A 72,089-nucleotide genomic window follows, 5' to 3' on the forward strand; every position below is an offset into this window, starting at 1 on the left:
TGCCGTGTCCATGGGGACAGGTGCCCCTCTGGCTCTGGTGATGGGTCCTGCTGCTCTGGTTCCTATGCACTGACCCCCATCCTCTTGCCATCCCCCATCACCCCATGAGTACGTCCTACACCAACCTCTCCTTCTCCTTCCCCAGCTTGCCCTGGTGTGTCCCAGTCCCAGCCACACCCCTCGCTGGGATCCTCTTCCTCCTCTCCATTGCCCCGCCGGTTCATGACACATTGACAGGTTCATCCTTCCTTGTGCTCCAGTTCAGGCTTCCAGTCAGCCATGGCCTTTCCCTAGGCCACTCCATTCTATAACCTGTCACTCTTGCTTTCTGTCCTCTTCACCCACAAAAACAGGCAGGCAGCTTCTGTGTCTTAATAGGAGGCACTTAATAGGGTGTTCAGTTTTAATTGAGTGATTTTGTGGTCCTGCCTTTTTAAGTCCCCCCCCCCCAAGATAGATAGATCTAGATATCTGTATATTTACTTCTGCAGACTTTGGTTTTTCTCTAAGCCTGTAGCGATCTCCCTCTTGTGTGTGATGCATAAGGAACCACACTCCCAACCTGTATATCAGATAGGGATATGCAATCCTCAAAGGTAAAAATTTCCAATGAAGCAGAAAAAAAGGAAGAAATCTCAAAAGGTTTTTAAGAACACAGTGCAGAATTTAACATGGCACTAAGTGGATAGATGTGCAGGGAATAAGGACCACTTGTACAATGGGACTTATTCCCACTCTCCTTCCTCTCCATGACCCCCTAAGGCAGTTCTGGATTTTACTCCAACACTCCAGAGCAGATATAGAGGGGTGCAGGAAGAGGGGAGGGGTGTAGAGTTTAGTTTCAGAAGCAGCCCTTCTTCTACACATACAAAAACTTAGTGGAATGCTGCCGAACATGTTGTAGGGAGTCCTAGTCCTTCTCAGAGCAGACCCATTGAAATTAATGGGCAGGACTAATTTATGTCCACTTATTCCAGTGGGGTTACTCTCAGTAGGACTTAACTGGATGCAACCGATTGAAAAAAAAATCCTGCATCTAGTCGAGCATCCCATCTTCATAGTGGCTAATCAGATACACCTGTGGGAAGTTCTGAAGCAGAACCTGGGCGAAACAGCAATCACAATCCCCACTTGTGATTCCCAGCAACTGGCATTTAGGAGCAGACTGCATGATTTTTCAAAGCTCTCTCCTTAACTTTCCAAATTCTAGGTGTACAGCTGTCCACGTGCAAGGATTCATGCAAGCACAAGCATTTTAAAAACGTGGAACATTCTTACCTGATTTCCTTTTCTTTTCAGGAACGATAACGAGCAACATCACTGGGATATCGGTTTGCTGCTAATGTCCTCTGGTAGGAAGTGTATTTATTTTGTAGATTTTCCCATTGGGTGTCGAAAGCATGCATGCAGGCTACATCTGGCTTGTGGTGTTCTTCCACGTCTGCTCACAGGTGCCCTGGGATGTCCAGAGAATGAAAGTCCGCTGCAAAGAGATGGTCCAGGATTGATGGAATAAAAAGCTGACTGCTTCCCACCACAGACCACCCAATCAGATGTAGTAGGAGGTGTGGCCATTTGCGTTGCTAGCACAATTTCTCAGCAGGTTTGTTCATTTATTTAGTACAAAAAGAACCAAAGTGTTATTTAAATTAGGTAACATTCCCTGGCACTCTCTTTCTCCCCCCCCAAAAAAAATATTTATTATTTTGTAAACAAACAAAGACACAATAGCAGAAACATACAAAATACAAAAAATACGAAATACAAAAAATACAACCCCCCCAACCCCCCCCAAAAGATGAGAAACAAAAACTTCAACTTCAATTCTAATATCGGTGACTTTCTCATGTCCCTTCCAACTGCGTTACATTGCAAATCCTCTTTAGTAATTTCTACGTCTTACTCTTATACCTTGTTTACCATATAACTATTCTTTTTCTAATCTTATCTTATTTCATAACACAAAATCTCACACTTACTACTTATTTATAACTACACCTCAATATCCATATTTATCTAAACATTTTTTATTTCTACAACCTCCCTGTACCTCCTAAACCTCTATTAATTCTTTCCAATAATATGTTTATTTCTTAAATACACTTTAAATTTTTTTCAATCTTCTTCCACTGCATCTTCCCTCTGATCTCGGAGTCTACCGGTTAGCTCTGCCAGTTCCATAAATTCTATCATATTCTTCTGCCATTCGTCTATCGTTGTTAATTCTTCATTCTTCCAGTTCTTCACTAATAATATTCTTGCTGCTGTTGCGGCATACAGAAAAAATGTAACATCTTTCTTGGGTATTTCCTTTCTAACTATCCCAAGTAAGAAGGCTTCTGGTTTCTTAACAAAAGTGTTTTTCAATGCTTTTTTTCAATTCATTATGACTCTTTTTCCAGAAGTCTCTTACTTGGGGGCAAGTCCACCACATATGGCAAAAGGTTCCTTCTTGTTTTTTACATTTCCAACATTTATTATCATGTTTATCATTTCCCTGGCACTCTCTCTTGACTTCTCTTGCATTTCTTACAGGAAAGCGGTACATGGATGTTTCCTGGCCAACCTAAACACTAAACTAACCGTCTACGCCTCAAATGTTTCCATATGAAGATCCCCCCCAATAGAATAGCTCAGTGTCATAGCATCTGCTTTGCATGCAAAGAGTCTCAGGTTCAATCCCCAGCATCTGCAGGTTGGTCTGGGAGAGACTCCTTGTCGGAAACCCTGGGGAGCTGCTGTCAGTAGACAATACTGAGTCACATGGACCAATGATCTGGATCAACATAAGACAGCTTCCTAGGTCTTCAGGGAAGAACTATAGTGTAGCTGTTTTGCATTGTGGGAAGTCCCAGGTTCAATCCCCATCATTCCACTGCTGGTCAGTGAGTTTGATGGGCCACTTGTCTGACTTGGTATAAAGTAGCTTCTGATTATGAGCTGCTGAAGATCAGTAGGGTTTACAACAAAATGCCTATTCCATCGCCCATTAGAATTCCTGGCATGTAGGACTTCAGATGTAGAATTGTATCCGGAAAGGAAAGCAAGGCTTAATTTTGAAGTGCAAAGGCTCATAGAATCGTAGAGTTGGAAGGACCCAAAGAGTCACTCTGCCCAATCTCCTGCAATGCCCACAATGCCCAGAGCTACACCCCTAAGGAGAGTAAAAAAAATAAAAAATGGCTGCAATGGGAAGACCATGATGGGCCACCAAAGGTCAAGCTTTCCTATCTGTTCTGCCCTACCCACCTCTAGCCTGGGGTCTTTATAAGGAAGAGCTACTGCATGGGAGGTGGTTTCTCCCAGGCCATTTTTTGGAGTGGTGGTTCTAGCATTTATGCAGGTGAGTGGCTGACTGTATGTATGTTAGGGAAGGTGGAGAAATTTGATTCAGATTGCATTGAAAGGCGGACCTCCCTAAGTTGAACTTACTGAAACAATATATGAACCACAACACTGCTGTCTTTTGAAATTCACACTTCTCTGGATTTTGTAGTGTGGTTCTCCTTTCAAGTTATTATTAAGTCATGGGCATAGAAATGCATGTGATGGGGTCAGAAGTGTCCATATAAACTCACATATTGGTGAAAGTAACATTAAAAAATGCACCATCTAAGGGGAAATTGCTTTGCAATAATGTTAACATTGAGCAAAAATGCTGGTGGGTTTTTAAGAGGACTAGCGCTGTGGTCTAAACCACTGAGCCTAGGGCTTGCCGATCAGAAGGTTGGCGCTTCAAATCCCCGCAATGAGGTGAGCTCCCGTTGCTTGGTCCCAGCTCCTGCTAACCCAGCAGTTCGAAAGCACGTCAAAGCGCAAGTAGATAAATAGGTACCACTGCGACAGGAAGGTAAGCGGTGTTTCTTTGGACTGCTGTGGTTCACCAGAAGCAACTTAGTCATGCTAGGGCAATAAAGCAAGATGAGCGCCGCAACCCCAGAGTCGTCCGCGACTGGACCTAACAGTCAGGGGTCCCTTTATCTTTAAACCTAATGAAAGTGATTCAGAAATGCGGAGATCCAAACTTCAGGCAGGAGAAAAGGAGAAACTGAAATTGATAGATTTGCCTGTCCCTAATTTGGGTATTAGGTTCTGTTGTTGGGATTATTTTGCCTTCCTGTATTTTATTTATTGAAACTTCTTTATTTGTTAACCTTTGTGAGAAACATTAGGAGGATCATTTGGCCAAAAGGCAGTGCAGAAATTAAAATACAAGTATAGGCAGCTGTGGGTTGAACATATAAAGAGATCAGCTGGATCTGGCCAGTGGCCCATCTAGTCCAGCTTCCACTTTCTCCTCCTACCACTTCCAGCATCTGGTATTCAGGGACATGCTCCCTTCAGCAATGGAGGTAGAACATAGCCTTCAGGGTTGGTAGTTACTGATAGCTTTATCCTCCACCAGTGTTCTGATTCCCCTTTACAGCTACCCAAATTGGTGGCCATCACTGGCTCTTGTGGGAGCAAATTCCATAGTTTAAGAATGCACTTTGTGAAGAAGTACTTTCTTTTGTCTCTACTGAGTCTTCCAATATTTAGAGCCTTTAGGTGTCCACGAGTTCTCATGTTATGAGAGAGGGAGAATAACTTTTCTATATCCACAAATATTGCCTGAAACGGCAAAGCTCATTGGTGACCGTGGGTCAGTCACTGCCTGACCCTCACTACGCTTGCAGTCCTGTCAAACACCATTCTGGCAGGTTTAATTTTCTTTTTGTACGCTGCTTCCCCCACCAACTGAGTTCAAAGTAGTTCGCAACAATGGCACATCATTAACAGATAAAAATACTTCCTGATTCAAAAGTAATATAGCTTCAAAGTTCAATAAGTGAAACACAACAAAGGAAAATAGCAAAAACACAATGTATCAGTCACAGAACCATAGAACTGTAGAGTCAGACAGGACTACAAGTGTCCACTCCTTTGCAATGCAGGAATCACAGCTGAATAATCTCTGACAGATGGCCATCCAACCTCTGTCTACAAACCAGCGCCGTCTTAAGCGCTCCCGGCGCCATGGTGTGCCGGATCCTCCGGCGCCCGCCGGATCCCTTCGGCGCCCTCCCGCCCCGTTCCGGTGCCCTCCCACCCCGTTTCCCAGCGCGCTGGGCGGGTGGGCGCCGCGCGGGTGCAACAGGCGCTGCTGTGCAGCAGGCGGGCGGGCAGGCGCAGCTGCGCGGAGGACCGGTTGGCCAGCGGGTGGGCGCAGCTCATGGCGCTCTCCTGGCGGGCAGGCGCCATGGTGTCCTGCGCCACCCAGCCTGCACGTAGGGCCGGGCCTGCTACAAACCCCCAATGAAGGAGAAAAAACCCTTCAATTATCCAATCAATCACACTGATTTGGTATGCGGGTTAACCATGGAGCAAGAAACAGACAGTTGTCTCCAACTACGTTCGACCAGAGTAAGACCATTGAAACAAAATGCATTTAACTTAGTTATATCCATTCATGGAACCCAAGAAAGTGAAATCTCTCACTGCCTCCATTTCTTCCCCTTCTATTTGCCAGGAGGTGATGGGACCAGTGGCCGTGATCTTAGTTTTTTTGAGGCTGAGCTTCAGACCATATTTTGCGCTCTCCTCTTTCACCCTCATGAAAAAGGTTCTTTAATTCCTCCTCACTTTCCTGGCAAATAGAAGGGGAAGAAATGGAGGCAGTGGGAGATTTTACTTTCTTGGGTTCCATGATCACTGCAGTTGGTGACAGCAGTCACGAAATTAAAAGACGCCTGCTTCTTGGGAGAAAAGAAATGACAAACCTAGATAGCATCTTAAAAAGCAGAGATATCACCTTGCTGACAAAGGTCCGTATAGTTAAAGCTATGGTTTTCCCAGTAGTGATGTATGGAAGTGAGAGCTGGACCATAAAGAAGGCTGATCGCCGAAGAATGGATGCTTTTGAATTATGGTGCTGGAGGAGACTCTTGAGAGTCCCATGGACTGCAAGAAGATCAAACCTATCCATTCTTAAGGAAATCAGCCCTGCATGCTCACTGGAAGGACAGATCCTGAAGCTGAGGCTCCAATACTTTGGCCACCTCATGAGAAGAGAAGACTCCCTGGAAAAGACCCTGATGCTGGGAAAGATGGAGGGCACTAGGAGAAGGGGACGACAGAGGACGAGATGGTTGGACAGTGTTCTTGAAGCTATGAACATGAGTCTGACCAAACTGCGGGAGGCAGTGCAAGACAGGAGTGCCTGGCGTGCTCTGGTCCATGGGGTCACGAAGAGTCGGACACGACTAAACGACAACATATCCATTCATATCAATGAGTCTACTCTGAGAAGGAGTAACACTGAATACAACCCATGGTTTGGGTACATGTCCCAAACCCTGGTCCCTTGACTGATGGGAGGTGGAAGGTGACACTAAACCTTATGCTGGCCACACCATTTCAGCCTTCCAAGCAAGGCTGGGGAGCTGTCCAGCAGGAGGGGAGCTGTCCATAAGGTAACTAGACTGGGAGCTTGCAAGCAGCAACTGAGAGTTTACATCTGGGACACCTACCAGGGGTCAGCAAACTTTTTCAGCAGGGGGCCGGTCCACTGTCCCTCAGACCTTTGGGGGGGGGGGCGGACTATATTTTGAAGAAGAAAAAGGAACGAATTCCTATGCCCCACAAATAACCCAGAGGTGCATTTTAAATAAAAGGACACATTCTACTCATGTAAAAACATGCTGATTCCTGGATTGTCCGCAGGCCGGATTTAGAAGGCGATTGGGCCGCATCCGGCCCCCGGGCCTTAGTTTGGAGTCCCTGCTCTAGCCCTCCAGATAATTGGGTTTCAACTTCTGTTATTGACTATGCTGGCTTGGGCTGGTGGGAACTGGAGTTAAACCCTTGCTGTATACATTTTGGATGGGATTCCACTAGGACTGCTTGTGTGCAGGTAAGTCTCAGTTTCTAGACTCTCTGAGAGATTCCCAATGAGCACTGCGCAAACCCATAGCTGGGCATTTTAGCTTAGAGAATCACAGCATTGCCCCTCCTTCACCACTGGGGGGCAGCACACCAGCTGCATACCTCCATAGTAACTGTTGCTTTATATTGCAGTTTGCCAGAAAAGCTTGATTAAGAGGAACTTAATTGGATTGCATTAGCAGGCATTTAGGTCAGTCTCAGGCAGTCGAGGAGGCGGTCAATTAAGACAACAATAATAATCATACTCCAAGTCCATTAAAGGCCCAGGCTGTGTGTGCAACATTTGCAAAAGCCTAATTACCCATTCTGTCCTTCTGCTGAAATTGCCCAGGAAAAATCAATCACATTTCAGTGCAAGCATTTAGCACCTGTGGAAGGCTGCAGAAGAGCATTTCTCAAAGAATGGTCTGAGACCCACCAGCGAGCTTCTCTCAGCTTTGCTCAGCAGCTTGACCAGTGCCTCCTCACTTGTAGGGTCTACCCCCTAGCTATGCTTTTTGACTGAACCAATGGTAGCACCAGAAAGGACACAAGAAGAGCCTGCTGGATCAGGTCCGTGGCCCATCTAGTCCAACATGTTATCTCCACTGTGGACAACCAGATGCCCCAATTGGGAACCCACAAGCAGCACATGAGCACAAGTGTGCACTCCATCCCCAAGTTCCACAGTCACCATTTTGCCTCACTGCCACAACTTTCTACATAGCTCATGTTGGTAGACATCAAGGGTTACATCTAATGCTAATTCTACTCAAAGCAGTAACACGTTAGCCATGTTAATGGACATGGCTAACTTGAGTCCATTCATTTCATTTTTTTTTTGAACATACTTTTTATTAATTTTACAAAATACAAAAAAGCAAAAAAAAAAGGTACATACTTAAACCCCTTTTCCACCTCCTTCCTACCCACCCACATGGGTCCTCCCCTGCCACAGAAGTATCCCATGTATGTGAACAGTCAGAGATGGTCCATTTTATGCTTGGGTTTCTGTCCTCCCCCCCCTCCCCTGACCCCAAAGCCCCCCCCTGCCACCAGGGAGCTCCAGCAAACCAGGGCAGTACGCAGGAGGACATCCATCCAACCATCTATTGTCATACCAAAAAAAAAAAAAAGAGAGAGAAAAATAGAAATAGGAAAAAAGGGGGGGAAAAAAAAGAAAGGGCGAAAAAAGAAAAAAGAAAAAACAATACAAAACAAAATTTTTTTCTTGCATTCATAGTTGTAAAACCATATTTTGTGGGCTTCCCCTCCCCCCCCCTTCCCCGGTTTTCATCCCTTTTTTATCATCTGCAACAGTTTCTTACTTTATAAAAATACACCTTTGCATCTTATACAACTTATAAATCAATTGTTAACATTTTCATCTAATATTCAAATCACTGAGAAATCAAACTCCCATTTTCTCTTCCCGTGCCTAATTTTTTGTTTTTTCTCCCTCTATAAGCCTCCATATTTTCACATTTTCCAAAATCCATTCACTTTTAAAACTATAACTATTCTCAATTTAACCTTACATCCCCGATTGCCGGCTTCCCCCCCCAATCCAGCAAATTCCAAAATCAGCAGACCAGTTATAAACCTGTTAATCCATCCTTAATCACAACATCACTTTCCCTTCACCCCACCCCCTGTTTACAGTCTTTTGTCATCCAGGCCACCATACAGGACCCCTGAATTTCTTCTCTTCTCTGCATATTTTTTCCTTCTTCCCTGTGGGCGTTCTGGAGTTCCAATGATACCAATCGTGCCCCCCTCAAAAGCAGGGCACTCCATCCAACTTTTTGTAGAGTAGAGTCATCATTTTTTTCGTGGTGTGCTTCATTTTGTGTTGAATCATCACAATCCTCATCTTCTTCTTTTCCTTCCCCATCATTGTCATTCTCACATTCATCTTTTTCAGTGTCAAAAGCTTCATCTCCTAAAAAATCATATTCCGCCATCACCTCCTGGAATTTTTCCTGTAACTCTTGCCGTCGTGTCTCCTCTTGACATAACTCTATTCTTGTTTCCCACATTAAGGTCAAAACAGACCGCTGGAACTCAGGGGAACACTTTTTTGTTGACATATTTCAGTCCTGCCAAGGTCAAAACTTGTCACGTGGGGTGGAATATGATCACAGTTTATTTTTCGACTCCATTTTAACAAGCTGGCTGCATTCTTCAAGTCTTATTGACAATAAAGTTCGAACTCACATTTCACAAACACTTAAGCCAAAAAAGAAATTCCACAAAGTCCAAAAATACAAAGTGAAGTAAAATTTGACTTATAAATCCTGACAACTCACTGGGTTGTCTGGGCTGCCGGCTCCCGAGTGGAAAGGTTTTTTCTTAAGCTGTACCTCTTATTGCAGGGCAGTCATAAACCGCAGTCTCTCTCCCCTTTTCACCCTGCATCAAAGGGGAGATTCTCTTTGATGCCTTTGAGGGATCCTTTGAATTGTAAATCTTCTGTTTATGGCTTCGGGTTTCTATTTACTGTCTCTTTTGTTGCCGTGGGGGGGGGTGGCTTCCTCTTTTCTCCCCTCTCTCCCAGATCCAAATTGTTTTATAATAATCCAAATCATGAGGTTACTTACAGTCTTTTCCAATCGTTTTATTTTCGGAAGAATCCAGCGCTCTCCGCCTTCGGCTTGAAGCTTCTCCCTGCTAGAATAACGTTGCCGCTCAAAATGGCCCCCGCGACTTCTACCCTCCTCGCTCCGGAGCTCTTATTAGAGCTAGCCGAAGAGTTGGGGAGTCCGGATTGGGTCTGTGCCGAGCAAATTGCCCTCGGGACGCCCTTCCCGAGGTTCTAAGGGGCGCAGCGTCGCTCTCGCTGCCCTCCCCACTCCTAGCAGAGACGGGCCGTCTCGGAGACGAGACGAAGCCCCGCCGATCGACGCTGGCGCTGAACCCGGAAGCCTGAGTCCATTCATTTCAATGGGTCTATTCTGATTAGAACTTCATTGGATACGGCCCCGTGATTTTAATAACACTTACCACTGAGCTATGGCCTTTTTCTAAGATCAAGGGTGGTGATCCACAGGCTTGGGGGAACAAATGTGGCCCTCCAAGCTTCTCCATCTGGTCTTTGGAGCTCTACCCAGACCACACACCTCTTGGGTTCTGCTTTATATCCTGATTATTTTTGCCTGGTTGTAATGTGTCTTTGAACTCTGATAATGGCCCTTGCTTACTGAATTATATGCTTATACCTGGCCTTTCCTCCAATGAGCTCTAGGTGCTCATCCATTTACATTCCTCACAATGCCCTAAATTAACACTACCCTGGGGCACCATGGAGAATTATGACAAGGAAGCAGATCAAAAACCCACTGACAAAAGAGGGCATGGATCAGGATGTGCTCTGCTAAATTCCCCCTCAAGCAGCCCTTGGTTATTGAATGTATTCTGGCTGGGGCTTCCTTTTATAACACAGCGCAGAAGCTCCCACTGGCACAAAACACTGCCAACTCACCTTTTGGCTGGGTCAGGATTTAAAGAGCATCCTTTTATGATGCAATCACTGACCTCATGCAAGGCAAGTGGTCAGGCTGCCTGTATAGAGGGCAAAACTCTCATGTTGCTTCAGCAACAGTCAGCCTGAGACTGAGCCTCATATAGGAGCAGCCATTCTGGTCTTAGCTGCAAGCTTTGCCTTACGTGGCAGATGTCTCTTCGGTTAAAACAGCCCAACTCATTCCAATGGGGCAGGACAGACTCTGACAAGAACTTAAGAACTGGATCACCGGATTGCCCTGCCCACCCACCCTCTTTTCATGCTTTGCTCAGATATGACCTTGCTATGGACAATTGTCTGTCGCCATATTGTTGGGGGCGGGTAGTAATTTTTTCCCCTTGGCAAATTGGCACTGGCTATTTCGCTTTAGCCTACTAGTAGCAATCATCACAACTTTTGTGAGGGTTAGGCATTGAGTAAGCCTTTGTTTGGTTGGAGGGGAAGTTGTTGCCTTCACCTGCCCCTCCTCAGTACGAGTATCCTGTTAAAGGGATCCTGTCGGAAGCCTGGATGTGGGCTAGGGCCATGTCAACTCCTACGGGGACTGCTCGGGGTGCCCTTATTTGATGTAAGTCATAGGGCACCCCCTATCGGGGGTTTACTCTTAAGTGGACTCCTTGCAGACAGGCAGGAGTCAGGATATAGCCAGCTTCACCCCATTGCCCATGCCAAACCGCTCACATCTGTAACCAATAAAGTTGTGGCCTTTTTGAACCCATAAACCCAAATACTTAGTGTCTCTGTGTTTTATTGATATCCTGGGAACTTTGTAGACTTGACTACAAGAGGGCTCTCCCCTCAAGCTTCCAGCAACTGGCATTCAGATGTGTTTCTGCCTCTGACTGTGTGGGCAAAGAATAGCCATCAGGGCTAATAGCCCTTTTCCTCCATGAATTTGTCTAATACTCTTTTAAAGCCATCCAGGTTGGTGGGCCATCACTGCCGCCCATGGGATAGAGGTCCATAGTTTTAACTATATGCTGTGTGAGGAAATATTTTCTTTCATCTGTCTTGAATCTTGCAACATCCAGCTTCATTTGGCTGTCCATAAGTTCTAGTACTATGAGAGGTGCAAAGTTTACCTATGTACTGTAGGCTTGTTTCTATGCTCACCCATCCCCTGATCTCTAAACTCCATCCAGGCAACTAAGGGGGCATGATCAGAGTTCAATGATGCGTTCCCAGCTAGGCAAAAAACACTGAAGGAGGATGTGAAGCAGGGCCAGTGAGGGGTGTGGGGAACAGATGAAGCTTGGGAGAATCCCAAGGGCCAGATTGGTGAGGCCCTGGGCTGGAGGTTCAGCCTGGATAGCTTAGTTGGTTAGAGCTTGGTGCTGATAATGGCAAGGTTGCAGGTTCAATCCCCATGTGAGACAGCTGCATAGTCCTGCATTGCAGGGGATTGGGCTAGATGGTTTTCAGGGTCCCTTCCAACTCTATAATTCTATAATTCCCCACTCCTGGGACTCTGCTTGTTTCTTTGTGTGAGCGTGCATGCACATTTGTTTGGGAATCGTGGATCTCTAGAGCTGGAAGGGACCCAAAGGGTCATTCGAGTTCAACCTGCTGCATTGCCGGAATCACAGCTAATGAGAGACAAAGCAAAAAATGGTGGCAAACATTCAGAGAAAATGGTACAATTTCTTCTTCTTCTAGGGCAATGAGAAAAAAATGTCTTGTTTGATGGCATTTTAGGGGGTGGTTCTTCTTGCATGCTGAAGCTTTGCTGTAAGCTTAGGATGCAACGAGGGTCTCCTCTCTTTATGGTGCTCGTGGGCTGATGAAGTTTCTTTAGACCCCTGGGAGGTGAGCCTCCCGAAAACAACAAGCTGCTTTATTTGAGATGGCATTGACAAATGGCTTTGCGGGCCGGCAGGTTCTGATGCAGACCGGTTGAGTCAAAATGTGATTAAGGAACCATGTCTCCAAAGGCAGGGCTGGGATGCCAACGGTAATTTTGCATAGCACATTAAATTAATGAGGATGCCGGCTCCCCAGAACCTCGGCAAATTGGAAATTGCTCAAGGCTCAGACAATGCAAGCGATAACGCGGCTTCCAATCTTGCCTGGGGAGATGGTAGTAAAACAAAATGGCTTTTAGATGAGCTGTCATTAAAACAGAAACATCTGCCTCCCGGCTTCTGAACGGTGTCCTTATATACTCCCAGGGAAATAAAAATAAAAAAGGAAGGTATAGGTGGCTGTGGGGCAAAGCAAGAGCCCTGGACATCTTTGCCCTGCAAGGCTGAGTTTGGAAGTCATTCTTACAGCTACCGTAAGTCCGGCAAGGCAAAATAGACACAGTGGTGGCTTGCACCCTTTGGGACTAGTGGGGCAGAAGACAGAAGACCAATGGGAGGTGGTGCCAGAGTCAATGACAAGCAGAGTGTCACAGAGCATACAGTTCAAGTCAACTCTTTATTAGCAAAAACACGATCTCCAAAGACTTGGCTGAGTGTCAGGCCTGTTGAGCACAGCGGCTCATTCCCTGCGGGTCTTACTCCATGAAACCAGTTGCCAAGACTAAAGGTTCCTGCCTCCCCACAGCTGCCTACGTCCTCCATTCCAGTGCTCCCCCCCCATGCAATTGGAGACTGCACCTTCGTGCAGTCAATCTCTTCTCTGCCCGTTTCATGCCTCCCCTGGTTCTGGGAGACATGGGGGAGGGGAGCTTGTCACAGCAGGAGGTCATGACACTCATGACTCTTCACCAGCTCATCTCTGCCTCTTGAGCTCATACCCTCCAACATTTCTCTGATGAAAATAGGGACGCCCCATTCCATAACGATAATTTTACTATTTATACCCCACACGTTTTACTGGGGTGCCCCAGCCACTCGGGGCAGCTTCCAACATTTATATAAAACATAATAAATTTTTTTTAAAAAAACAACAACAACCAAACAACAGCAAAACCTCTACAGGATTGCCTTCAGATAGCTCAGGGGTCAGGTAACTCCATACTGACCAATGTTTCTTCATTGAAAATAGGGACATCTTAAGGAAAAGTGGGACATTTCGGGGTCAAATCAGAAACTGGGACAGCTTCTCTAAATCAGGGATGTCCCTGGAAAATAGGGACACCTGGAGGCACTGTGATCTCCCTCCTCTTACTTACTACTTACCACTTACTAGCACTTAGTTCCCATTGAAATGAATGGAGCTTAAGTTAACCATGCTTAGCTTACCCCCATTGACTTCTGTGGGACTCAGGTTTGGTTAATTTAGCCTGGAGATGGTCTGCTGCTACTTCTGCAGGGATCCATGATCATCCTACCGGTACCTGGGATGTTTTCATTCACTCTTTATGACTAATTGAATTTTGTTAGTTTGTATTTAATTATGCAAATCTTTGATGGCACAAGTAGTTTTAACTCTGGAAAGGCAGCATGCACATAAATGATGACAATCATTCCTGTGATTAGCTGTGATTCATGCACTGCAGGGGGTTGGACTAGATGACCCTTGGTATCCCTTCCAATTCTGCAATTCTACGATTTGCCTTCTTTTATATGAAGGCTCTTCACACCTTTTGAAGAGTGCTCTCCTGTACTTACTCAGTTCCTTCAACCTTTCCCACAGATTACTTTCTTTCCTCCTGTGGAATGCCTCCTCTGAACCTGTTTTATTGTATAAATTACATTTATATCCCACCTTTCTCTTCTGAGAAACTTGAGGTGGCATTCCCTTCCCCATGTTATCTTTACAATGACTCTGTGACAGTGGCGTAGCATGGATTACCAGTGCCCAGGGCTGCACAGAGCAGAGGTAGGAGGGAGGAAACACAGACAGAGTACACATGTACATTCGAATACCTAATGGATTCTGTATCACCCAAGAGATCGCAGCCACAGAGATAAGAAAAGAAGGGTTGCTCAAAGCCTCTTTAGAAAAAAAGCAGAGGCATACTTATTAGGCATTTTAGGAAAGGACATTCTACAGGATAAGAAAAGGCTATTTTTATATGCCACAGCCACAACCACAGCCAGATTATTACTTGCTAAAAACTGGAAAGGGGACATCATCCCCACCAAAGGAGATTGGTTAGGTAAACTATGTGAATTTATAGAATTGGCTAAATTAATGGCAGCCATAAGACACCAGTCAAACCAGAAATTAAGGAAGGAATGGAAATGTTTTGAGGATTATATGAAATAACACTGTTCCAAAGAAAACCTGTTGATATGTATAAATTAAGTATGTAAAACTGAACTGGATCATGACAAAATTAATAATAGGTGAATATCGAATAATATAAAAAACACAATGTAAATAAGAGCATAGAATATCAAAATATGTCAAGTTGAGGTAGAGGGAAGTCACAGCGGTGGAAATTTTATTTTATGTTTTTGTAAAGGATGGTATATTGATTGTGCATATATTTTCTAGAATAAACTTTATTTAAAGAAAGAAAAGAAGGGTTGTTCCGTTTTCTAGAGAGGTCACTTCCTGGTTTGCAGGGAGAAGCCAATTTCAACAGAGACCAGTGACAGAAGTGTTCAGTGGTGGCAGCTCCGGGTTTTGAAATTTTGTGCCCCCTAACAATTTTGTGCCAAGGGCAACCCCCCATGCTATGCCACTGCCCTGTGAGAGGCAGGTTAAGCTGAGAGATGGTGCCTGGGCCCAAGGTCATGCAGCAAGCTTCCTGGCTGAGTGGGGATTTGAACCCTGGCCTGCCAGGTCTCAATCTTTTACTCTAGCCACTACACCACACTGACTCTTGTCCCAGTTTCTCTCTATCCCTCCTTAAAGCGTGACATCCCAGAAATAGACACGGTTCTCTAGAAGAGGTTAAACCAGCGCAGAATGAAGCAGAACCATTATATCCCATTGCTTGGCAACAAGAGCTCTTTTAACACGGCTGAAAAATCACATTAGTGATTACAAACATGGGTTCTTGCAGAAACTTGGAAAGTAACCTAATTATGATCATTTGCTTCAGCTGCAGAAATCCGAGGGCTTCTGTTTTCCAAATTAAAGGCCTGTCAATTGCGGCAACCCCAGGCCACAGCAAGCTGAAGACTACTTACAAAATACCTGGGAAGACTTGATTGCAACCAGACGCCCTCCAATTTGTCTGTCAGAGCGCAGAAGTGGCTCTGTACAACAACAAAAGCGCCGGCAAAGTGGGAATGAGGGTATCATATCCATCTTCCGGTGGGTGAAAAGGGAGGCGCGTTTGCTAAGGAGAAAAAGGCTGTCAGCTGTTACTTTTGACACCAATTGTTCAGAACAGAAGAAGCAATTAAAAAGGAGGCGATGATATGGTGGAATCGCTGACATTTTAGGGGGGGTGGGGGGATATGATGGGTCTCATTACACGAGTCAATCACACTTCCTTCCCCAAAACTTCAACAGTAAAGCTCTTTCACTGAATGTCTGCCACTTGAAGCCTGTGGGCGTGGTGGAATGGAAGTCAGAACATGTGCTTGGTAAGAAAGTGTTCTGCAGATTTCTGCCCTCCCTCTTTTTGACGCCAGTCAGGAGAAACAATTATGCACCGGTAACCGCACACCATGAGGTCTTTGCACAAATGTTGCTTGGCTTTGGAAGGAGAATTTGGTACAACCAGCCATGGAACCTGGTGGCTGGGGTGATGTGGGGACATGGTGAAGTGATACTCAAGTTACACAGCTCATTCCTACACAGAGGCAATCCCTACCAGGTTGAGTATGGCTTACGCCTATAGACAGTGCAAGACAGTTGCATGATAAACGAAAGAGATGAGAGTTGTGATCCCTGCATTGCAGGAGGTTGGGCTAGAGGACCCTTTGGGTCTCTTCCAACTCTACAACCCTGTGATTCTATAAGGGGACCTTTTCCAATATGAAGGCCACATCCCCACCTGGACAACCTTCCAGGTGCCACATGCAAGTAGCAGATGAGGACGGGGCAAAGGTGGTCAGAGCAGCGAATATTAACTTCATCATAGTTTACAAACACACCTCTTCCATTTGGGCAAGCAAGAGGCATTACCAGGATTCAATGGCACATTCGAGCCAGGCAAAACACTCAAGGAGGATATGAAGCAGAACCACTGAGGGGGGTGGTCTGGAGAAGAAGAAGAAGAAGAAGAAGAAGAAGAAGAAGAAGAAGAAGAAGAAGAAGAAGAAGAAGAAGAGTTTGGATTTGATATCCCGCTTTATCACTACCCTAAGGAGTCTCAAAGCGGCTAACGTTCTCCTTTCCCTTCCTCCCCCACAACAAACACTCTGTGAGGTGAGTGGGGCTGAGAAACTTCAGAGAAGTGTGACTAGCCCAAGGTCACCCAGCAGCTGCATGTGGAGGAGCGGAGATGCGAACCCGGTTCTCCAGATTACGAGTCTAGCACTCTTAACCACTACACCACACTGGCTCTCAACTGGGGAGAGTTCCAGAGGCCATATAGAGAAGCCACAGGCCACATTTTGACCTCTGGACCTGAGGTTCTCTATAGCTGATACATGCTAACATGAAAGCTGCCTTGTACTAGGACATGGCCTCTTGAAATCCTGCACTCTATGTGCAGGCAGAGAAATTGGAGAGACCATTTCACTGAGATTCTACATTTTGCTAAATGCCCACCCTCCTGCCATCCGCAAGGTAGTATGGAGCAGCTTTATCTATGAGAAGATCTTCTATGAACTGGGACCAGCAAAAATCCTTGGCTGAGAAAAGCAAGGATGATAAACAATGATGTCAACTGATCCTATTGCTCAAAAGTAAGCCCCATTGAGTTAGATCAGTCTTACTCCCCAATAAACATGTATAGGAACAGCAGCTGTAAATAATTCTAAAAAATACTGTGTTCACTAGTTGGTTGAAAAACCATACCTTCTTCTTGCCTTTCAAATATTCGTTTTTTTAATAAAAAAAATCACAACTTGGACAGAATGATTTTGTTATATGGAGGGCATTCAAGAAACAGGATGCTGTACAATAGGAGGCATCTCCATATATGTTCTCTGGTCTTTACAAGCAAAAGAAAGAGAAAAGAAAGAAGAAAGTGTGTCCTTGTCTAGGTTTATAAAACACTGGATAATAAGGAAGGATGGATCCATTCATTTGTCTATCTGTGCCAGCTTTGAACGTGCTCATTCCTAAGTCTATTTCTGCACTACTCTACAATTATTATTGTTTTTTTTTTAAGGCGCCAAAAATTGCATTGATTTTCAACACACAGTTTCATAAAATACACACTTTTGTATGTCCTGACTCTAAAATATGCAGTCTGGTACATTTTGGGTGAACTATAGTATCACAACATTGGGTGATGTGCAAAAACTGAAGAGTAACTAAAGGTAAAGGTAAAGGGACCCCTGACCATTAGGTCCAGTCATGACTTACTCTGTGGTTGTGCGCTCATCTCGCATTATTGGCCGAGGGAGCCGGCGTATAGCTTCCAGGTCATGTGGCCAGCATGACAAAGCCGCTTCTGGCGAACCAGAGCAGCACACGGAAACGCCGTTTACCTTCCCGCTGTAGCGGTTCCTATTTATCTACTTGCATTTTGACGTGCTTTCGAACTGCTAGGTTAGCAGGAGCTGGGACAGAGCAATGGGAGCTCACCCCATCACAGGGATTCGAATCGCTGACCTTCTGATCAGCAAGCCCTAGGCTCAGTGGTTTAACCCACAGCACCACCTAGGTTCTAGTAAATATGTTACTTCGGGAAATGCAAATCGAGATGGTTGATTTAAAAATGCAGGTCATGAGAAAGCCCCCTGTGACCCAAACTGAATAAATTATTGCACTCTGCATCCAGAAGCCTCCCGTTTAAGTCTTATTTTAAGTCTCTTAAGCTCAGCGTTGTTCTGGTTGATCATCAGGCCATACTCTGCAGTCTTCCAGGATTCTTCATAACGCCTTGCTGCAAAGGAGGACTGAGCACTTTGCAGGAATGCTTTGGACAGTGCATCCCCATTGTGATTGGCAGCAATGATGGTCAGAGCCAAAGACTGTCCCAGCTGAAGAGCTTGGATGTACTGCTTGACTGCCAGTTCCTCCTCTGAGGTGGACAAGAGCAGATGTCCCTGCAAGCAGTAGTCCTCAATCTGAGTCTTCAGGCTGTTCTTCCCGTGGTTGGAGATCACCTTGTCCATGTCCGTCAAAGCCTTATTGTAGTCCTTCAGGTGGGCTAGGCAAGCAGCACGTTGGCGGAGGTATCGCGGATTGCCATTACTTGCCAAGACGGCCAGTGAGTAGTAGCCAACAGCCTTTGTGTAGAATTGCTCTTTCACCAGTGCATTTCCTTCTTTGGAAGCAACCTAGAGACAGGAAGAATATTGGTTACCCCCAGTCCTAAAGTAGCTTCTTCTCTCAGAAGTAAGTCTGACTAAAGAGCTGTAGCTCAGCAGTGGAGTATTTGCTTTGCATGCTGAAAGTCCCAAGAAGTTGGTTATGAAGGGTTTGGGTATGTTTAGCCTGGAGACTGTGATATGAGAACCATCTCCAAATATACGAAGGGCTGTCACATGGAGGGTGAAGCAAGTTTGTTCTCTGCTGCTTCAGAGGGTAGGAGCGGAACCCATGGATTCAAATGACAAGGAAGGAGACTGCGACTAACCATTAGGAAGAACTTTCTCACAGTAGGAGCTGTTCGATAGTGATGGACTCACTTGGAAGATGGTGGACTTTTCTTCATTGGAAGTTTGTAACCAGAGGTTGGGTGGCCACCTGTCAGGGATTCTTTCGCTGTGAATCCTGCATTGCGGGGGGTTGGTATAGAATGACTTGGACATCCATTCCCATTCTACAATTCTATGATTCTATAATTTTAAAGTCTTGAATTTCTGGATAACGCTGGGAATTCCCCCTGTCTGTTTTGCATGGATGTTGCCTCAGGATCAGTCCCTGGCATTTTCAAGTGGGACTGGGAACGCCCCCTATCTGAAACCTTGGAGAGGCACTGACAGTCGGGGTTGACAATACTGAGCCAGATGAACCAATGGTTTGTCTTGACCTAAGATAGCATCCTTAGGATCCAGTAACTCATGATGCTTTCATTTGAAGAAAAATAAATAAACGAGGACCGTATGCTTTCAAAGTTGCTTGCATGACACCACTGTTGCTCTCGGATAATATGCTCTATCTCATCGGGAACACAAAACTCAGCCTGAAGTGTCAGTTTGAAACCAATCTGGATTTTCCACGCCAAACACTTGTGAGTTATGCAAGAAGGGGTTTAAGTAGCCGTAGCGACATTTCTGCCAGGGGTGGTGGGTGGGAAGGTCACCATGTACCAGTGCCGATTAAAGCAGTCATTTGGTTGTTTTCCCCCTCCTTCTCACCAGTTTTGGATGTCCTTTTAGGAATCCTGGGGCTGATGAATTAAGCTGTCCGTGAAGTGGGTGAAGCTAAAATAATAAGTGCCTACTGGATCTGGCCAAAGGCGCATCTGATCTAACATCCTGCTCTCACAGTGCAAACTAGAAGCTCCAAGTAATATTCTGAGGAAATGGAGGAAGGATCACATTGTAGCTGATCAATCACAACATGCAAAAGATACAGTACAGAAAATCCAGTTGCACCATACTAAGACCACAACTGCACTATGCATTTAAAAGCAGTATCATACCACTTTAACACTCAACACATGTTGAGAGTTGCTAGAAGACCCCTATTTTTTGCCCACAGCTACAATTCCCAGAGTGGTTTGACAGACAAGCCTTCTTGTCAGGGAGCTCTGGGAATTGTAGTTCTTGGGGGGGCAGTAGAGAGTCTCCTAACAACTCTCATCATCCTTAAGACTCATTGTAGAGCCATAGAAACACAAGAAGTTGTCTTCTATCATGTGAGAACATTGGTCCATCTAACTCTGTAATGTCTAGACCAGTGTTTCCCAAATTTGGGTCTCCGGTTATTTGGGGACTACAATTACCATCATCCCTGACCACTGGTCCTGCTAGCTAGGGATGATGTGAGTTGTAGTCCAAATACATCTGGGGACCCAAGCTTGGGAAACACTGGTCTAGACTGACTCCGGGGTTTCAGATGGACTTTTTCAGCTCTATTTGTAGATGCTGGGGACTGAACACAGACCTTCTCCATGCAAGACAGATGCTCTACCACTGAGTGTTGGACATCTCTAGGATTCCAGACAGGGGACTGGAAGCTGGACAGGAAGAGGAAGGTACAACAGAGATGGAGGTGAAAGAGAAATAAATATGGAACAAGAGGGATTCGAAAATTCTAACTTGGAATGTAAACAGACTGAATAATAAGACTAAAAGGAATACAATTGAACATGTTGCAAAGAAGCTAAATTTGGATGTGATATGCCTCCAAGAAACACACATTGCAAAGAAAAATAGAAGAATTTTATAAATCAAAGTCTGGGAAAGGACTTTGCAACCTCTGATTTAACTAAAAAAAGAGGTGTTGTAATGTCTATAAAGCCAGAGTTGGACCCCCAAAAAACTATTTAAAGATGAACAAGGAAGAATATTGATAACCCAGATAACATCACATGGAGAAAAAGTATCTCAAATATTTTATTATGGGGGCCGAAGCCCCCACAGCCCCTAGGAGTTGGCACTTTCCTTCCATTTCAATTCATGAAGGGCAATCAGGAGACCTTCATTAGGGCACTGTGGCTCTAATGGATTTCTCATTACTGCTCCTTTAGTGCTCATAAACGAAAACAGCGCTTTCACCACACTGCTGCACAGCAAATGTTTAAGTAATAAACAATGCCATCAGCAAGTTGTGCAGAGGGCTGCTTTATCAGGGCAAATAGGGCACTGTCCCACCATCCTGAATCTTCCCTCAGCTGGTCCTTTTTAGTTACAACCAGTCTAGAGGGTGGCATTGCCCATCCTCTTCCTTCTCTGTCTCAGTAGAACTCAGCAGGGAGAAGGATGGGGATGCAACTAGAACGGTTTGGCTCTGCCTCTGGCTTAAGACCATTAACTCCAATGGGTCTACTCTGAATTAATGCATCCATCCTGAAGTAAATAACGGGCCCTTTGAAATTAATGGACACGACTTAGATTAGATCTATTAATTTCAGTGGGTCTCCTCTGAGTAAAAAAAGAAAGGGGGTGCTTAGTTCAGTTGACAATCCTTGTTTACTACAACTTTATTCTACTCTTTACCAAAAGGAGCTCATCCATGCCTTGTGTTCTTGAAGGAGTGTGGCATTGTGGTTAAAGTGACTATATCACTGGCTATATTAATAGAATCATAGAACTGTAGAGTTGGAAAGGACCCTGATGCAGGAATCACAGCTAAGGAGTCCCTTACAGGTGGCCATCCAACATCTGTTAAAAACAAACCTCCAATGAAGGAGTCCACCACCTTCAGAGGGATTCTATTCCTCTGTCGAACAGCTATTACCGTCAGAAAGTTCTTCCTAATGTTTAGATGGAATCTCCTTTCATGTCCTTTGAATCCACAGGTTCAGGTCCTCCCTTCCGGAGCAAGGAGAACACAGGATTGCTCCATCTTCCATGTGGCAGCCGTTCAGATATTTGAAGACAGGTATTATCTCACCTCTCAGTCTTCTCTTTTCCAGACTAAACATACCCACCTGCCTCATTCTTTTCATTCCGCACTGGAACAGCAACTCTGAATTTTGAAAAGAGCTATCGCTGAAGACTTTGACCAAGGCCAGGGAAATGCTTCACGTTTAAACCATCTGCCAGTAAGTTCCTTTATCGCATCTCACATCTTACAGCTGGCAATGCGAGCTGGAAAGAAAATTGCTTCTGTTAAAATTACTGCTAATGCACACGACAGCCTAATTTAGCTCCCAAAATATCAGGGCAACTGGAGGGGTGCCAAAATAACTTGTATAGTTATACTGATTTTTTTGTTTTTGGTTGCTTATTGATGACTGTAGGGGATCAAGGCAGGGGGCTCTGGGGTTGAAGGTCTCACACATTTTTCCATGGGGCAACGGCTGGGACTGGGAAACAGACCCACTGTTCAAATTTCCCATAATGTCCCAGACCAGGGGTGGGGAACTGCAGGCCTGAAAACTGAAGGCGCCACTCCAGTCCTCTCTCTCTCTCTGCTCCCCAGGGCACACCTCCTCACTCGCTGCGCTTCACCCCTTCCTTCCCCAATAGTTTTTGCCTGGCTGGAATGTGTCTTTGAGCCTGGCTCATGCCTCCTGCCATGACCTGAGAGTCATTGAGAGAGACAGTGCTTAGAACAGTCCTGTGTGACCTGGGAGAATCAGGGTTGGCACCACCACTAGACAAAACAGGGCAGCTGTTGGTGGACAGAGGTGTGCAGGGCTTGCCAGTAAAATAGACTTCTGCACAAGTGTCAGGGCTGGAGTCAGATCAGGTCACCACAAAAGAGGCAGAGTGCCATGTCAGTGAAGTTAACACTTCCCAGTAGGTCTTGCCCCTATGGAACCGTTTCCAGGACTGAAGGTCCCTCCCTTCCACCCTTTCTAAGGCTCATTCTATCCCCGCTGTTTCCCAAGTAGTCTCAAACTGCATCTGCCCACCTCTGGCCTCTGTTCTGCTCTTCTCATTATTCTGTGTGTTCTTGCAGACCAGGGTGGAGGGGGAGCTTGCCACAGCAGGAGAGGGATTCTCAGCCGTCTCTTCTTGACCCCCCCCTCCTCTGCTGCAGCCTCAGAGTCTGAACTGCTCCCTGTCACAGTTTCCTCCTGCTCACTAACCCCTGTTGCCCCTTCAGCACCCAGCCTCTCCTCCCAGTCTTCTCCTTTTGACCTTTCCTCAGTGTCTTATCACCAATCCCCAGGCTTCGAGCCTTCCTCCTCCGGAGTTTCCCTTGGGTTTCCAGCTGGTACCTGCCACCACTCCACTTCGTCCAGCCAATATCTGACATCAGGCAAGAAAATATCTTGGGGTGTCCCTGAATTTACTGTCATGGACTCTCTCAAATCCATACATGTCTCTGAGCCACTCGTCTCACCAACCCTGCTTTGAATCCTCCTTGAGTGTTCTTGCCCAACTGGAATGTGTCCTTGAATTCTGAGAAGGCTTCCTGCCTGCCTTGGAGGAGGACAGAGAAGGGTGGGTGGGTGTGTTTAGAAACTCGCCTACTGTCCCAAAAGTTTTTTTTAAAAAATCATTCCTTGCTCCTCCCATGTTTTTCTCCGGCCCCACCCACCACTGGCATGTGGCCCCCAAGAAGGGAGCATTGCCCTGAGTGTAACTGATGCTGAAGCTGCTGATGTATCTCAAAATGGAAGGAATGTATGGGACAACTGCATTTTTCTGTATTGCAGGGGGTTGGACTAGAAGATCCTCAGGGTCCCTTCCATCTCTACAATTCTATGATTCTATGAATATATACAAGTCCACTTACACATGTCAATTTGGAAGTGTCCCTCATTTGTGTGCCCCCTCCCCCCAGTGCATTTGTTTATTTGGAACAAGCAAAAAGTGGCTTATTTGGAATAGGCTAGGGTTGCTGCCTAACACCTTGGGACGGCGAAGGCTTGCATATCTAGTTTGCTACAAATGGAAACCTCTTAGGGAAAAGGCAGCTAAATGCATGTAGCTAAGAAACATTTCGCTTCTAAGTAAGGAGTCACTTTGCCCCCCTGGAGTAATGTTCTTGGTCGTCCTTTTAACTCCCACATTAAGTCGGTGATTGGCAATTAGTTCTTAAAATCTCCCAGCTTCTTTCTCCCAGAAGAGATATGCCCCCTCCAACTGCCTGCCTGATTTAGAGTAGAGAGGCTCTTTGCCGCAGGGATTGATAAATTAATACTTGCTTACTTAACACCCTCCTGCTGGCTTGCGAGGGGTGCATACAAAACAGTCCTCTCCAGGCCCTTTATTTATTAAGCGTATCAGCACACAACACAGGGTGGTGTGTGTGTGTGTGTGGTTGTTGTTGTTTTTTAAGGGAGGAGCTGTTTTGTGTTTGTTCAGGCCAGCCTGATTCAAAGAATCCACAAACAGCTTGTTTGTTTTTGAAAAAGGATGGGTGTCACTTGCAATTGGAGAGAACAGGATCAGGGGGACAAAGCCAACATCCTGGGTAACCTGAACAGGTATCATCTGGGAGAACCAGGATGCAGGATCTCTCTTTCACCTCCAAACTGATATTGGTGCAATCCTGAGCAGAGTGAGTGAGTGAGTGAGTGAGTGAGTGAGTGAGTGAGAGAATGAATGAATGCAGATGAGGTCTCAACTCCCTTCTACCCCAGCCAGCATGGTGAACAGCATGGTGAATACAGAACGTAGGAACAGACATGATAGAAGTTGTAGTCCAAAAATATGGTGATGAGGAATCTGTGGCCGCTCTATATTTTGGTTGGGACTTTTCCATTGGCCCCAGCTGCTCTGGGCAATGGTCAAGGACAGCGTTTCCCAAACTTGGGTCTCCATCTGTTTTTGGACTACAATGCCTGTCATCCCTGACCACTGATTCTGCTAGCTAGGGATGATGGGAGTTGTAGTCCAAAACAGCTGGGAAGCCATGGTCAAGGATGATGGGAACTGCAGTCCAGCACTATATTGAGGTCCACAGGTTCTCCAGCTTGCATCGTAGAAGAGATTGTGGATCTGTGACCCTCCAGGTGTTTCTGGGCTCCAACTCCCATCAACTCTACTGAGGAACACAGAATGTAGGAACAGAGTCAGACACGATGGGAATTGGAGTCCAGCAACATCTGGAGATAAGGAACTTGTGGTCCTCCATGCATGATAGGAACTCCAAGTCCCATCAGCCCCAGCCAGCTTGGACAATGGTCAAGGATGATGGGAGCTGCAGCCCAACAACACCTGGAAGGCCACAGGCTCTCCATCTCAGATCTATCTGTTTAACTGCTCTCTTGTTCCTCCAACGTATCTCCCAATGTGATAGTGTTCAACTAGACGAGTTGGTATGTTCACTGGTGGAGAAGCGGGGATAACTTCAGCTGAAAAACAGACCTCATTTGCACCAAGCAGGCAGCTTTACCTGAGCAAGGCTTTGCCGTTGCTTGGTGTCCAGGAAGCTCATCAGGTACCCTATGTCTTTGTAGTCATTTGTGGCCAAACTGGCCAAAATATGGGCTGCGACATTCATGTGGCTCTTCTTGGCCTGGAGCATTCCAAAGCGAGCATTGATGGAATCACTGGGTGCAGAGTGACCAAACTCTCCCTGGAGGTGCACCAGAGCCTCATTGTCTCTCCCTGCCAATGAACATCAATAAACTGGTTACCGGGATAGGCTAATACAGTTCTTGCTTCTCTCAGTTTCTCATTTTTCCTCTTAGATTTCCACATCAGTTTGAACTTAAAAGGAAGAAGATGACATTCTCATGAAAATTCATCAGAATCTTAGCATGACTTTCTCCTAATATGGACAGTTTTGTACAACCAAAGCAGATTAGAGTGGTGCTATTACTTTCCTCTGGTCATCTGGTCACTATACTTCTGTTGATGTAGTAAATGGCAGCTCCCTGCCCAATGGATCTCTGAAGGGCTCCATGGGAATATTGTCATCAGCCTACCTTACAAAACTGTTGTAAAGGTGACTGACACGAGACATGCACATGAAACATACTCTGAACATAGTAAATTGAAATGTGTGCCCACATTTCAAGCTGTGCACTTTGTCCTGGATCGTAGGCAAGTCAATCGAAAAATCACAATTGTTTTGCGTTTTTGTTAAAACATTTGGGGTGTCCTTCCTGGTTTTTACTTTTTGAAATATGGCAACCCTAGATCATCACCATCATTCTGCTTAATGTCAGAATAGACTTCTAAGCTATTTACAAAGTATAACAACAAGCTGCAGAAACATTACAACCTAAACACCCACAATTAAAATGCACAATAATGACACAGCAGTTCAAACAGGAGACTCAGGTGAAGAGATCAAGGGAACACCTGGGTTAACAGCTGCATTATCAAAAGCCGGCAGAATGCCAATGCTGATGGGGCCTCTTCCATGTTTCAGCAGGGAGTGCATTCTGCAACACTGGGGCTTCTGCCATACCATGAGCTGATAATCATCACACCTTGGCAAGACTAACCAGGTTCCATTTGTTGCTAAGAAACAGTGGGTGACAGTAATGCCAAATAATGAGATGGTACTCCAAGATATTTGAAAGATCTCTTACCATCCGCGGCTAAAAGGTCCACATAAAGGATGTGACTCTCTGTGTCCTTGCTCTTTATTTTCACAAGCAATGCCCCAGCTACAGCGAGGTCCTTCAGTGTCTCTCCAATGGGCGGCTCTCTGGTAGCAATGAACTCTGACAGCCTAGCCCTGCAGTGGTCATACAGCCACTGATGGATCAACATCTGGGCCTCCTCCTTTAATGAAAGAATTTCTGAAACTGCTATGGCTGGGTTGGCTCTTAGGGCCGAGGTTAAATTGTGCACAGCCTCCTATGTGGATAAAACAAGAGTAGTTTTTTTTAAAGCCTGCTAATTGTTTGCACATCATTTGTTGTCATTATTATCAGTTGTCTCCTATCCACAGGCTTGTGGTCATCTCTGGGGACCTGGGCCAGGATAATGGGGAGGTTGCCTCTTCTTCTTCTTCCTCCTCCTCCTTGCAGTGATCCGCTCACACCACAGCCTGGCTTCCCCTCCCCTCCCCTCTCTCTCCTCGCTTCCTTCCTCCAGCGCCATGGGCTTCCCCACTGCTTCCTGCTAGAGCAGCCAGAGTGAGGAGGAAGAAGGGATGGCTCGGCAGCCTGTGGGGAGGTACAATAGCACAGTCGTGTCAGTGTTGGTTGTGTGTGTGAGGGGGAAGGAAGAAGAGAAGAGTCATTGGTTCGGGAGTCAGTTCATGCCAGGGCTCAGCACCGTGAGTTGTTGTTTGGAGGCTCCGGGAAAAGGTGCTGGAACTGTGCTCCAGCACACTCTGGTGGGGGGGGGGGGAAGCCCTGGTTATCATGATCAACAACAGCATTATTTGCATTTATATCCCACCTTTTCCTCCAAGGAGCTCAAGGGCATACAACAACTCTGTGAGGCACGTCAGGCTGAGAGGCAGCAACTCGCTCCGAGTCACCCCTGCCTTCCGTCCTAAGTCATTGTTGCGGCACCCCCTGCGACACCCTCTTGGCTCAGCGCACAGTGCGCACAAACCAGTCGCTCTCCCCTAGATTGGCTTCTGCCCCTACTCTGCCTGGCAAGATGTCTGCCCCTTACCAGGTGTTATAAGACTCTCCCGTGTGCCCTTCATAATCAAAGGAGGCGCTAAAAGAGTTTAATTAGCCGGAGCAAAAGTATTGTGAGCTAATTTCTATGCGTCCCCCTGCCCGCCTGCCTTGCTCAAAGCCAAAATGACATTTAATTATCTGCCTTTTCTATTAGTTTGGTAAACAAAGGGCTTTCTTTTCAATCCCGAGGTATTAAAGATGCATGCGAGATGCATGCGACAGGGAAAATTAAAGCCTCTTCACTGTCATGCGCCTGCTATCTTGGAAGGCAGATAAGCTAGCCATCACAGCCTTCCCCATTAAGACGGGCCACTTGGGGGCTACAGATACAGACACAGTTTGCATTTAATGGTTGAAAGGGGGGGGGAGAAGTGGTTTTTTTCCCCTCTTCAAAATGTTAATCCTGTTTAACCTTTATCAAAATATCCTTTTTTGTCCCCTTCCAGGCCTTTGCGGGATTTAGCAGTGAGAAAAAGGAAAAGCATTTATAGCTCAGTCAGATCTTCTCTCTCTTGCTGTCCCTCAGGCCTCTCATTCTCCCCCTCCTCTTTCTTCACATCATTATCCTGGCATGACCTGAGAGCCAGCGAGTGGTGCAGTGGTTAGAGCAGCCCTGCACAACTCCCCCTCTCCCCCCAAAAGAAATCAGAGTTGGCACCCCCAATTGGGATAATTGGGCAATGGAGGTTGGGGTCCTTTTGGAGGGCAGAGATCTGTCGGCTCTACCAGCCCAGCTGACTCCCAGACTCTGACTGAGAGCATTGTCTTGTCCTTTGCCACAGGCAGCAATAGGACTTGATGACCCTTGGGGTCCCTTCCAACTCTACAGTTCTATGATCCTATGGTTTGTCTTGGACTGTCCTTGTATCCACTAGGCCAGGGTGGGGGGAAACTCAGGCCCATGGACCAAATACAGCCCTTGTTGCCTCTCTGTTTTGCCCTTCATACTTTCCCTAGGCACACACCCCTCTGAGCCATGTCCCTCACTAGCCTTCTTCTGCACCCTCCTTGAATGTTTTTTGCCTGGCTGGACTATGTCCTTGAATGCTGATTTACACTCCTTGGTCCACCCACTTCCCCTTAACTTCAGATGAAGATCATCTAATCCAACCCTCTACAGGAATATGCGGAGGTCTAACTTGCAAACCTTGCAATATCAGCACCATGCTCTAACCAAGTGAGCTATGATTCTTCCTCTGGCTCAAAGTCTTGTTTAGTAAGGAAGTAAGTAAATAGAAAAATAAAACCCCGTTCTTACCTTTTTCTGGTTCAGAGCTAGATGAACAAATCCTTTCCCACTCAGTGCCTGGGCATTTGTGGGGTCTTCTTTTAGGATGGCATTGAAATCAAATATGGCCGTTTTCTTCAGTCCAAGATGCCCATAACAGCGGGCCCGGCTAAGAAGCGAATCGACAGCATAACCTCCTGGAGCAAAACAGAAAGAATGCATGAAAATGAAACATTAGCGAAAATTGCTTGCACAAATGTTACATCAGTCAAAATGCTGCACATTAGGAGAAATTTGCACTAAAATGCTTATGAATTTTCATGAGGATCGTAGGTATTTTTTATTTTTATTTTGCAATTTGCTGTTAAATGTGTAGAACTGAATTTAAGATTGGGGAAAATAGTGATTGGAGAAGTGAATTTGACAGATCCTTACATGCCTAATCTGAGATAGAAGCTTTTCTATCATCCTAATTAATTCTGATTAGTTCTTGTTAGGATCTATCTAAGATTAGTATTTAATAGGTGTCCCCCCCCCCGTTATTGTTATTAATTTTGCATTTTGGTCCCATCATTCCTCCAAGCAGTTCAGGGTGGTGTGCATGGGTTCTCTCCCTTTCTCCATTATATCTTCACAACAACCCTGTGAGGGAGATGAGGCTGAGAGAAGCAGTGGCTGGCCCAAGGTCACCCAGTGAGTTTCTTGGCTGAGTGGGGATTTGTAACCCTGGTCTCCTAGGTCCTAGTCCCAAGGCTTTAACTGCTGCCTGGACAGAATGATGATGATGATGATGATGATGATGATGATGATTGGAGGTGCCCTAGCTCTGCTGAGTCCCAACTTAATCTTGAAGTGATGTAGCCCAGGCACAGGTTCACCAGTTTGGTAGAAACTAGACCTAACACCCATTCATAGCTGCCAAGTTCCGGCCTGAGGAAATAAGGGACTGGACCAGAAGTAGCAGACCGGACGTAGCGCTGCCGCCATTTTGGAACTGGGCGGAGCATGCTCAGAAGCTACTGCCCTGTTCCAAAATGGCCACCATACCAGAAGTCGCGCTGCAGCCATTTTGGAACTGGGCAACGCAGCATCAAAAGTCGCTTCTGAGCATGCTCTGCCCAGTTCCAAAATGGCAGTCGCGCCAGAATAAACCGTGAAAAAACAAAAAATTCCATTTTTTCAGCTGGGAACAGCTGGAAAACGGGGGTTTCCCGGGGAATACGGGAGACTTGGCAGCTATGCACCCATTGATTCCTCCACTGGGCTCTTGGCTGCTTCTCAGTGACTGTCAACTGACTATCACACGACCCAGTTTGAAAAGACGTATTGCCTCAGCAATCCCCCCTGCGAGGTACAACAAGTATCTTCCGTGATATGCTATAGCTGCAAGCAATTCGGGTAGACAGGGGTGCCTTTTGTCTCCCTGAACAAGATGGAGCTTTATTCCTTTGCAGGAACTCATGCCGTATGCCCAGGGCCCAGAAAACAACCAATTCTTGAACCTGGGATCTAGAGAAATAACAGGCAGACTTTTCAAATATGCAAAGATAGTGGGAAGATCTTTCAGATATTTGGGGCCCAAGTCATTTAGGGCTTTAAGCACTAACGTGAGCACCTTAAACTGGGCCCAGAAAGAATCAACAATTGCAACTGTTTTAAAATGGGGGGGGGGAGGAGGTGTTACATTGACATTTTAAATTCTACACAATATTGCTCCTGAGTAGATTCCAATGTATAGTTAGCAGAGTAACAACTTAAACACGTTGCAGGATCCCCACCCCCAAATAGACCAGAGGTATTTCATCCAGCAGAGCTGAAGGCAAATGTGCATAATGAGCACTCATATCAGGCATCCCCAAACTTCGGCCCTCCAGATGTTTTGGACTACAATTCCCATCTTCCCCAACCACTGGTCCTGTTAGCTGGGGATCATGGGAGTTGTAGGCCAGTTTGGGGATGCCTGCTTTACATGGTGGGTGCCCTTTGCAGGATCACACATGGTGCCACAGTTGCGTGTCGAGACCCTGCAACCACCCCCTCAAAGAGGAATAAAAACACTAGGACACATAATATAAGGTTAACGTTATTGGGCAAATTTAGGCCACAACTTTATTGGTTACAGAATGTGAGCGGTATTGGCTTAGGCATTGAGTCTTTCAGCTTGCATCTTGGTTTAAACTGGCCCTGGCCACACCCCCAACCAGCCGATTGGCCGGCAGATGGATGATGTGGCCGGAATCCGCCCGGGTGGCATGAAATAACGTCCCCACCCCCGGAGGCGAGTGGGTGGTCACGTGGTCCACTGCAACTCCGCCCCACCCGGAAGTGGAGTGGATTTCCCAGGGAGCTTACTGGCAAACAGGGGCTGGCTTTGCCTTTCAGTGTTAATTTTTGGAGGTTCACCCCCAGCCTCAGTAATCAAGTTTCTTGCTTTGTTTAATGTTTCTTGTTTGCAAGTTAACTTTTTCTTCCTGTTTAGCGGGCGCTGCTGCGGTCTTTGACTGGTTGCTGTTGAAGGACCGGGAGGAAATTTTCCTGCATTTGTAGGTTTTGTCTTCCCCATAGCAATTCATCACAACTTTGATGGTTATGGCCTTGGGTGGAATCTTTTAGCTTTTCTTCCCAATATGGGTTTGTGTGTTTGAAGTGGTGACTCACCCCCCTGCGGCGGTGATTCCAGGGTCCCCCTCTTAAAGGGGTTCTATATATATGGGTGTCACTAGCTATACACTGAAAGGTTGTCAGTGAACTACCCTGCATGCGGGGATATGGGCTTGGCTGCCTGCTACACTTGCATCTCGCAGAGCACCCCCATATCCCATTTACCCTGATGAGCCCCAGTTCCCACCGCCTGGGGAGCTGGGAGGGATACACACCCAAGGCCTAAGCCAAGGTCTTCCTATATTTGGAAGTGTAATAAAGTTGTGGCCCAATTTTAATTCCATATAACGTTGTCAGAGTCTTTATTCCTTCCTTCTGATCCCTGGGGGCTGGGGCTGTCGCTGCCTGGTCATGCAATAGTCACAAATCCAAAACATTCAGGATTGGCACTGTCCATAAAAAATCCAGTTGCAGCAGACTTAACTTTAAACTTACGATAGTTTACTTATAATAAGACTAAACCTTAACACTATATATGGAACACTACACCAAAAGGAAAAGAGAGAGAGAGAGAATGAAACCCAGGCTCCTACTAGCCTCACTATTATAGTCAGCATGACCTTGACAGAAAGAGATAACAGAACCAGTTTAAACCAGCTGAACTCAGCTTCTCTGAAGGAATAACTCAAAGATCAGTAACCTTCTGCTTGCTTCTTTCACACAGAGAAGCTTCCAGAACCCTCTTGAATTAATCAGATCTCTACCCAATCAGATCAATACTTTCTGTACTAAGAAATGCAAACTGACATATATGAGATCTGAATGCAACCCCAGCCAGTAATGTGGCTGCTGTGATCTGGAAGCCATTGAAGTTCCCTTGCCGTCTTCAAGGGAAGCCCCACAAAGAGTGCATTGCAGTAGTCCATTCCCTATATATATATTCAAGGGCGTGGGGAATAATAAAAAAACCCTGTAGAAATAAAGGAGGAGGGACAGGTTTTGCACATTAGTATTGACCTGTGTGCCTGGTTTTGCACAAAGTTGGCTACAGTGTGGTGTCTCACCTGCTGCGGTGATGGCAAAGGAGAGGTAGAGGATGGCTTCTTTGATGTAACACCCCCCTTGCTTGTTCTTTAGGATCGTCATGGCCCTGGAGTGACAGTGGCTTTGCATCAATGCTCGATCTTCCTCTTTTAAAATCTTCATGACCGTCAGGAGGCAGGAGGTCTCCCCAGTTTGGGTCATTTTCTTGAGCAGCTTCAGTAAAGGAAACACGGAGAAAAAAGGAATCAACACCAGGATTTAGGGATGAATCATAGAACTGTTGAGTCAGAAGGGAACCCCAAGGGCCATCTATAGTGCAGCAATCACAACTAAAGAAACCCAGGCAGATGGGTGGATCTGTCCATTTTAGGTTTTGGACATTTCTCATTCCCTTGCCTCTTGTCTTAGGTTCGGTTCTCCACATGTTCATGTTTGCAATTTTTTTTAAAAAAAATCCGTTGAAATTTGTCAGTGTTTCAGTGCAAATTTCTCCTAACATACAACTCCTAACATACAAATTGCAAGCAATTTTCCCCAACATCACATATTTAGATGCACTACATTTATTATTAACACTTTCCCCCAATGTACACATTTTTGGATTGGAGAAAGGCGTTGCAAAATGTGGAGAAGTGAAAATTCCAAAGGATAGCTGTGTTTCAATTCAGGTATTGTTTTGGAAAGAGCAAATCGGACGCATGCAGATAGTTTCTGGGAAGTGGGGTAGATAGAGTAAGATTTCCAGCAGCTGGGGGCAGAGATTTCATTGTCCTATCTAACTCCTTTCCCTTTCCCAACATGCCTGGAAGTAGCAGATCCAATCAAGCAAATTCCTTACAGATTACAGGATCTTTTTTTCAGAGTTGTGATGCATTAAAATAGCACAGGATTAAGATGTTTTTGTTAGCTCTCCAAAGCCAAGACAGCCATGCCCTTGCATGTAAGCCGGGGCTATGTGTCTTGGAGCATCTCTACAAAAAGCAGCTAAAATCGGTTCCTATGCAGACGCTGTGAGTTTCTGCGAGTCGTAAGCAAAGATAAGAGTGCCCTCTGCTGTTAAGTTATAGGTTGTTCTGAATTAGCTTTCCAAAAGTCGACAATCTTAATTCATGGCCAAAGGACGTGCGTTTGATTTTTGATTTATTTTAAAAATAAAAATGCTTACTATGCCTACAAGCACTTTGTGGATGATCCCTGCAAAAATTCCAGCCCTGCCAATGGTTCACCGCACATCTGGATTTCAGAATGGGGATTTAGGACACAGGAGGAATGGGGAATTGGAGTTCATCGCATCTGTAGGGTATCACACTGGCTACTTCTGGTCTGCTCCGACTGGCAGCCCCTCTCCAAGGTCTCAGGCTGAAGACTTTTTCCTTGCCTGCTACTTAACCCTTTTAAATGGCAAAGTCAGGGACTGAACAGGGACCCACTGAATGCAATGCAGATTCTCTTCCCCACTCTCCCATGTGATGAGCTGTTCATATAGTTTAGGTCTTAACTGATAGCATAAATGCACTGGGTTGTATTCAGCTGAGTCCTGCACAGAGTAGACCCATTGAAATGAATGGGGCTAAGTTGGTCACACTCATTAACTTCAATGGGCCTATGCAGAGCAGAACTACCATTGTGGGTTATTTCAGCTACCATGCAATGGTTGTGTGCTAAAAGCTAGTTATTATAGTGCAGCATTGTTTGGAGTACAGTCACTCAGACAGTGAATGTGTCTCTCTTTCTAGAGTAAGAAGCAGCTGTGGGCTGGGCTGGAAAACCTGACCAAGAACATATTATGGTGGCATTTCAGCATTATCTAAAGAATATGACTGAAGAACTACAAGAACATATCATACACAGCATAGAGGCTTTCTTTTTCACCTAGATTATTCCATGGCTGTTGACACATTGTGGATATATTATTTTGACATATGTTCAGTTTGCATGTTTATCTATTTCAGCTGTTGTATTATAGAGTTTTTATTTTATATTGGTATTCTCATAGAATCATAGAATTGGAAGGAATCCTAAGTGTCATCTAGTACAACCCCTGATAATCAAAGCTAAAGAATCCCTAACTTGTAACCATCCAGCATCTGTTTAAAAACCTCCCATGAAAGATTGCCCACTGCCTTTTGTTTTCTGGACATTTGTCTCTTTCATGTGTGTGTTTTTGTTTTTGTTTTACTCCAAGATTCAATCCCATTTTCATGTAATAAATGTTGTTAACATATCTATGGGTATCAAAGTCATTAGGTTTTCTGTCTATATATATATATATATATATATATATATATATATATATATATATATATATAGTGATTGAAAAATTCATTTCACTTTGTTACCCTTTATCATTTTACCTTGTTGCTTCCTTAGTGATGATTTTGCCTTCTTTTGGCATGCCTTCCCCATCCCGCTGCTCTTACCTGGTTGCAATCGTATAGAAAGCCTTTTTTCAACTGAAGCAGAGCCAGCCTGGCCAAGAAGGCAGATCTCTGGGAGGTTTTGGAGAGAGCCACCAATAGGACCTTGTGAGCTTCATCTACTCGATCCATTTGGTACAGAGCATCAGCACTGAGGAGCTGAGATGTCTCATCTGAAGCATCCAGGTCCAACAGGAGAGAAGCCAGCTGGTGAGCTCCAGATGCATCACTGAAAAAAGAGGGGGGAAGAAGGTGTGTTCCCACAGATTATCTCTCTTGTTCTCTAACACTTGTATATTAGGTCCAGGGCCGTCTCAAGCAGGTCGGGCACCCTGACGCCCTGGCGCGGAGATAGCTCCGGCGCCCCGCCCTAGTGGGCGGGCGCAGTGTGCAGTATGGCTTCCGCGCGGCTTTGCCGTGCAGCGCCCTCCTGCCGGCCTGGCGCCCTGGTGCTCCGCGCCACCGAGACTAGCCCTAGAGCTGGGCCTGATTAGGTCTTTCTAGTATCCAAACAATATGTCTACAGTAGCCCTGAGGGTGGCCCAGGAAAGATGGACAGTGTTATTTAGGTCTCTGCAGGGTGTGCAAAGCTCAGCACAAGGAGAGACTTAAAAGTCAAGGAGAACAAGGAATATTCAGTGTTATGTTGGAGGGGATGCCAGGAAACAGGGAATTATGTTCACATGTGGTGGGGGTGTAAATATGTACAATTTTTCGGGCAAAGGGTGTTTAAGGAGATAACAGAAATCACTGGGTTAAAGCTGACCGAAGGTCCAGAGGTAGCATTATTATCAATTTACGATGGGGTGGAAGGTTCACAGGCTATGAAGGACTTGCTCACAAATTTATTGAGAGCTGCACGAATTATTATAGCTAGGAAGTGGAAGGGGAAAACAGAATATAAAATGGAAGAATGGTATAAACAGGTGTGGGATATAGCTATTAATGATAAATTAACAAGTGCCATTAAGGTAAGACGGCGAATATGCAGGTGAAATGATCTTGAGGAAATATGGAGGGTGTTTGTAGAATTTGTACTGTTAAAATGGAAAGGTGTAAAACCATCGCAAGAGGGGTTGAAATTTTGAGAGGTTGGATAGTTACAATGGAATGGTCTTGGTAGTGGGGTGCACATTTTTATTCTTATTAATTGTGGTTATTACTTTGTCAAAATAAAATATCTTTTTTAATTAAAAAAAAAGTGAGGGAGAGCTTCACACGTGCAATGGGGAAGTGCCCAAGAGAGGTCGTTGGCCCCATCCACCTGTCAAAGTCGGCCTGTGGGCGGGTGGGGAGATAAAGATTTGACCCGATGGGCCAAAAAGCTTCCCCCCTCCAACACAGGACATTGCAGGTGCCATCAATCTGCTGAAAGGTGCCTGAAACACCTTACCAGGCTGTGCCACATCTTTACCTGCCCTATAGGTATAATGATGCCTGATGGACGTCTGGGTGAGTGTGGTATAGCAGAAACGGCATCCGTTTCCAATTGGGGAGGCCTGCTGGGTCTAATTTGGCCCACAGGGCAGAGGTTCCCCAGCCCTGCACTGCAATATCAACTCACCTGTCTTTTAAATCATTGGCCCAGTGAGATTTGCTTACCCTTCTTTCACTTGGAATCCATCTAGCCCTCTTGGTTTGTTCTGATGGGGAGCTGTGCTGCCCCTGGGGTCCCGGTTCCTTTCCAGTATCTTCCTTGCTTCCTCTTGTAGAACGATCAACAGGAAGCCCCTTTGGTTCCACGGTATGTAGGACTTGATGACAAAGCTGGTCTCCTCAAATCTAAACCTACAGGCAGTGATATAATCCAGGGCGGTCAGGTAAGGACTACTGCCCCAAGCTCGGATTAAGCCACGGCCACAGAGAGCCTTGATGCAACTGCTGGGGTGTGGGGAGCTGTACTCTATGATCTTCTGGAAATCCTGCAGGGCTTCTGCACAACGTTTGTCATGGAGGTGGCAGAACCCCCGGAGGGCAAGGAGGGTGTTGTAATAGGTCTCCTGCTCAGAATCCAGAAGGTGGTTGCAGATTTCCAAGGCACCCTGGACGCTGCCCTCCAAGAGGGAGCAGTCTGCCAAGCGGACATTTAGTTCGCGCCTGGCGCCTGGCGAAATCTGAATGAGGAAGCGAAGAGTTCGGATCACTGGGGAGAGAAGCTCCTTGCCGCTGTCGCTCCGGACCTCGGGTCTGGCACGCACAACTTCTCTGTAAGCAGCAAACTCCAGATCCAGGGTTGCTCTGGCATGCTTTTCTACCCTCTCAGCATCCTCAGTGGTGAAAAGTGCCTCAAAGTGCCTTGCTGCCAGGCTGGGGTTTGCCTCAAAGGCAGCTGTCATGTCCTGCATCATCTCTGCCACCCTCCCGCCCTGAGAGAAGTATGAAGCAGCCCTGCCCATGAGGAGTCCAGGCGCTCTTTCGTCCCAGAATGCACCACTGGCTGCCTTGCTGCAGACAGAGACGCCTTCCTGGCATTTGTGCTTCTCCAAGAGGCGGGCTGCCTGGGCCTGGAAGGTGTGGATGTCTTCTGGTGAAATGGCAAGCAGGAAGTTGTAGCAGCCGCTCTGCCAGTTTTCCAAGCCCCCTTTGCCGCAGCGAGTCTTCTCCTGAAGTGAGACGAAGTCAGAAAACGCCTGGATTATCTGCTGCAGGTGGTCCCTTTGCCGACCGCGCACAAACTTCACCGTCTCATCCCGGCGTTCCGCAAAAGCACGCAGATAACCTGTGACGCCATTTTGGAAGTGGGTCCGCGACAGCACCTGGGCCAACGCCCTGGTGAGGGCCAGCTCTACACAAGGCTGGGCGTCCAGCAGAGAGTCGCATCGCCGCAGCACTTCCTCGTAGTGGCCCAGTTTGAGCAGGGCCTCCATCTTGCAGAGAGAGGCGGCCGTGTTGTTGGGGTTGAGGGTCGAGAGAAAAACGGCTGCCATTTCGATGCTGAGCAACGCGTAGTTCAGGCCACCATACTGAATCTTTGGTATGGGGCCGCCATCCCGACACCACTTTGATAACGTGGCCGTCACTTTGGTGTGTGACTCTTCTCCCAGGGAAGCCACTTTTTCGACAGCTGTCGGGACGCTGCAGCTGAATGCAGCCGTGAAGAAGGCAGTGGCGAGTGAAGGGTCACCTGCAGCCAATTGTTGTTCCGCCTCATCACAGAGCAGATGCGCCTGGTCCTTAGAGGACATGGTGCCCTCTCTGTTATCGGCAACCATGTTTACTCCACTTCCAAGCCTGTTTTTAAAATATATATGTTTTTTTAAAAAAACAAATAGAAAAATGTCAAGACTTACCTTGTTTACATGGCAGCAATCCATCAAAATACACTTGAAGGGGTCATAAGGGGTCATAAGAAGAGCACTACTGGCTGTTTTCTACAACACACTCTCTCACCTGTCTCCAGCCTCCATCCCAGCAAGCAAAAGGCATTATCAGAGTCCAGGGACACATCCCAGCCAGGCAAAAAAACTCAAAGAGGGTGTGAAGCAAGATTGGTGAAGGGTGTGGCCTGAGGAGAATTCCAAGGAGCAGACAGATATTATTATTATTATTATTATTATTATTATTATTATTATTATTATTATTATTTCTTGGATTTATATACCACCCTATACCCAGAGGTCTCACGGCAGTTCACAGAAAAGTCTCACAGATAGGTCTGGAGAGTCACATTTGATCCACAGGCTGGAGGTTCCTAGAAGAAGTGCCTTTTTTTTTTTCTTTTAAAAAATGTATTTAGAAGCCACCATCGGAGGTGGTAACAACGAAACTGACCAATCACCGTGCTAGATTCCAACTCCTATCCCACACATTAAACACTCGCTTCTGTCTGAGACTCAGGAAACACCGTGACAGGGAATGAGGCTGCCATTGGGAGTAGCACCGGAACTGACGATTCACCGTGCTAGAGAAGAAACAAAAAATGAAATTTTTAAAAAAGTTTCTTCTTCCATTAGATTCACAAAACGTTTAGGGGTATGCGTACCCCTGCGTCCCCCCAGAAAAAAGCACTGCCTAGAAGCATAGGATTGTAAAGTTGGAAAGGACCCCCAAGAGCCATCTAGTCCAACCCCCTGCAATGCAGGAATCCTGCCCACAGTCGTCCCTGGGTGGGCTCAAACCATCAACCTTCTGGTTAGCAGCCAGGCACTCCAACCCACTGCACCACATGAAAAAGGAAGACATAAGCTGTGCTCTTGCTGGAGTTTTGGCTCTGAGGAATCTTTGGATAATTTGTCCCTCCCTTGGAGAAATTCAATTCCTCTACCACAAATGGGAGAGTTTTGGGGGCCCAGTTGCCAACAGATCTAAAGATAATATTGGTAGAGGGACGCACAGCTCTCTCCTGCTTTTGTTTATGAGGAAGAGCACCCAGTTCCATGAAATTATGCTAGAATAAGGCACCCATGCACCTCCCCTGATTTTCTGTCTTGGGGTGGGGGGTTTCAAGCAGGGACTCGCATATTCTCTGGGCAAGTGTGGGTTTTTATAGTGGGAGGGGGAATCCTCTTCCCATTTATCTGGCATCTTCCCCATTTGCTGATGGCAGTGGGGGAAAAAAAATCAAAACAGAGAAAGCAAGAGTCTGCCGAAGGGGTGGGGACTCACATGTAAGAAAAGCGGTTGCATGAATTCTTGGTTGGGGGTTCCTGCTGCCCCCCCTCCTGCTTTCATTGGAGAGAATGGATACCTGTTTCAGGCTACGTCTCCACCGTAGAACATGGCTCCCATAAGCAGGAAGGCATGGGAGGGGGGAAGCAGGAGCAGCTCAGACAACCACATGCTCAGCTGTTTCCCAGGAGATGGTAAACACTGCCTCAGACCGCTTGGTCCCAGCAGGGACAGAGGGGGGGGGAGCATGAAAGGCCCTGGGACTTCAGCCAGAGAAGCAATTTGTGTCTGTGGGCGGTAGCTCAGTGGCAGAGAACTTGTTTTGCATGCAGAAGGTACCTGGTTCAATCCCCCACCATCTCCAGATAGGGCTGGAAATGCCCCCTGCCTGAAAGCCTAGCCAGTGTAGACCAGTGTTATGTACTGAGCTGAATCCTAGAACAATAGGATTCAGAATCGCACCCCCAAACTCAGCCCTCCAGATGTTTTGGGACTACAACTCCCATCACCCCTAGCTAACAGGACCAGTGGTCAGGGATGATGGGAATTGTACAGTCATACCTTGGTTTGCGACCACAATTTGTTCCATAGAGCCGGTCGCTCCCCAATGCACGCTTCTGCACCGCTAGAGCGTTTCTGCGCATGCGCGTGCTGCACAGATCGCTTCTGCGCATTCGAGCGCTGCGGAACCCGGATGTAAACACTTCCAGGTCCGCGGTGGTCGGAAACCGAAGCAGTCGCAAACGGAGGTGTTCACAAACAGAGGTATGACTGTAGTCCCAAAACAGCTGGAGGGCCGAGTTTGGGGGTGCCTGGTGTAGACAATACTGAGCTACATGGATTCAATAGTCTGATTTGGTATAAGACAGCCTTCCTGTGCAGATCCACATACACATATAATGGGTTGTATCTAATGTTGGTACTACACAGAACAGACCCTTCAGCACTAATGGACATGCTACCTCTGGTCCAATAATTCTGATGAATCAATATACAAACCGTGACACAATTATTCTTTGAAATTTGCACTACCCTGAATTTTGCAATTTTGTTCTTCAAGCAATTTGTACAAAAATACACCAGAGGAAAGTGTGCAGTTTAGTTAAAACAGCACACAGAAAATGTCCAAAATTAATCAAGACTGCATACAAAAAGGTGTATATTAGGATAAATTTGCAGAGACAAATTTTCATGAGAATTTAAATAAAAACCCTCAAATTGTAGCAGAAATGTAGAAAACTTCACTTCAGATCAGGAGTGTCAGTTTAGCCCCGCGACTGTGGGTGCTGAGGGCCATGGATGTCATGCAGCATGCATGGCCCTGGCATTGAAATTTGTGGGTACCCGGCCCCTTCATGGGGAATTTTGTGGGTGCTCGGGCACCCGTGGCCCCAGGGAGTTGGCACCTATGCCTCAGATAAAAAGCAAACAAACAGAAAAACCATGCCAAACAGTTATATCCATCCATATATGTGAGCTCAGTGTACAATTCAAAAAGATTACCAACATCTTAAAGAAAGAGGGAGATTTGGCCTGCCCGATCTAAAACTATATTATGAAGCAGCCTGCTTTTCTTGGATAAGAGATTGGTGTCAGCTTAAAAATAACGATATATTAGATCTAGAAGGGCATGGCAACCATTTCGGTTGGCAAGCATATCTAAATTATGATAAGGCTAAAGTGCACAAAGGCTTTACCGACCATATAGTAAGAAATGCCTTGTTTAGGCTTTGGGGGAAATATAGAAGATTAATGGAACCCCAAATCCCCAGATGGATTTCTCCATTGGAAGCAAAGACTGTAAAGCAGAAAAATATGAGAGGAAGGTGGCTAACATATAACTCATTATTGAGAGAAGAGGATAACCAAATTAAACTGAGTGATGGGGAAATCTTTGGAAAACAACTATGAAGTTCACAGCATGTTATAACATCAAATAAAATATGCTAATGATGCAATATAGATGGTACCTTACCCCATCAAAGCTCTCTAAAATGTACAAAAACTTCGCAAACAATTGTTGGCGATGTGGAGAAAGTAATGGAGACATGTACCACATGTGGTGGACATGTAAAAAGATTAGAGAGTTCTAGTGTCTTGTTTATGAGGAGCTGAACTTTTTTTTGGGGGGGTTAACCTTTCTAAAAAAAAGCCAGAGCATTTTTACTAAGCATCACAGGCAATGACATTCTGAGAATTTAAGAGAAATATTTTTATATGCCATGGCAGCAGCCCGAACATTGATAGCAATGAACTGGAAAGGGGAAAATGCTCCAGCTATAATGGATTGGCAAAATAAGTTACAGGAATATGCAAAAATGGTGCAATTGACTGCAACATAAGGCAAGCATTCGCGCAAAAAAGGGGAAAATATAAGAGATATTTATGAAATCACAACAGTGGTATGAAGTCTATGGCAGCATTTGATTGACCCTGGATTAATGAAATGTAAATGAAATAAGTCAAATGTTAGGAACTGTTCTAAGAATGTATTAGAAAGGAAACAAAGGATAAGCTAATAATGTTAGGTATATTCACCATCAGAAAGAAAATACACATTGGGAAATGATAGGAAGTCCAATTATGTTTTGTTTTTGTCTTTAATCTAGGTTAATAAATAGAGAGGAAAACAAGAGATAGTAGAAATATAAAATTAAGTTTATTGTTTGTTAACAAATGGTGTATTACTTGTACTGTATATGGTTGTTGTTTTGTCTATAAGATTTATACTCATGTCTAGTTAAAGAAGATGTATTCTATATTTGTTATATAAGGTTGCCAATCAAGTATTACACACACACACTGCACACACACACACACACACACACACTGTACACACACACACACACACACACTGTACACACACACACACACACACACACACACACACACACACACACACAAAACCACACACAAAAAGATTACCCACATGTTCTCTTGGCAAATGGTATGTTCCAAAAACTGTTTTTGCCTTGAATGTGAATGCAGGATGGGGAGCACTTAGTGGCAGAGCTAACTTGACAATTTTCTTACAATTCCTGCCCAAAGTCACTGCTTCCACTTAGCTGAGTTTGTGTCTGGTTTTCACACTTGACTGGGAGTGGTGGGGTAGGGGGAGAGTTAATTTCAAATGACCTAAGAGGGGTTCATTTTCTAGGTTGGGGAAAAATGGTAGGTGGCTGAAGGGTCAAGTTGCTGACTTCTTCCCATCTTGAAAACATCCCCATTGACCTGAGCCTGATGAGAGAGCTGTGGCCTAAAAGAAGATTAAATCCTGCTGTAAACCACCCAGAGTGGCTGGGATTAAAAAATAATAATATTGTTATTATTATTAAATACAGAAAGTGAAAGGTTGTCTACAGCTAAGGCTGCATTCATGTGGCAGTTTATTCCATTTCCCTAACGTTCCCCAAACTGTTAAGTTCCACGTTATATTTGAGCTTTCACGGGATGCAGCAGCCGGTTCCGAACTATAGCGGAATATAGTGCAAGTTTTGGCAATCATTTCTGTATTATTTGCAAATGGACCTGGAAGCAGACAGCGTGGAAATGAGCAGACCCATTCAAATAAATGATGTAGGTTACTTTCAGTGGATCTACTGTATGGAGACAACTCCGAGGAACCACAGCAACACCAGGCATGCAACTTACCAGAATTTCCTACACGATCCGCCATGGTCGGGTAATTGTGGTGAGGTGCTTCTCCCGCGTGGCTTGAGATTCTTGCATTCAGAATATCTCCAAAACTGTATCAGAAACAGAATGAGAGAGAGGGGGAGAGGGAGAGAATACAGTTCTCCAGAACCCTGGTTAAATATTAAAGCATGCTACAAGGTATTTCTTTTGTCACTGCGCAGACCATGAATTTTTTAAAAGGAGGAGGCACCCAGGTGGTATGATCATTGTCACACAGAGGAAAGAGAGCTTTCGCCCTTCAATGGAAGCAGAATTGGTATATCCTAGGGGTGGACTCCTGGGTTATCTGCCAGGGCTACCTGCAAATGGTAGGCATGGCCAGAAGCAAAAGTGGACAGGGCAAGACATGTGAATTTTACCTTGCGTACAGTGGGATGCGGGTGGCGCTGTGGTCTAAACCACAGATCCTAGGGCTTGCCGATCAGAAGGTTGGCGGTTCGAATCCCTACAACGGGGTGAGCTCCCATTGTTCAGTCCCAGCTCCTGCCAACCTAGCAGTCTGAAAACATGTCAAAGTGCAAGTAGATAAATAGGTACCGCTCCAGCGGGAAGGTAAACGGCATTTCCATGTGCTGCTCTGGTTCGCCAGAAGCGGCTTAGTCATGCTGGCCACATGACCTGGAAGCTGTACGCCAGCTCCCTCGGCCAGTAAAGCGAGATGAGCGCCGCAACCCCAGAGTCGTCCACTACTGGACTTAATAGTCAGAGGTCCCTGTACCTTTATCTCTTTACAGTGGGCACAAGTATAGTAATTCATGTGTGCTCATCCCTCTCTGTCCTCCATCTGGGCAAGAAAGAAACACAATCAGAGATAAGCTGCTCCATCTCAATCCATTTCTGCACATGCCTGTGACATGCTCCTCTTTCATCATAGCAATATCTGGCATCTGACCACTCAAACCACCTCAGGATTTTTTTAAGGACATCTTTGGATTTCACCACACCGAGCCTTCCTCTGGGGGGCACTGAGCTGTCAGAAAGTAGAAATGGAACTTTCCTAATCTTTCCCTATTCAATAAATACATAAAGAACATAAGAACATACCTGCTGGATCAGACCACTAGCTCATCTAATCTAGCATCCTGTGATCAAAGTGGTCAACCAGTTGCCCCAAGGCCAGTTTTGCATGTGTTCTAACATAAACTTGTTTCAACACCTTCTCTGTGGATTTAAGTATGTATTATATTCACGATAAAACCGAATGCATTTTCACATGAAATACAGATCTTTGTATGCATTTCCCCTTAGAATTTGAAATAAATAAATTAAAAATTAAAAATTGTCCAGTAGCACCTTAGAGACCAACTAAGTTTGTTCTGGGTATAAGCTTTTGTGTGCATGCACACTACTGGACAATTTTATTATTATTTTTTATTTTGACTGTGTCAGACCAACACAGCTACCTACCTGGACCTTAGAATTTGGTGTGACTTTGCCCCTAAGACACACATTTGTATATGGTCTTGCGCATTTTCCTCTACAATAGCGTATTTTTCTATGTGTCTTACTATATAGAGATGCCCACCATTGCAGGTAGATGACAATCCAAGCAAAGGGAAGGTCAGCAGTTTCAGGAAGGCAAGTCACGTATGATCAGCACCTTGGAGAGGGACTTGGATGCAGGTTTCAGGACCACTTTTTGTGTTCCTGCTGCTGAGGCAGAACATGCAAGTTGTTTCAGCAGTGACCTGGTGCAACTGGCAGATCTTCACAGACTATGGTAGATATCAACTGAACTAGAGCCCCCACCCCTCTGAATGCCACATCTGGCCAATTAAAGGGCCGGTGCCTTCTTCTGCAGCCAATGACTTATTTCAGCCCCTTTCATATGGCTGTTTCTTCTGGGCTTTCTTGATCCTCCAAGGAATCTGTGGACCAGTCATCGGAGTCTGGTAGCAGAGATGCTTCTTTGAGGTTCAAGGAAGGAGAAGCAGTTCCAGTGACCAAGACTCCATATGGGATGAACCAGGAAGTGGGTTCATCTCTACTTTGGGACTGCCATTGTCAGAGGACTCTAGCTTCAAGGATTCCTGGTCTGGAGCAATTATGGCATTTCCCCCCCCCCCCTCTCAAATAATCACATTTGTATGCTTCCACCCTGCCTGCTAAAATATGCAAAATTGTGCACATCTCCCCCATAAAAAATGCTCATGTTTTGTATGCATTTTTGAAACAAAGCTGCATCAAAAATATTGGGGAAGTACAGAGTCTAAATGGTCACTGGGTTCCAACCCATGCATTATTCTGATAGCTGAAAATCAGGCCAATTCACTTAAAAATGCTTCCTGGATGAAATTGTCCTCCATCCTGTAGCTTTTGTAGCTCTTAACAAAAGATATTGGGGGGAAAATGTATGGAGGACAGATTTATTAACTACTATTACTTTTGAACTAAATAGAACCTGCGTGCACTTCAGCAGTATAGCTCTAAATATGAGACACTAAGGGGAATGAACAGGGGTGGACAAACATCAACATCTATTGATACCAAGCTCCCAAAGGTATATGCTTGGCTGTCATTAGAAGCAATATTCTGGAAAGAGGGAAAACTTTCTAATCAAACAGTGCTGCTGGTACTTAAGTCAGCCTTTCTGCAACCTGGGTTCCCCCAGCTGTTTGGGACTACAATTCCCATCAGCCCCTGCCTGGATAGCCATGCTGGCTGGGGCTCATGGAGGTTGTAGTTTAGAGCAGCTAGAATACACCAAGTTTGGAAAGACTGGCTTAAGTTTTTCACTTCATTTTACTTAAAGCTAAATGTCAGCTCATCTGAATTTGGAAGAAAACCGTTGGAGAAAATGTCTTTTTTGTGAAATAGAGGGCACAAACACAAGTGTGAAAAAACAAGTTTTCCATTTCTTAATACTTAGGAGTGCTTAGGAGGGAGAAAAAAACACCCTCCATTCCCTTCTGACTTCATTAATCTAATTCTTGCTCATATATCAAAGTGTAGCGCATTTCCTTGTAAAAATGATTAAGCTGCTAATTAAGCTGTTTATAACTTGTTTCCCTGGTTGCTAATGATAATTAACATGCAAATTAGCTGAGGGAAGAGAGGCGCAGGGGTCCTCAGTTCATTACGAAGTTAATTACTGTTTGCATACTTAAACATTACAGTTATAAATGGTGGCATTTAATGTAATGGGCAAGCTGATAATTATGCCAGCGACATTTTGAAAAGTCATTTTCGCTCTGTGTTTCTCTCTCCCCACCCCCCCACCCCAGCCCCAACCCCAGGTGATTAATGTCTTTATGCTTGGCTGATAAACTTAGTTCAAAAACCAATATAAGTTGGGTACGCCAGTGTAACCAAATAACTTATCGTTTAACAATAATATGCTCCTTTCTCTGCTCCTTGATTTAAAAGGAGGGAGGAGCAGGGCTTGCAGAGAAAATTGGCAGCCCAATTGCAGTAACAAACAGGTGAGACCTGAAGCAAAATGTTGCAATCTATCATGGTTCCTGCCCTCCATGTCCTCCTCCAGGACACTCCATTCTGCAACCCCCATTTTCCACCCCCCCCAATAATAATAATCCATGGCACTCAGTATTCTATGGCTGCTATGCATGCTTAGCCAGCCATCATTAGGCTTTGGGGCGTACGGGTTATTATATATATGGCACCCAGGTGGCGCTGTGGTTAAACCACTGAGCCTAGGGCTTGCTGATCAGAAGGTCAGCGGTTCGAATCCCTGTGACGGGGTGAGCTCCCGTTGCTTGGTCCCAGCTCCTGCCAACCTAGCAGTTCGAAAGCACGTCAAAATGCAAGTAGATAAATAGTAACCGCTATAGCGGGAAGGTAAACGGCGTTTCCATGTGCTGCTCTGGTTTGCCAGAAGCGGCTTTGTCATGCTGGCCACATGACCTGGAAGCTATACACCGGTTCCCTCGGCCAATAATGCGAGATGAGCACGCAACCCCAGAGTCGGTCACGACTGGACCTAATGGTCAGGGGTCCCTTTACCTATATATATATATATATATTTCTGATAATCGGCAGAATTTCTCCAAGCATGCTGATCTCACTCTCTTCTTCCTCAAGGCACTCATTTTGCTCCAATACTTTTGGCACACACCACCTGAGTTCATTGTTAAAGGGAAAGGAGCAAAAGTTCAATCCAGCAGCTCTGGTGCATATAAGAACCACCTAACTGAATGAAACAAATGGTTAATTCAATCCACCATTCAGTCTGCAACATTGGCTAAGTCACCAAGCTTTCTGGGCCCATCACCACATCTGGATCTTTAAACAAATGCCATGGGTGCAAGCCCCCCCCCCGCTGTGGTCATGTCCAGCAATCTGAACCTTGGGAAGGACATAGAGCTGGAGGATGAATTGGGGAAGAGTATTACTCTTCCCAGTTCCTCCTCCAGGTCACTGTTCTTTCCACCTTGCGTCCAGTGTGGGTGAGTTTCAGAGACTTCATTGGCACCAGGAGAAGACCCCAAGGGCACCACTGCACCCACAGGCATGGACTTGATGACGCCAATACCTCTAGAAGCATGATAAATCCAGACAGTGATTACGCAATGATCAGTAATAAGAGGTGTGTTGTTTCTGAATGTGGAAGCTGTGAAGGATTCCCAGTTTCCCACCCCTCACTGCTTTAACAACAGAGGCTCTCCCTGTGCTTCTATACAAATGGGAGTAAACCTCCAGTGTCAGAATTGGACTTGTCTCCAGGGTACCTCAGGGCTCTGCGTTCGAAACCTATTTGCCACCAGTGGGGTTTCATTCCCATGGATCCCTACTGCTACAATTTGCCTCTCCCTTAGGCAACTATGTGGCTCCCTTGGCTTCCCTTTCCAGCCCTTTGAATTGTTGTAAGCCAAAAAATGGCTTATCTTCTGAGTTAGCCAATAAAACTCAGAGACAAGAGGAGTTAGGAGTCCATTTTGTTTATTGCAAAGCAATAAGGTTACAGTCGAATCTTTTCGCAAAACTGCAGCCCCGCCCAAAGGTCGGGCAGGAATTTATAACATTTCAGACAAAGGATTTTGATTTAACCAATCACATAAAGCATTACATCATTTAATATTTAATATTCATCATTATCTCATTTCATATTTAATACGTATGTCATTACCTAACCTAATACGCATGCGCAATAAGCATTGCTAACTACCGTGTTTCTCATATTATAAGACATGTCTTATATTTATTTTTTCCTCAAAAAAACACACTATGGCTTATTTTCAAGGGATGTCTTATTTTTTCCTCCTCCTCCTGCCGCGGCCGGCATTGCTGCTGCGCCTATCACTATGTCTTATTTTCGGGGTATGGCTTATATTCCTTGAATGCTTAAAAATCCTGCTATGGCTTATTTTATGGGTATGTCTTAAAATATGAGAAACAGGGTAGGCCAAGGATTGCTAGCTAGGCCTTTGATTCTCTATAATACGTTACATTATAAGCATATTCCAGGATTTATAGGGATTTACATTATCACCTTAATTGGGGCCCTTTGGGCCCCTGCTACAGTATGACAGGAGAAAAAGCAAAGAGTTACCTCTTCCACAGGAAAGCTTTGTTCTCGCCTCTTAGTCACACCTCTGAAGGTAAAATAAAAAAATTCCTTCAGTAGCACCTTAAAGACCAACTAAGTTTATGTTTTGGTATGAGCTTTCGTGTGCATGCACACTTCTTCAGAAGACTTAGTTGGTCTTTAAGGTGCTACTGAAGGAATTTTTTTATTTTGCTTCGACTCAGACCAACACGGCTACCTACCTGTAACTAGAACCTCTGAAGGTACTGAGACACTGCCCGAGTCCACGAACGTTTAGGCACATTTAACTTTATTATTTAACTTGAAAACATGGATTTCTCTGCTTCTTAAAAGTGCATATCTTCTTTTCATATAATACAGACTTGTTAATACACCTCCTGCATCTTGATAATAACGATTATAACCTTTCTTCCCATCCACCCGAACCTAACCCCCTGCTCCCTCTCTAACCCTCCACTCCCCAACTGCCAACCCCCAACTGCCTTTCAACGGTTGTTCCCACACCATTTAGAATGGCGCCTAGCTCCGCCTCCCAGGGAACACCTGCCTATCATGGGAATGATAGGTTAACCCATGATGAACCAGAATCATCACCAGGCACTATTCCGCCACATTGGCTCAGAACATTGGGCTGTATCCATTGCTACTCCTACTCAGAAGTTGGTGGACATGACTCATTTCAATCCATTGATTAAAATGTGTCTACTCTGAGTTGGATTGAGCTGGAGACAACCTACTGTTTCCGACCGAGGGGGATTAATAGCCATTGGGGCTCATAGCCATTCTTAGCTTTATCATCTATGTTTTGACTAATCCTCTTTTAAAGCCAATCAAATTGGGTCCAACCCAATCTGTGAACTATTATCATAGACATCTTATAAACTGCCCCCCCCACAATACTATGAAATATTTTGAAATAGCCAGAACCCCACCAAATTCATATCTTTAACAACTGAGCTTGCTTTATTCTCCCCTCCACACAAAGAAAATCCACATTAACTTGAAAGTTTTATATTTTTTTGTAGGATGCTTCAAGGTTTTGCTACACTCAATAGGCATATAAATTGTGTTAAATACATATACATGGTATCTACTGTAATAAGAATTGAGCATCCATGTTCACAGGTGGGGAACCAGATGCTGGAGACAAACAACCAGGAGATCACAGTCTCCTTCATCATGTACTCCTTGAGAACATCTTGTCATCCTCTGCTGGGGACACTGCTGAATAAGGTGTTGCTGTTCTTCAACTGGTTACGGTGTTGTTGTTCTTCAACGCCTGTCAGCCCTAGTCAGCATGGTCAATAGTCAGGGAGGACGGAAGCTGTAATCCAGCAACAGGCCCCTCAGCCTTGCTTTAAGGAAACAATCCCAGACACTTGGTAACATCACTTCCCCAGTGTATGAATTGGCTAGATTGCAAGCCAAGTTATCACCCTCCCTCCCTCACCCACCCACCCCAAATCAGAAAATAGTCTGGTTTATTATAGAACCCAGCCGGATTTGGTAGCCCTCTCATCCCTCAAACCCTGTGGAAGCTGGTCCATGCAGGTAAATGAGCATGTCAGCTTCCACTTTCCCCCTCTCATAGAGCTGGAAGGGACCCCCAGGGTCATCCAGTCCAACCCCCTGCAATGCAGGAATTTCAGCTAAAGCATCCATGACAGAAAGCCATCCAACCTCTGCTGAACCTCACCTGCCTACCTTCTTCCTTACTCCCACTTCAAATGGGAGGCAGCATTGGCTGTGAAGATTCCTCCTCCTCCGTCTTTGTGCTGCCCTTGCAGAGCTCAGCAAGGAAGAAGATGGGGACAAAACTTTGTTGGAACAGTTTGTCCTTGGCTCTGGCTCCAATTGCTGTTGGGTTCCCTGCCTTCTGCCCTACCAACCCCAAAGGGCATCACCTCCTGAACGATTTCACATTCACCCACCCAATCCCCTCCTGCTTTCCTTTCACTCCTTTTTACCTGGCTGGGCTGGTGGCTATGGTGGCAGCATTTGAGACAGGTGCTTATAAGCCCCTCTCCCGAAGAGCTGATAGCAAGCTGTGGTAGGTGAGATTTATATCCAGAAAACAGCACAGTGAGAAATGGCTTACACACTCTTTGCCCTTGCCTTCTTCTTGCAATGGATATTGGATCCCTTTGCACTCAGGAGTTCTGTAATCAGATCTCTTGCATCACAAGTGGCTCACTTGCTGAAAATCCATAGAGTTGTGATTCCTGCATTGCCAGGGGTTGGACCAGATGACCCTTGGGGTCCCTTCCAACTGCAAGTCTATGTCTCATTGATTCAGTGATTTTCTGCAGAAGGGAGACTCTTCTAGGGCACACATCTGGTTCAGAGGGGATTTTTCTTGAGACTGTGGCAAGGGTGGTTTTGGAAGGGTTAACCTCCCCTTCTCTGTTCACTGTGGATCTGATATGATTGAGAAGCCCCCCACCCATAATACATAGATAGATAGCTAGATAGATAGATAGATATTGACTTGTATACAATGCTAGTCTGACTCAGAGTAGATCCTTTGAAATTAATGAACATGACTAACTTGGGTTCATTGATTCCAGTTGATCTATGCTAAGTAGGATTTAGCTGGATAGAATGCAATCTGATTTTCCCAATCTGAAGCTCTGCTTTTCACTTTACAAATCAACTCATGGTTGTTGTTTTTAAATATCTCATGAAAATTCACTAGCAATTTAGTGAAAATTTAGTGAAAATTATATGTACTGTATATTCCTGCGTATAAGACTACTTTTTAACCCAGGAAAATCTTCTGCAAATCTTCTTGCCTAACAGAATGCATTGGAGGTTTTCAAACAGAGGTTGGGTGGCCATCTATCGGGGACTCTGGCTGAGGTTTCTGCACTAGATGACCTTTGGAAGTCCATTCCAACTCCACAGTTCCATGCTTCCTAGAGAATTCCATGATTCTATGTTTGTATGTTATTTTCAATAATATATGCATTTGTCTGCAAATTTCAAAGGACGGCTGTGTTTCGCTTTGCATGTTGTTTCAGAAAGTGGACTGAATTAAGTTTCTCCACTATGCTTACTTCTGACCATTGGCCTTTGGGGAAAACACTGCTTTTTTAGCTGGGCAAACTGTAGATGCAAAATCATCCTCCCCTGTCATTTCAAGAAAAGCCATTAGAGGGTGCCAGCATTCTGTATCTAGTTCTTAAAAGTTCCAGACAAACATAGGAAGCCTGTTTGAGCTGGAAAAAGCAGAATTAATGAGAGGAAAGTGTGATGGAGGGGATCTAGGCTACTTTTTCTGCAACCAGAAATCTGCATTGAATGGGTGGCTTAGAGCAAGAAGAAAAGGCTAAGGGGCTCCTTGGACCGCTCTCAAAAAGAACTGTTCGAAGCAAAGCATATCCATCCTTTTCTAAAATGTCACTTCAGCCTAAGGGCATCCACTCACCTTTGCACCTATTCACCTGTTTTAGGCCAGTTTGTAGGGAAGAAAACAAAAATAGTTTAAGAACTACAACAGCAATACAATTCACCAAACTTATTATTGAAATATTCGTTCTTATTTATGGTCATTTGATCATTTCTCTCTCGTTATTATTATTTCATAAAATGTATACACTGCTTGATTGTGGGGGGAAATCCCTCAAAACAATTTACAAAAAAGTTAAAACAATAAAATGACCAGCAAAAACAATTAAGAACAATAACCGAAAGTATTCAAAAAAATTGAAACCAACATGAAGACTTCTATTTACATGGGCTGAGCTGAAAACCTGTCTCCTGCATGCTTGGTGGGTGGGGTGATGAGGACTCTAAGGTTTGCCTAAGTGTTAAACAACTTTAGAAAAAAGCTAGGGTGGGAATAGCTTAAAGAGATCAGTGGGGCACAAAATACCGAGTTTTTCATGGCCACCATGACAACCATGGCGCTGTCTCAAACAGTTATCAGACCAATGCATCAGGAAAGGGTACACCACTGATGTAGCCTTTACCAAAGCAATATGAGGGATGGACAATTTGCTCCTGTAAGGCTGGTGGGCCCATATGGAAGGACCACACCAGAGGGTGATAGGGTTCCTGAATGGTAGGAGGGATTTTCCAGTGGAGAATCCTGTCAAAGTCCTGGTTTCGCTATGGAATGGCAAGATGGAAGGAGTCATTGAAACAATCACGCCCAAGTGTCCTCTTTGGCCCAAGTGGGTCCTTGGTATTCTGGGAATCTTTGGTCTACATAGCAAGACTAGAGTGCAAGGGGTGCAAGTTCCGCTCAGACGACTGGCCAGTGCACCTAATCATGCCTACCGCGTGGCAGTGCAGGCTACAAAGAAGGCCCATTCCACAGCTTGCATTGCCTCCTTTAGTAGCTGGCCAGCCGAGTTATTTCACACAGTTCGGAAGTTACTGACTCCAACTGAAGGGGGGGACTTTAGAACCTGCTGCCTCCACCCACCCACCCATTTTGAGGATAAGGTCACTTGACTTTGGAGTGACCTTGACTCCACAGTTCTTGTAGTTTCAGATGATGTATCCAATGCCAGAGTTGGTGGATGTGTTGTGGGATCAGTTTCAGCTGATGTAGTCAGCTGATGTGGACAAGGTGCTTGCAGCTATACAGTGACTATATGCCCTCTTGACCCTTGTCCCTCCTGTCTTATTAAATCCAGTAGAGTGGGGTTTGACTGGTTGGGTCTAACATGTGGCTCATGCTTCATTGTGTGAGAGGGTGCTGCCTACCTTGAGAGAGGCAGTGTTGCAGCCTCTCCCCAAGAAACCAGCTCTGGACCCTTTGGGCTGGAAAAAAGCTATTGACCAGCTGCGAAGGTCAAGGGTTGGGCTAGCAATGTCATCCCAAACACCTTCTCCAGGGGTTAATTTCTTTACTTAATCTACTCTTCCACAATGGCCTTGAAGACTAGCAACTCAGCGGCCTGCAGTTTAGCACTATGGGAACAGTTTAGCACTCCCCCCCCCAAAAAAAACTATGTAGAGGAGCTTTCTAGCATGCTCTTCCCACTGTAATCCTAACCACAGTTTGTTGTTAACTGAAAACTGATTAAAGTATGGTTAAAAGAAGCCAAGATGGAAGCTGTGCTTTCCAATGTTTCAAAAACAGTTTCAACTAGCCATGGTTTCTGATTTGGAAATAACAACAAGCTGTGGTTTGTTTAAACTAGGAAGTGGAAGCTTTCATTGTGGGTCTACCAGAGAAAGGCAAAAGGGAGTGCTGAATTCACATTCCACTAAACTTAAGATAGGGAACACATGGCCCCTTAGATGTTCTTGAAATCCTGCTCCCACCAACCCCAGTCAGCACAACCAATGGCTAGGGATGATGGTGGGTGTGATTCAGCAACACCCAGAGGCCCACAGGTCCCCCATCCCTGCATGAAACCAAGCCAATGTGTGAATTGCTGACTGAACAGTATGCATTTAAGGGGAGATGAATATTGCATTTGTGGTCTTACATTTGGCTCCTTCACCACAGAGCTGAATTGAACACTTGTCAGAAAAGAATTTTGATGCCACACTGATAAAATTTTAGTGATTGTATTACACGTAAGGGCCTTTTCTGTGGTGGTTCCCCAGTTGTGGGATGCCCTGACAGTGAGGCATGCCTGTCTCCATCATTCATAACTTTCAGGAGGGATTTGAAAACATTCCTTTTTACCCAGGCAATTGATGGCTCGAGAATACTGTTTCTCACCACCCTGGGATCACTGGATGGACAAAGGTGCTGCTGTTTTTTTAATTGTAACAGTTTTTAGAATGCTTTAACTCTTTCAGATTGTTTTTTTCTCTGCATTCATTTTTGAAATACTGTATATTCCTGCATATAAGCCTACTTTTTAACCCAGGAAAATCTCAAAAGTGGGGGTTGTCTTACATGCTGGGTTCTATTTCTTATACGGCGAGTATATCCCAAACTCCATATTTTAATTGGAAAAGTTGGGGGTCCTCTTATACGCCCAGTCGTCTTATACGCCGGAATATGGTACGTATCTGGTTGCTGCCCTGGGCTCCTTGGGAAGGAAGGGAAGGATAAAAATTCAAGTATTTTTAGTAGTAGTAGCAGCAATTGTTTTATTATTATTATTATCTATTTTACTTATTTGTGTACCTAGGCATATTGTCTGGAAATATTGATTGTTGCTTAGTTGTGTTACTTAAAAATGCAGAATCTATTGCTATGACAATGATTACAGTCATCAGCTGCAGTGGTATCAAATGTGAAATTTGCACTGTGTTTTCTAAATACTTATTTTTGTTCGGATGTATATATTCCAACACATATAATTAAATAAAAGCCATCACTTGACATTGAAGCTATCATGTGATGAAGGAGTGCGTGAACCAGCTTCAGGTCAATGAGGAACACTTTTGCACTTTACAGGGAACCAGGCAGAGGGCCTTCTCAGTAGTGGCACCTGCCCTGTGGAATGCCCTCCCACCAGATGTCAAAGAGAAAAACAACTACCAGACTTTTAGAAGACATCTGAAGACAGCCCTGTTTAGGGAAGCTTTTAATGTTTGACGGACTATTGTATTTTAATATGTTGTTAGAAGCCGTCCAGAGTGGCTGGGGAAACCCAACCAGATGGGTGGGGTATAAACAAACAAACAAACAAACAAATAATTATCATCATCATCACCACCACCACCATCACTTGTTTGGCTGAGCTGGCAAGCAGGGCTCTAGAAGTGGCAGGTTGTCTGCAGCTAAGCTATACACAGAGGAGGCCCATTGAAATGAGCATCAATTCCAATGGGTCTACTCTGAGTAGGGCTAACTCTGGCCACAACCCACTGGAAGCTTTGAAATGGCTACAAATCTTCCGTGGCTCAAACCTGCTCCCCACAGCTCTTAGCCCAAGGCTAACCCATGCAGTGGCTTCCACATGTTGCTGTACTACAACTCCCACCATCCTCTGACCATTGTCCATGCTGCTAGGACTGATGGGAGCTGCAGTCTAGAAACAACTGGAGGGCATTGTGTTGGTTATTCTTCCCTTAGCCTGTAAAATTAATGGTGGGCTTGTACAATGCAATACGACCAGTTTTCGTTTTAAACAAAAATACACCCATCACTTACATCCATTTCAGTGTCTCCGAATGCTTTCTCACAGTCTAAGCCTGCCCTCTAGACCAGCATCCAATTTTAAGGAGGGAGAACAGGAGAAAGCAGACTTCCTTTGCTCTATAGTCTGTAGATCCCTTATCAGCCTGGGTAATCTGAGACAGACTTGCTGAACATTGACTTTGTTACAGTACCTGGAGCAAGTTGCTATATGTTAATGTAAAGCCGTAGAAATTACAGCCCAGGATTTCAGCATCCTAATTTAAACTTCCTCTTCTTTCGGGCTGAACAGAAACCAGAAGCAGAAAGCAAGGGGAGGGGAGGGGAGGGGAGGAACGAGTGGGTTGTGATGGGAAGGGAGAGAAGAGGGAGACCATTCAGTGCATCATTTCAAGAAACCCCTTAACTGTCTGTAGGAAGAAGGGGGAAAAAGGATGGAAAACCTTGAAGTGTTAAAAGAGGGTATGTATTTTCACTACAGATCTCAGCCATTTTAAGGGTACAGGTCCTCTGCACAATTACCTGGGAGTAAACTCCATGGAGCAAAGTGAAGCTTCCTTCAGAGTAAACACACAATAGGATTCTGCTCTAAGAAGTCCTTCTTTCTCCCCAGATTACCCTTGTGGGGCTTTTCAGAAAACAGAATCATAGAACTGTAGACTTGAAAGGATCATCTAATCCAATCCCCTGCAATGCAGGAATCACAGCTAAAGAATCCTAATGAGAGCATATGCAGGGTGTAAGAAATGCTAAACTGCACTTTCAACCCTCTCATCTAGGGTTGCCAGACTCAATAGTGGACAGGACTTCTGTGCCTTTAATTGCCCTGCTCTCTTTTGAGTCTGGAAACCTTAAAGAGAAACCAGCAGACCCTTTGCTTGGAAATTAAACAAAGGGTCTGCTGGTTTCTCTTTAAGGTTTCAAGACTCAAAAGAGAGCAGGGCAATTAAAGGCACAGAAGTCCTGTCCACTATTGAGTCTGGCAACCCTACTCTCATCAGGCAACAGTTTGCAAGATTCTTGTGGTTGACGGCAAAAGTTAAGCCACTATAAAATTGCCATAGGCCAGAAATATGTGCTCTGGCGGAGCCTCTAATTTGGTTTGTGGCGGGGAAGAAGGAGTTTGAGTTTAAGTCACATGAGTGTGAATCACTGGCTACAGCCAATGCCATTGCTCTGTTGCATAGCTGCCAAGTTTTCCCTTTTCTCGCGAGGAAGCCTATTCAGCATAAGGGAAAATCCCTTTAAAAAAGGGATAACTTGGCAGCTATGCTCTGTTGGCATGGCCCCCTCAACTTACTGTGGTGCAGTGGTTACAGCATTGAACTAGGAGCTGGGAGATTGGGGTTCAAATCCTCACTCAGCCATGAAGCTCACTGAGTAATCTCGGAGGTCAGTCGCCGCCTCTCAGCCTAACCTACCTCACAGGGTTGTTGTGGGCCACAAATGAGAGGGGAGAACTCAAGTATACCACCTTGAGCTCCTTGGGGGAAAAGGTGGGATAGAAATACAATAAAATAAAAAAAATAAAGACAGGCAGCTCCCCACTTACGCGCGAGTTTCGTTCCTGTGCCCTGCGCGCATGAGTGAAAATAGTGCAAGTGCCATCTTTGTCACCGCTCTCCAATCCAAATCAAAAATACGGTACCAAAATTATCCACAACTGGAGCTGATTCTCTGGGGCCAGCTGAAGGCTGGAGGACGTGCGGAAAACCAGCGTCTGCCTCTGTGGCTCCGGGGAGCGTCTCGTCATGAGCCATGGGAACTCTCCAGCTCTCCCCCGCCATTCCTTGGTATGAATCAAATTATTGAATTATTTCCCAGCGCCGTGTGTATACGCGGCCGTGCACAAGTGGGAGAATGCCTGCCATAAGCTATAGTCTCCATTAAAAGTTAGTGATGCAGCAGGGTGGTCTGCGAATTGCTGAGGGGGAAACTCCCCACAACCTGATTCAGAAGTGAAGAAAGAAAACGGAACCGTTTCCTCTCACACAAAAAATGAAACTAGGTTTTCGTTTTTGTGTTCCTGCACTGTTGGAGACACAACAAAAGGAGTCTAAGGGCCTCTCTCAACCTTCTCGCGAGCCCAGCCTGCCGTACAATTCCCTCAAGTTTAAGAACATAAGAAGAAGTCCTGCTGGAGAAGGGGAAAGGCCTATCAAATTCAGCATCCTGTTCTCACAGTGGCCAACCAGAAGTCGCTAGGGAAAACTGCAAGCAAGACCCGGGTGCAACAGCATCTCTCTCTCTTGCTAGCATTCAGAGGGACATTTCCTCTGATGGAGGACATATTGTTATTGATTCGGTTTATGCATCGCTTCCCATGAGGCACCCCAAAGTGATATGTTCCGCCTCCGTATCATTCCGATTCAAACATTAAAGATCTTCGTAGATATTGCAGCCTGGTTTTGAGTTCCTCCTCCTGCAGGATCCAAGGAGAGAAAACTTCAGCAACTGCTGCACCGGGCTGCAACTGCGGGAAAAGCCACCGGTTAGAACCGTGGAGGAAAATTAGAATGTTAAAGACAAGAGTCCGTTGACAGAATCACAACGCTGACATGTATATAGTTCAAGGGGAAACCACACCATTGGAGTGATGTATGTTGGCAGCTGATAAGTTATTCATCACCAGGTAACAGACTGATCAATTTCACGCCTGGAGGTTTTTCTCTTCACATGCTTCACACACACACACACACACACACCGCTCTCTCTCCCTGGCCCACCACTAACTCTTTAAAAGAGAGAGAGAGAGAGAGAGAGAGAGGAGCACAAAATATTTTTCTAATTAAATAAATCTATGGTACCCACATTAGCAGCAGCCAGCCTTGTGAGCCTGCAACCGGGTGAGGGGGGGGGGTGGCGTTGGGTGGAAAGGAGTCGAGGGAAGCGAGACTGAAATAATGATTTTATTTTTTCATTAAATAGAATTATAGGCAGTTACTCAAAGCAACTGCGGGCCTAATTGAAAGAAAACCATTTCTTCTTAATTTACTTTCACGGTTCCGGATGATAAAAGAGCGTGCTGGCTGGAAAATTAAATAATAATAATAAAAAGAAACACGGCGCAGCTCCAGAAAAGTTTGACATAATGACAGGCAGGCACAGGTGGAGCAAGGCAGGAGGTGATGCACATTCCCTTTCCACTTTAACAAGATGTCGTTAAAACACCAGATGGGGGGGGGCAGAGGACCCGACCTCCTTTGGCCAACCCCAAGCTCCCCTCTCCTCCCAGGGTTCACGCCAGTATTTCGCAAGCAGCGAAACCGGAGGAGAACAGGGCAACATGCATACCATGTCTTTAAAGAGCTGCTAGGGTGCTGCTTTAAGCAGTCATGACTCCCCCATAAATAATTTTGCAAAATGTAGTTAAGGGTGCCCAACGATGTTAGACGACCCCCATCCCCACTGCTCCCAGGCCTGCAACTTCCCAAGTTACCTGCTAAACCCTTCTGGGAATTGTAGGTGTGGGAGAAGAGAATAGGGGTTACCTAACCACTCTGGAATTAAGATTGCCGGATGAAATATCAACAACCTCAGATATGCTGATGACACAACCTTGATGGCAGAAAGTGAGGAGGAATTAAAGAACCTTTTAATGAGGGTGAAAGAGGAGAGCGCAAAATATGGTCTGAAGCTCAACATCCAAAAAACTAAGATCATGGCCACTGGTCCCATCACCTCCTGGCAAATAGAAGGGGAAGAAATGGAGGCAAAATAAAAAAATTCCTTCAGTAGCACCGCATGAAATGGAGGCAGTGAGAGATTTTACTTTCTTGGGTTCCATGATCACTGGAGATGGTGACAGCAGTCATAAAATTAAAAGACTCCTGCTTCTTGGGAGAAAAGCAATGACAAACCTAGACAGCATCTTAAAAAGCAGAGACATCACCTTGCCGACAAAGGTCTGTACAGTATAGTTAAAGCTATGGTTTTCCCAGTAGTGAAGTATGGAAGTGAGAGCTGGACCATAAAGAAGGCTGATAGCCGAAGAATTGATGCTTTTGAATTATGGTGCTGGAGGAGACTCTTGAGAGTCCCATGGACTGCAAGAAGATCAAACCTATTCATTCTGAAGGAAATCAGCCCTGAGTGCTCACTGAAAGGACAGATCCTGAAGCCGAGGCTCCAATAATTTGGCCACCTCATGAGAAGAGAAGACTCCCTGGAAAAGACCCTGATGCTGGGAAAGATGGAGGGCACTAGGAGAAGAGGACGACAGAGGACAAGATGGTTGGACAGTGTTCTCGAAGCTACGAACATGAGTCTGACCAAACTGCGGGAGGCAGTGGAAGACAGGAGAGTCTGGCGTGCTATGGTCCATGGGGTCACGAAGAGTCGGACACGACTAAACAACAATAACAACCACTCTTGGCACTCCTCACAAATGGCAGCTTTCAGGATTCTTCAGGAGGGAGCCATGACTATTTGAAGTGGCATGATACTGCTTTCAATGTATGGCATGGCCGTGGCCTAGAGAGGGCTGCATTTGGCTAAGTCCTTTCTCAGAGCAAGGGATGGAAGGATCTGCCAATTTCCCTTCTCTCAGTTTTTCATTTCTCCAATCTTAAATCTGATCTCCAGAATTGACTGCGATTTGCAATGTTTTGATTTTTAAAAAACTCCGCATGAAGATTCCTTAGCATTTTGGTGAATTTCCCCCCTAATAAACTCGTTTCTTTTTACACAGTTTTGAGAAATGTACATATCTGTGTGATCAATTTCCCTTAGCATAATGCATTTTTATACATTATTTTCACTAATATCTTCCTGTGTGCATTTCTTTGTAAACATAGGTTGAAGAACTGCACTGAAATGTTTTGATAAGTGCGTAATTTTAACGGTAGCTGTTTTTTTGTTCATAGATTGTTTCAGAAATTGAAGATAATGATAGATTCAGTTTTATATGCATCCTGAAATTCTCCTCTATCCTTACTCAGAGTAGACCCATTGGAATCAATAAACCCCAGTGCGTCTATTCTGAGTAGAACATGCATTGGCTGCAATTCTTGTGTAAGAAACAAAAACAAGATTATATTATGACCGGAAGAGATGGGGGAATCTGTCAATTTCAATTTTCCTTTCTCCCCCACCAGATCTTGAGTTCAGGTCTCCACATTTCTACATCAGCTTCAGTTTTATTTATTTTAGTCCTTATAAATACTGTATTTGTCAGAATTTTAGTGCATAGTTCTTCTAATACACACATATCTGCATGCAATTTTGCCTAATATACACATTTCACATTTTGTATGTTATTTTCAATAATACTTTAGCCTGATGTGTACATTTCTTTACACATTATTTGGTTGGAGAACCACATCACAAAATTTGGAGAAGTCAATCAATCAATCAATCAATCAATATACTTTATTTGACCGATAGTCATAAACAAAAACATTTCTCAATACAAAGATAAACATATAAAACTGAAGGCATCAGAGGGATACATAAAAATATAAAAATATAAAACTGAAGGCATCAGAGGGATACATAAATGGGGTATGACCGCGCTACTAAACCTCCTACAGATAACCCACAAAATTTGGAGAAGTGCAGATTTTGAAGGATAGCTGTGCTTTAAGTTCACGTACAATTTCAGGAAGTGAAAAAATAGGTAGATTTGTCTTTAAATGTGGGCTGAATCACTCTACCCTCCACTAAATGACTGGTGACATTTCTGGGGGAATATCTGCAGATCACTGACATGTTACTAGGGATGTCTGAGGAATTTAATATCTGCGAATTCCGAAGCACACAGACACAATCTGTGCTTCCCAGGCCAACAAGCAGATTGGAAGGTAATGGTTGTTCAGATTTCGCATGTCTCCGAACTGTTAGATATAGTCTGCAGCTCAAAAAGAAGGATCAAAATGGGTTGGAGCCTCCATATATTAGAAAAAAAGATGCTATTAAAAAATCAAGGCAAATATTTTGTGGTAAAATCATTACAGAATGAAGTATATGGTTTTTGTGTGGATCTCTCTTAAAAAAAATGCAGGTCCAATGTTGAAATGGATTTATGGACAAACATGTACACAATTGGAATAAATGGATCTGTCCATCCCTAGCTGCCACTAGATTTTGCCTGGAGTGAGATTTGGAGTCAAAGTTGAACCAAACATCAATAAATAGAAATCTGAAAATAGTGTACAGAGAAGCAAGCAGTATTTCTCAGAATGCAGGTAAGCTTTGTCTAAGGTAGAGCTCAGCATTCTCTGCAAATACTTTCAGCTGGAATCTTGGGGTGCAAGGTGAAAAGGGACTCACCTACGGGAGGAAATAACAGAATTGGAAGGACAACACAACAGGTGTGGATGGCATGCTTATTTATGGTATGAAAAAGCAAAAATACATAAAGGGTTTCAGAATCATATAATAAGGAGATCACTGTTCAAAGTGTGGGAAAAATATAAAGATTTATTAGAACCTAAGACACCTTGGTAGTTATCACCTATTGAAGCTCACAGGGGTGGAGCGAGCCGCCCATGGCGGACATTTGGCCTGCCGCCTGCCTGCAACTCCCAAGCCTCCTCCAAGCTGTCAAAACGAAGGGTGAAGAGGGGAATGCCGCCGGCAAAGCAGCGCAGCTCCCCCCTTCCCCTGACGGCTCGGGGTAGGCCTGGGAGTCGCGGGCGGGCGGCGCGCCAAATGTCACTCCCTTCAGTGAAGATACCTGGGGTGCTCTGCCCACACCACACCACACTTCCTCCGCCTCTGATTGAATCACAGAATTGTAGAGTGGGAAGGGACATCAAGCGTCAAATAGTCCATCTAGACCAGGGTCCCCAAACTAAGGCCCGGGGGCTGGATGCAGCCCAATCGCCTTCTAAATCCAGCCCGCAGACGGTCCGGGAATCAGCATGTTTTTACATGAGTAGAATGCGTCATTTTATTTAAAATGCATCTCTGGGTTATTTGTGGAGCCTGCCTGGTGTTTTTACATGAGTAGAATGTGTCCTTTTATTTAAAATGCATCTCAGGGTTATTTGTGGGGCATAGGAATTTATTCATATTTCCCCCCCAAAATATAGTCTGGCCCCCCACAAGGTCTGAGGGACAGTGGACCGGCCCCCTGCTGAAAAAGTTTGCTGACCCCTGCTCTAGATGCTGTTTGTGCCCTCCAGATGCGGCTCATGGAAGTTGTCATCCGCAGATAGATGGGAATTGATGGGTTGAAGGTTCCCCATTCCTGCTGCAACATTTCTCCCATGAAAATAGGGACATCTTATTCAATAATAATAATAATAATAATAATAATAATAATAATAATAATAATAATATTTACACCCTGCGCATCAGACGGTGTTGCTGCAGCCACTCTGGGTGGCTTCCAACATCTTTAAAAACATGATTATACATTAAAACAAAACTTCCCTATACAAGGCTGCTTTCAATTGTCTTCCAAAGGTTGTATAGTTATCTCCTTGGCTTGGGGGGGGGGGGTGTCACATAACTCCATTGCATCCAATGAAAATAGAGATGTCCTGCCATACCCTCCAACATTTCTCTGATGAAAATAGGGACGGCCTAAAGGAAAGGGGGACAATCCGGGATCAAATCAGAAACTGAGATGGCGTCTGTGAATCCGGGACTGTCCATGGAAAATAGGGACCCTTGGAGGGTCTGCTGCTCTAGGAACATAGGAAACTACCTTCTACAGAGTGAGAAGTTTGAGCCAATCTAGATCAGCCTTGTCTGCTTATTGTTTAACACCTCTGGAAGGCATCAGATTGGGGCACGCATCAGAAGGGACTAATGGGAATTGTAGTCCAAAACAGCTGGAGGGCACCAGGTTGGAGAAGACTGTTCGCCATGAATCAGCTCATAGAACGTGGAGGGATCGCATTTCGAGCAGGAGACACAGAAAGGAGAGAAAACCCAATTTTGGCAGGGGAGAGAGAGAGAGAAGGAAGAAGTTTATAGGAGGATTGGGGGGGGGAGAGAGAGCAGGAGACATGGTAAGTTAAGCAAATTTCCAGTTCTTTCCCCAAGAATTTGCTTCAAAGGCCCTTTCTGCCCTCAGCAAACGTTGGCTGTCAGAGCCGGTCTCCACTCTTAGGCCAGAACAAAACCAACCCTGTGTTCCTGTCCCAGTGGCCAAGGTGAACGGAGGGTCACTGCCAAGCCGCTACGGTGCTCTCCACCTGAGGCGCTCTCCGTGCGTGCGGAAGAGCAGGCTGCCTGGCACAGGGCCACCATGGATGGCTGTCTTGGGCCCCCTCTGTGCTGCTGATTGTAGCTGCAGATCAAGGATAATCTCACCTCTCTCTTTGGAAAGGCTTCCTTTAACTCCTCCCGCCGTCAGCTGCATGCTTCAAGCTCCCTTGCAGAGATATGGGTGCATTGATCACACACACACACACACACACACACACACACACACACACACCACAATGATGTAACTATATCTCCGCTGCCAACCAGGTGATGGATCACACACACACACACACACACACACACACCCCTCCATAAATTAGGCCCCAGTGAAAGGGCTTTCAGCACCAGGGAAGGCCAAATTATTTTTACCCTTAGCCTAACCTCATTCATCCCCTGTGCAACATGGAGGAGATATGCTCAGGCTTATCAGCACTACAACAAACCTATTGTCTGGGCAGGGCAGGAAAAAAAAGGACAATGAGATGCATTGTTGATACTTCATTGCCAAAACGTTTTCATAAAGGATGCCCAGCCCAGGTTTGAGGGAGGGCACCTGGGCATCTGCAAAATCCCCATTTTCCATCTCCAGTATTTGCTCATCTCCTACTACTCCAGCACCCACTGCAGTTTCATGCCGTGCCCTTGAATATATAGATCATAACTGTCAGTTCCTGTTATCAGTTTATAGATGCAACGGTGAAGTCCCATTATCAGAAGTAATTCAGCCACAGAACCTAATCCATTCTCTTGAGAATCTCAGCTTTCAGCTGTTGGTTTTCTTCACAAGTTTCTAGCCCTTATGGAGACAGATATGGTTGCATGTCGGAAGATTCAGAACAGACCACAGGAAGTACATCTTCACATACTGCATAGATGAAACGATGGGATTTGCTCCATCAAGAGGTAAGGATGACTGCAAACTTCGATTGGACCAGATCAGTGTTCCCCAAACTTGGGTCCCCAGCTGTTTTTAGACTACAACTCCGATCATCCCTAGCTAGCAATGCCAGTGGTCAGAGATGATGGAAATTGTAGTCTAAAAATAGCTGGAGATGTAGGTTTGGGGGGCACTGGACCTATAAGCCTGATCGAGGAGGGCCCTTCTTATGCTCTTATGGCTGCGTTAGTGTCTCATGAATGGAGCCCATTTAAACCATACCTGCCAAGTTGCTGTCAGAGAAATAAGGGACCGGGCCGGAAATAGCAGACCGGAAGTAGCGCTGTCGCCATTTTGGAACTGGGCGGAGCATGCTCAGAAGTGACTTTTGATGCTGCTTTGCCCAGTTTCAAAATGGCCGCCACACCAGAAGTCACACTGCAGCCATTTTGGAACTGGGCAAAGCAGCATCAAAAGTCGCTTCTGAGCATGCTCCGCCCAGTTCCAAAATAGCCACCGTACCAGAATAAACTGGGGGGGGGATCCGTTTTTTCAGCTAGGAACAGCTGGAAAAACGGGGATTTCCCGGGGAAAACAGGAGACTTGGCAGCTATGATTTAAACAGCTATTCATTTAGAACCACGAGGACTGGAAACTTGCTTTATCCTCGAGGGGGGGTCTGCAGCTCAGAAGTAGAGTAGGTTCCTTTGTAGCAGAAAGGGCTTGTTCAGGGAGAGCAGAGCTGGCGTTTGATTGGAAGGGGCTCTGGGCTGTGCTTGCTAGAGGGCAGGGCAGCTGGGTGGGCAGTGGCTGGCACCAGAGTGATCCAGCAGCAGTGGGAGCAAGCAGCCGAGACCTCTGAAAACACCGGGCGAGGTAGCTGCAGTCTTTGCCACCTTAATTTCCCAATGTAAGTAGATCCCTGCTAAAGCAAGCCAAGGACCCATACCACTTGTTGGAAACTGAGAGGGAAGGGGGCTATTGGAATAGGCTTGCAAAGATGTATAAGACTGAATCAGATAAGTGCTGGGGATGCAATGAGGTCGAGGGTACGTTCTTTCATATGTGGGGAATCTGTAAAAGGGTAAAAGAGTATTGGGAAATAATTTATAATGAATTGAAAAAAATGTTTTAAAGTACTTTTCTAAAACAACAACAACAACAACACAGAGTTCTTTTTGTTGGGGATAATTCAGATGGAAATTCCCAGGTGTCCAAAAAGGTTATTTATATGCCACTACGATGGCCCGTGTTTTGTTAGCCCCCAAATGGAAAACGAACGAGGTCCCAAATAAAGAGGAATGGCAACTTAAACTGATGGAATTTGTGCAGCTTGTGGATCTAAATTATAGAATAAGAGAACAAGAAGAACATTCATTTAAATATGATTGGAAAATGTTTATTGAATATATGGGGGGGTGTACACTTGGAAACGTTGGCAGCATTAAGATAAATTCAGCAGTGTAAATAAGTGTTTGAAGGAAGGAATAATGGAATACGGAATGGGTTAGCTTATATAAAATGTGCAGGGATTTATGTTATGCAAAATGAACCATGGAAAGAGAAGAAGGGAAGTCACTGATATTTTAAGGTTGTTTAAATGACTATTCTAAATTGTGAAAAAGAAAATTTAATAAAAATTATATAAAAGAAGAAGAGAGAAGAGGGCTATTGGACTCAGGCCTTGCTGGTGGGCTTCTCAGGGGCATGTGGGTTGGCCACTGTGAGAAGAGGGTGTGCTGGGCAAGGTGGGCCACTGACCTGATCCAGCACCCAAGCCCATCTTACTTTCTTAATTGGTCTCTTGATGTAAAAACTCCATGAAGCTTCGTTGCAGAGCATTTTCTACAGAGTAACTTTCTGTCAAGCTCCCCCCATGTAGTGATGGGCACCGACTTGGGTGGCTTTAAAAGAAGACTGGGCAAATTCATGGAGGAGGAGGCCATCGATGGCTGCTAGCCACCGGGGCTATGCTGTACCCCGACAGCTGGAGGCAATAATACTGGGAATAGCAGGTATAGAGAGCGCAGTGGTAGAGCTTCTCCTTTCTATGTAGAAGGTCCCAGGTTCAGTCTCAAACATCTCCAGGTAGGGAGAGCCAGGAGAGCCACGGCCTGTTCATAATACTGAGCTAGATGGATGCCATGTCAGGCAGCTTCCTACTTGCAGGTTTCCCCACACAGGCATCTGCTTGGCCACTATGAGAACTAGGTGGTGGACTAGATGGGCCTCTGGCCTGACCCAGCAGGACTCTTCTTACTTAAAAATCTGTGGACACTTGGACACTGCATAGTGGAGCAACAGAAGGATGGGGGAAAGAGGTGGCTTTAATTCTTAACTGTTTTCCTTTACAAATGCAAACATAATGATGCAAATTCAGCTCACTAGTTTGCATATGTTATGCAGGTTGCAGAGACCAACATTTGGGAAACTTCTCCCTCCCCAAAAGTTCTCCCCCCCCCCAAGGACTATGCAGAGCTCTCAAGGGCTGTGCACTTTCTGATATACCCCTGACCCTTTTCAAATTCCTTTTAAGATGCCTTCTCATTAGTCAACGCCAGAGCCAGCCCAGCTCCCAAGTGCAGCTGCTCTCAGCGAGATGCAGAGGTTCTAGCAGCCAGCTGAAGAAATTACAGCCACCCGACAACTTTTGCCCGCCTGCTCTTTGAGCAGCCAACAAAAGCTGGGGCTCGCATTTGAATACAGCACCGTCATTAGTTTATAGCAAGGGAGGGAAACTTTTGAAAGCATGGAGCTAGAGGAACAGGAGAGCAGGGAATTTTGGAGTCCATAATTTAATCCCTGCAGCCAAAACTTTTTTGAGTGCTGGAAAGAAGAAAAAAAATGCTGCTTTTCTTAGATATGTTTATTTGGGGGGGGGGTTACATCTTGTCCTGAGAAAAGTGACTGTCTAAAGTACTATGTTGATATTTATGTATTCCACTACTGCGGCAAGAGTATTGTTAGCACAAGGATGGAAGAAGGAAGAAATACCAACGAAAGAACAATGGCAAGAAAGAATGATGAATTATGCAGAACTTGCAAAATTAATTTATAAATTACGTGAAAAGGACAATCAGGAATTCAAGGAAGAATGGGAATTATTTACAAATTATTTGAAGAAACAACAGAGTGATTTACATTCATTGGCAGGATTCGAATAAACATGCACAATTATCTATTAGAACAATGGGAATAATCAGGGAAGGGAACCTTGTAGGTTAAACTGTACCATACTTAATAAAAAAATAAGACACCCCCTGAAAATAAGCCACCGTGTGTTGTTGTTTTTTGAGGAAAAATAAATATAAGACAGTGTCTTATTTTTGGAGAAACAGGGTAGTTCATCTAGCTCAGTATTGTCTGCAATGAGTGGCAGTGGCTGTCCAGGTTTTTGAAGACAGGAGTGCCTCCCAGTCTAGCCCTACCTGAAGATGCCAGAGATTGAACTTGGGACCTTCTGCATGCAAAGCAGATGCTCTGCCACTGAATTATCCCTTCCCCGGATTTACAATTCCTCATTCTTTCACAAATCAATTTCCTTTTACTATATGTAGCTCAATGCCATCTCTTGAGAACCCAAAGATACAGATACTTTAAAAAAAAAGATTTGGGGAAAGTTCCTGAAGAAATAAAAGATAGTTTCTCCACTTTTCATTCCAGATCTCCTCCCACACACCCTTGGTCTTGTTATGTTACTTTGGTGATAAGTTGTCGTAATAACCCAAAGATAGGTCATCGCTCACCATTGTGGAAATTCATGAAGAGCATAAATCTGAAATGAGGGCCATTTGTTTGGTTTGGAGAATCCAACCTCTCATACGCTGGACAGATTCATTTCCCTTATCCCTGTCAGTTAATCATTCACCAAGTTCACATAAATCAAGGGAAGGCCTCTGCTCAGCTTGCCCGGGGAAGTAACGCCATGCTAGGAGATTCAGACCTCTTCCCAGCTACCTACAGAGGCAGTCAAGGTGATCTGCTTATCTGAGGTATTTGCATCCAGGAGGAGAAAAGTAGAAGAGACTGCAAAATGCCCTTAAGCCCTACAGCAGGGATGGGGGATCTATGGCCCTCCAGATGTTGCTGGACTCAATCTCTTGCCTCAGTCTTAAACATGTCTACTCAGAAGACACTCTTGTTTAGTTCAGTGGGTCTCGCTCCCAAGTAAGTGTACATTTAGCAGGGGTAGGGGGCCTGTGGCTCTCCAGATGTTTGTGAACTACAACTCCCATGGTCCACATTTTCAGGAGTTGATGGGAGTTGGTCGTTTGCCAACACCTGGATGAGCCATGCAGCCTAAAGGAATGAAGCAGCCTAAATCAGGCATCCCCAAACTGCGGCCCTCCAGATGTTTTGGCCTACAACTCCCAGGGGTCAGGGATGATGGGAATTGTAGTCCAAAACATCCGGAGGGCCAACGTTTGATGCCTGGCCTAAATGAATGAAGCAAATACTATTCCAGTTAAAATATGAAGCATACAAAATAGGTTCTGATCTTCATTTTCTAATTAAGAAGTATTTGCTTCACTCAGGTGGCCTCTGGCCTTATGGTGAAAGGTGAGGAATCAATCCAATAAATATCAAATGGACCTTGGGTGAGGGGGGGGGATACACACTTCAAGTGCAGAATCAGTTATGGGTGCTGACAGGACACTTGTGGCCCTCAGAACTTAATAAGCGCCCTGTTGGATGAAGCCAAGTGCCCATCTAGTCCACCATCCTGTTCTCACAAGTGGTCAACCAGGTGCCTCTGGGGAACCTACATGCAGGACCTGATCGCAACAACCCGCTTCCCGCTTGTGATTCCCAGCGACCAGCATTCAGAGGAATGCCACCTTTGACAGTGGAGACAGAACATAGCCATTGCGGCTCGTAGCCATTGATGACCTGATCCTCTATGCATTTTTGTAATCCTCTTTTAAAGCCACCCAAGCTGGTGGCCATCACTACCTCTTGTGGGTGCAACTTCCACTGTTTTCACTAAGCACTGTGTGAAGGAGTACTTTCTTTTGTCTGTCCCCGATTCTTCCAATATTCAACTTCATTGGCCGTTCTTGAGTTCTGGTATTATGAGAAAAGGCAGAAAACTCCCCCTTGATGCTTTGTCTCTCTTGGCAAGCCAAGCTGATCTCGTTTTCAGTTTGCTTCGCCAACATCTAATGCAGAATTTAAGAGTGAACCACAACAGACCTGGAGTTTGTGCTACCAGGGTCGTCTTCCTCCCGCTTCAAGGCTTCGTCAATTAGGCTTGTTATGGGAAAGTCCACTTCAAGTCAAAATATGGGGCAGTTTTATTAGAAGCGAGTACCTGGGGTTAGAGTTTTGGCTGCATCGTTCTTCATTTCCCTGAAGGCTTGGTGTGGATTTTCAGAGGTCTGGCGAGCGTCATGCGCATTGTCTCTCTTAAGCAGCAAAGCATTCATTCCACCCAGAAAGATTGGGAGTGTGTGTGTGTGTGTGTGTGTGTGTGTGTGTGTGTGTGTGTGGAGAGAAACCCTGTGTCTATTTGGGCTATGTTTCAGTTATGACTCTGATATGAAAACTAAGACTATTTCAAACTTCTGCTTGGGAAACTCATGGGTAATTATACCTCCCTGATACAATCTCAGGCCTGTGTTATTGTGGCTTCTGTGGATCTCTGATCTCATCGTTCTCACAACTCTCCTGGGGCACACTTGTGGCTTGTGGAGTTCTTTCAGAAACTTTCGGTGTTGAAGCAGAGAGCATTTCTATCATTTCTGTGACTAGCACATGACCTGGAAAGGGACCCAAGTCCTGATCCCCTGTACAAGTTGTAACACAGAGCTTATGAACAACTGGGCCAAAGCGCTGGGTGGCTTTGCTGAAGGAGAGAGCCTGTTTCTGACCATTGTCTTAGACTAATAGAAACATAGAATTGGAAGGGATCCTGAGGCCCATTTAGTCCAGCCCCCTGAAATGCAGGAATCTCAACTAAAGCATCCATGACAGATGACCATCCAACCTCTGCTTAAAAACCTCCAAGAGAAGAGAGTTTGCCACCTTCTGAGGGAGTCCATTCCACTGTCGAACAGCTCTTAGTGTCAGAAAATTCTTCCTGATGTTTCGTTGGAATCTTCTTGTATTTTAAATCCATTGGTTCGGGTCCTACCCTACAGAGCCGGAGAAAAGCAGCTTGCTCCATTTTCCTTGTGGCAGCCCTTTATAGATATTTGAAGATGGCTATCATATCTCCTATGAATCCCAAGCCGGAATTAAGATTGCCGGATGAAATATCAACAACCTCAGATATGCTGATGACACAACCTTGATGGCAGAAAGTGCGGAGGAATTAAAGAACCTTTTAATGAGGGTGAAAGAGGAGAGCACAAAATATGGTCTGAAGCTCAACATCAAAAAAACTAAGATCATGGCCACTGGTCCCGTCACCTCCTGGCAAATAGAAGGGGAAGAAATGGAGGCAGTGAGAGATTTTACTTTCTTGGGCTCCTTGATCACTGCAGATGGTGACAGCAGTCACGAAATTAAAAGACACCTGCTTCTTGGGAGAAAAGCAATGACAAACCTAGACAGCATCTTAAAAAGCAGAGACATCACCTTGCCAACAAAGGTCCGTATAGTTAAAGCTATGGTTTTCCCAGTAAGGAAGTGAGAGCTGGACCATAAAGAAGGCTGATAGCCGAAGAATTGATGCTTTTGAATTATGGTGCTGGAGGAGACTCTTGAGAGTCCCGTGGATTGCAAGAAGATCAAACTTATCCATTCCGAAGGAAATCAGCCCTGAGTGCTTACTGGAAGGACAGATCCTGAAGCTGAGGCTCCAATACTTTGGCCACCTCATGAGAAGAGAAGACTCCCTGGAAAAGATCCTGATGTTGGGAAAGATGGAGGGCACAAGGAGAAGGAGACGACAGAGGACAAGATGGTTGGATAATGTTCTCGAAGCCACCAACATGAGTCTGACCAAACTGCGGGAGGCAGTGGAAGACAGGAGAGTCTGGTGTGCACTGGTCCATGGGGTCACGAAGAGTCGGACACGACTGAATGACTAAACAACATCATATCCCCTCTTAGTCTCCTCTTATTCAGATTAAACATACCCAACTCCCTCAACCATTCCTTATAAGGCTTGGTTTCCAGAACCTTGATCATCTTGGTCACCTTCCTCTGCCCGTGTTCCAACTTGTCAATATCCTTCTTCAACCCATGGCCTGGGAATGAACGTTAAGCTTCTGACCCACTGGCCCAGAGCAGTGGGTGGCCTTGTTGGAGAAGAGAGCATTCCAACAGATGGCCAGTCCTAGAGTACAGCCTGTTGCTTCTGTGGCATTGACTATCACAAGATGAGTTGTGGTGCACCAACTTGGCTTGCTTTAAAAGGCTCTTAGGCAGAATCATGGAATAGGGGGGTTTCAA

General features: G+C 45.2%; 1 protein-coding gene across 5 annotated transcripts; it reads right to left on the reverse strand.

Moving 5' to 3' along the window:
* Positions 1–12,825: 12,825 nt before the first annotated feature.
* On the reverse strand, positions 12,826–39,565 carry TTC34 (tetratricopeptide repeat domain 34). Of its 5 annotated transcripts, XR_015950458.1 has the most exons (11): positions 39,396–39,553; positions 38,562–38,691; positions 38,181–38,295; positions 36,393–38,021; positions 34,794–35,019; positions 32,394–32,586; positions 28,759–28,925; positions 26,448–26,718; positions 25,301–25,515; positions 21,936–22,095; positions 18,990–19,108 (listed from the first exon to the last, which is right to left on the reverse strand). XR_015950458.1 is itself a non-coding variant. In XM_088671668.1 (10 exons), exons 3-10 carry the CDS (start codon positions 38,195–38,197, stop codon positions 18,151–18,153), a joined length of 3,240 nt encoding a protein of 1,079 aa, XP_088527794.1. In that variant the 5' UTR covers positions 38,198–38,295; positions 38,562–38,691; positions 39,478–39,561; the 3' UTR covers positions 12,826–18,150. The 5 variants fall into 5 exon arrangements, 4 of the variants coding, with proteins under 4 accessions (XP_088527794.1, XP_060132157.2, XP_060132158.2 ...); XM_088671668.1 differs by lacking the exons at positions 18,990–19,108; positions 21,936–22,095 and adding an exon at positions 12,826–18,672 and having other exon boundaries at positions 39,478–39,561; XM_060276174.2 differs by lacking the exons at positions 18,990–19,108; positions 21,936–22,095 and adding an exon at positions 12,826–18,672.
* Between the last annotated feature and the right edge of the window lie 32,524 nt (positions 39,566–72,089).

This window comes from Zootoca vivipara, chromosome 6 (assembly GCF_965207765.1).
Source record: "Zootoca vivipara chromosome 6, rZooViv2.hap1.1, whole genome shotgun sequence".
NCBI lineage: Eukaryota > Metazoa > Chordata > Lepidosauria > Squamata > Lacertidae > Zootoca > Zootoca vivipara.

What these genes read in the sequence shown, in the direction of transcription:
- TTC34 (XM_088671668.1), bottom strand. An exon ending in GGATTCCAAGTGAAAGAAGG is followed by an intron (nt 35,020 to 36,392) that starts GTAAGCAAATCT and finishes CTCTTTTTTCAG; the next exon opens with TGATGCATCTGGAGCTCACC. An exon ending in CTTTGCCATCACCGCAGCAG is followed by an intron (nt 28,926 to 32,393) that starts GTGAGACACCAC and finishes GTTTTGCTCCAG; the next exon opens with GAGGTTATGCTGTCGATTCG.